The sequence below is a fragment of the Corvus kubaryi genome, unplaced genomic scaffold (genome assembly GCF_017639235.1).
Source record: "Corvus kubaryi isolate FWS band 111438036 unplaced genomic scaffold, C.kubaryi_AGA036_p1.0 37216, whole genome shotgun sequence".
Classification (NCBI taxonomy): Eukaryota; Metazoa; Chordata; class Aves; order Passeriformes; family Corvidae; genus Corvus; species Corvus kubaryi.
The window spans coordinates 272,170-343,893 of NW_024581061.1; the positions used below are offsets into that span (position 1 = coordinate 272,170).

The following is a 71,724-nucleotide window of genomic DNA, read 5'->3' on the forward strand; positions in this document are numbered from 1 at the left end:
TTCCTGGCTTCAGTATATTGCTGATCTTTTGTGCACTATTTTTTCTTCAGAAAAGTTTCCAGTTCCAAGTGAATGGATTGTGGATTTAAGTTCTTCTGTTTTCTTCCCTGCTGAAAACAATATGTCTTTGGTCTGCAAAGAGCAAGTCTAGCTTTCATCATATGTGTTACTTGGTATTTTCTGGAACCAGTTATCGGTGTGGTAATATTGTCACAGCCTCATTCAGTATAATCAAAAATACTCATAGTATCAATGAGTGGCTTTTGTCTTTCTGAATTAGGTGAAGCATACATTGTCATGTCAGGGAACAGCTATCTGATATCTCATAAGGAGACTAGACATTTGTACAGTTTGAGAATATCCCACTTCACACAGCTTATGTGGTAAATTCATTCTTTGTTTAAAAATACAGAAGTAGAACTGGATTAATATATTCCATGGAAAATCTTCAGAACCTTGGGAACTACACCTTGAAACTGCAAGTAGTATTGGATGAAAGTAGTGCAGACACTTATGCAGGAAGGTTTACCATCTAAAATATCTTAAATTTGTAGGTAAAAACTCCAATCATGGCAATTTTCTTCTACTTTTAGTGTTTGTATTTGATTCATTGTATCTCAAAATTATTCATGTTTTAGTTGAGAGATAATTTTCAGCACTGAAATATAGCATTTGCATGTCAAATATGAAGCCTTTTCATGAAATAATATTTTGTTTTGTCTAATAGGCTTTGATCTCACCTGTAATGTGTTGGCTCTGATATGCAGTCAGTTTTGCAAAAAAAATAAAGTGTTGATGGAATCAAAAGCTTTTCCCTGATATGAACTTCTCAAAATGTACTTAGCAAAAATAAACTTTTACTTACTTAGAATTATCCTATTCCCTCATGCCATTGACATAAATATTTTTTCATAAAACTAGTATTTATTAGGCCAACTTTCATGCATAAACCACAGAAACTCATTCCAAAACAGGTTATGCATTTAAAAGGCGAATGTTGAGGTTGAAGTATTGTTTTCTTAATTTAAAGAAGAATCCCATGCAAAAGCAAATTCTCATTGATTTATAACACACATTATAATAATGTGTATTTTTGTATTAACCATCTTAAAATTCTTACAGGAATACTAGAATAGAAATAATACTGTTAAACATGTCTGATGTTATTCTACCTTGCCATGCACTCTGGTGTGCATACATATGTGGCCTAAAATAGCACATGAATGATCATACCTTCCCAAGGAAATAAAATTAATAGGTTCTGGTTTTAATGACACTGTTGAAGATCACTGCCGGATCCCATTCATTGTTTGAATATGTGGTGGAAAAAGCAACCTGTCCATTTTTATGGACACAAAGACATGCTCCTCTATCAGCAAGGGGATACTTAAAGGTTGAGTAGCAGTCCTGTTGCAAATGACCTGGGTGTTACATAGGACAAACAGGAGTCAAATTTGGACCAAGACTGTGTTCTGGTGCACAATAAAGCCAATTGCATAGTGATCTACACTGGGAGGAGCATTGCCAGCAAATTGTGGGAAGTTATTTTGCTCATCTAATAATAAGGTGCAATAACCACAAGACTGTGGCCTGGGATGTTCCGGATGGACACTAGAGAAAACTTCTTTATTACACTGATAGTGCAGCACTAGAGAGTGAGTCCAGGGAGATGGAGAAATCTTTTTCCAGTTTTCAAACAGACAAAGCCCTGGTTGACCCTGTAGTGCTGTGTGGAAAGTTGGGTTAGAAACCCCCAGAGACTCCTTCCAGTTGATGTGCCTATGATTCTGTGATAAGTCTTGTGAAAAAGAAAATTCTGCCTGCCTGTAATGAAAGCTGGCAAAGTTCAGCTGTGCTTAGTACAGCCCATGAGTATTTTTCATGTGATTTAGGAATTATTCCAAACACAATGACATCATTCACATGGCTCTGGATTGTACAGTGGTTACACAGAATCTCTGCTATCATTCTTTGGCTGTCGATATATGTCTATATGGCACAAATTTATAACAGAAGTATCTATGATACCCCCACAGTCCTCATCCCAGGTTATTTGTGGATGTGTGCTCCATAAGAATAGAAAGCACCTTTGTACTGTGAGTTTTTTAAGAAGTTCTGCAGCAAGTGGCCCATGAGTCACAAGAAGGAAGTGATCAGACACCGCAGGCTTCCCTGTCTCCCTTGGGACTGTAAGAAGATTCATCATATCCTTGGTTTTCATCTTCATCCATCAGTGTCTGTCATCTGTATTAGTTAAGAAAACAGCATCAGAGCCTGACCACTGTCCCATGTTTATCTATACTGTGGCATTATTAGTGGGTTTTGTCCTTATCAGTCAGCCCTCCCCTAAGCAGTCCATGGTCTTGGTTTTGAGGACAGTACAGGCCAGGGATCATTCACTGAGGCCAACCCATTTTTAAGAGGAGAATTCAGGTTTGTAGACTTCAGTGACTAGACATCCTACTTATTATTTGTTGCAACACAAACATGTTGAAGATTTTATCTGTCTGTAAGGAGTCGAATAAGAGACTGAGATTTCTCAGGTGTCTCACTAGACATAAAGAAGATTCAGTCAGTGGCAAACATTGAAGTGTTGCTAGTAGATTCAAGTACCATAAAAACTGCTCTTCTAGTGTCTAAAATTATTTAAGAGCTTGCAGCTGTTCTTCTGATGAAAAGAAACTGTAATGATTTACACATTTGTATCTACAGTGGATTTCATTGCTAGTACCATTTGATGTTTCCCAGATGTTTTAGTACAGATTCTCTATTCACTGTTTTCATGCCACCCTTGATTTCTTGACCTCTTATATTCTCAGCTGTCTACTCACCAGGTTTATTAGCCCTAATCTATTTTACCTCTTTCTTATAGGAAGACCACTTTGTGGTTCAAAATTACCCTTGCTAGGCTTCTCTCTACCTTTTCATTTCTGCTACGCCCTTTCAGTCATGGTCTTGGTATTCATAATACATAATTGATTTTACCCAGTGGCATAATGACATTTTTTGTCTTTTTCAGTATTTATTTCCTAATAATTCATAGCATTTTCCTGAGTTTTTATTAGAAACTCTTTATTCGACAATGGTATCTGATGTTTGTGTTGATATTTTTTATATAACCACATATTACATCTATCAAATATCACACTCTAGTACTAATAGTGAAGTTGGGCTCATAATTAGATTTGTTTGCAAAGTTAGGATTGTGTTTTCATGTGTCATTTTACATTTGTTTACATAAAAGTGATTTCCTCTGGTATTTTTTTACTTAGTCACTCAATCCCCTGAGGCTTTTCTGTGGTTCATTTTCAGGCCTCATGATGCTGAATAACTGCATCAGGAGCACACCATGTCTCCTGAGTCACACCTTTTTGTGGTCATTTCGGATATGATGAACACTTTGAATCAGAACACCATGTAGTTTGTGGCAGTTGACATTTATTCCTTTTTTTTTTTGAACAACTGTTATAGTACAAGGGGTTTTCCTGCTACCCCTTGTCAGTGTAATTTTTTAGATCTTGTCAAATATCTTTTTGAATCTGTATACACTATGTTAATTTTTTCCCTTGTCTGCAGGTTTCTTGATTACTTCAGAGATAGATCTGTGAGGCAATTGTAGTAGCTTTCCTAAAGTATATTAAATTCTACCTTTATTCTGTATTTCTGGTCTCAATCGTTTGCAGAAAACAGTTAATTGCCTCCACTAAGTAAAGATAGAGATACATTGAATAATATGAATGGAAATGGACACCTGAAACCATGCAGAAAAAAAAGATATTTCTGGAATATATAATTAATTTGGTTTGTTTGCACTGCTTTAATGATCTTCTGACAGAATTGCAACAATGTATACATTGCACATCTACCATTCACAATTTCCTCAGTCAAGAAATATTGCTGATGGAAGTTATATTTTACCATCAAAAATTTCCCAAATACTTATGCAGAGGCAACTACCCATTAGAAAAGAGATGATATTACTTTTTCCTACTCCATTGCAATGAAGATGTGCAAGCAGTACTACAGAAAATCTGTTTTGACCAAGCACTAGTTTGTTCTGTGCTGTGAATAAGAAAGTAAAGGACTGGCATGGCTGGAAAAGAATTAGAAAAACAAAATACTGACAGACTCATTGTATTTAAATACTAAACCTTCAGTCTTCATTATGATCAGTTAACTTAAGAAAATTAAATGTCAGGCATTACAGAGCTCAGGCATGGACAACATCTCAGTCCCCAGTGAGTTCCCACAAGCAAGTACTTATTCTACAGAAGAAATAGGGTCACTTGATCTCAGGTCTGGACACTGACCTTCAGAGCCATTGACCTTGAGTGGCTGAATGTCACTAACATGAAGAGAAAGGACTACTTAGAGAGAACTAGAATGTTCACACCCTCCCACATCCTTTCCATATTCAGGGCACTTGAGATGGTCAGCCATGGAAATGAGTTGTTTCCTCTGAAAGGGAAGGATGCTGAAGAATGTATTAAGTTGCTCTGAGTCCTTTCTGCAGGCTTGCACGGATGAATAATTGCTAGATATTATCGGGCTGCTCACATGTGGTGTTCAAGAAAGATGCCTCTTGGATCTTTTTTATTATCAAGTGAAACTCATCAGGTAGCATAAACTCAAGTACTAGAAAAAGGTAAATGAGACACTTCTCTGTTACTTACTCCGTACAACCATGCTGCTGTTTCTGCCCTGTCGGCTCTGTACTTGGACAAAGTTAGCCCAAGGATGAAAAACATCTGCGTGAAACTGAACCCATGCAAGAATCATGATGTGAGGAAAGCCGTTCTGAAGAGTGCAGTCTACTTTGGAGTTAGTTGTTGCACATCTGTAATTGATCAGTTGAATGTATAATTTAGAAGTCCTTTTCCATTCCTTGATTGTGCTAAGTTTGGACATAGCATTACTCATGAGTAATGCTTTCTATAAGCTTTGATTGGCTAGAAGACCCAATCCCATGCTGGCAGACAATGACATGTTACCCGGTTATTCATGCTTCACTTGCTTCCTGGCTGGACTACAAGAGTCTGATGTGTTTGGTCACCAGGCTTTCAGCACTTAGAACAATTCACCTACAATAACAAGCCCTCAGCCATGCTGTTTACTTTGAGTGCATTATCAGACCTGTCCTCAGCTGTCTACAATCTCTCCCCGCAAGAAGATGGCTCTTCTCATCGCAGTGGGTTTTTTCCACAATGGCAAAAAACTGTATAGAGCTTAGTGTTGACAACTGCACTCATCTGTCCATGAAGACCATTCCATTTTGTCCCTATCTCCACCTCAGTAGGGTGTCATAAATGCTGTCAAAAAAGTTGTCTGTCTAGGAAACAGAATGTTTTTGGAGACCACTCTAAGATAGTGAAATGAATATCCTGGGATACAAGGACAGTCACAAACCTGACCTTCTGTTCAAAGTTCAAGGCACATTTATTTGTCTTCTAGCAAAAACACTGAGGCAACATAATTGTTTATAATCAAACCAACTCTACCAAACAGACGAGACTTCACTGCCCAAGCATCTTCCCTTGGGAAGAAGAGGAGAGAACAAACAGCATGCAGCAAGCTGGAAGTCATGCTGCTTAATGTATTTTGGAATGGCTTTCCAGTGCCATGCTAGTTCCATATAAAGAGTTCCATATAAAGAACTCTTGCAGAACTGAACAGAAAGTTGCTCACAGCCTAGTTCCCATGCTGTAAGCTTTTTTTGGTGCAACCTTGATTCCTGCTTCTTTGGGGAACATGTAAATGGCACTGAAGAAGTAAACACACCTTTTTCTTCTAATGCATTTGTTTTCGCTACTTGAACATTTGCAATACTGTCATAGGATGTAACGTGCAAAGTTGGCATTTTTCTCTTATCGAAGTTTTTGTGACTGAGGCCCAAACCCTGCAAAAACACCCCAGTTCTCTGTGCTCAGCTGCAGACTTGTAACCCCCTGAACTCCAGCTTTTATTTCCTCTACCAGCTGCCAAATTTTTTGTTAAGCTTACATCTTTCCTATCCATGACGAGAGCTCTTAGGCAGACTTAACAAACACATAAACCCACAAACTAAAAAAGTGATTATCATACTGATAGGAAAGTGCAAAACCAAATACTAGTAGAGCAATAAAACTAAATGAAGGTAGTCCCCATGTGTTTGTGTTCTGCCTTTATGAGGACTCATCTTCCTTCATCTTCTACCTCTTGAAAATTCAGCAGAAACCTTAAAATACTTAACACTTCAATTGCAAGACATTTTAGTGACAAATAGAGTTATGTGCACTCAAAAGAAATACTTGCAGTGGAACCAACATCTTGGAAACCCTGTGAAAGAGATTCCTGTCAAAGTTTCAGGGAAGACATAAGAGTAAATTAATTTCCATGTCTCATTTTCCATAATATATAATTAAGTATGAACTTTTTTTAGAGGCCATATATAATTTTCGCCACTGCAGACAGTGCCATGAAAACACCAATTATAATTGACAACACATTTTCTCTAAAAACATATATATTTAAGTCTAGCCACTGTTAATTAAATCTTATTTTGATTGTGATTCCTTGTTAATTCCAGAGTCACCACTGAATCTTTCTTCACACTTTTTTATACTTTGTATGTTCTTGTCCTTTCCCAGCAGGTCTCATTATGAAGGCTGCAGTTGCCTGATGTGCTTGGAGCTACTATTCCATACTGACCCAATCCACAGTGTTTGCATGCCATCTTGGCTTCCCAGCCTCTTCAGGTGTGGCACTAATTTTGGGATGGAGAAGCTGTGTGTTAGCAAAAGGCAGGTACATCTGAAAAGATGCTTGCTGCCTTTCACAGAGGTGAGATTTTGCTTTTGCAAGGACCGTTTTCTCCAAACATCCACTGCTACAGTTTTCAGAAATCAATAAAATACCGAGAAACTGAAAATGTATTTCAGAAGTTATCTGGGATACTGGTTCTTTATTCTGGGGTGAACTGTGCATTGCATTGGGATTGTGTTCAGTTACTTTTATGCATCGAGAATACCCTGTGAGAGGAATTATCATTCTCTGTATTGAAATGTGAATTCAGTGTGTGTGTTATTTGACCATGTGCATAAATTTGTACATATCTGTACACAATGGTACAGAATTTCCAGCTGAATGCCATAATGCAAGGAATTATTTTTGTGATTTACTTGTACCACACTGTCATTTAAGAAAGTACAAGTAATTAGAAAAAAAGAGACATATTTAGAATACTCATTCAAAATAAAAAGCATATGACTAAAGCCAGGAAACTTGAAGGCAATTAATTTTTTTTTGAGGATGTGTTTTGGTTTTTTTTTAAATTTGTTTCACACGTAAATCCATTGAGAAAAGTAGTTTCTGGAGAGGAAAGAAATTAGACCTGCTCCATAGCAGCATATCACTTTAAAAAAAAAAAAAAATTCCTCATTTAATTATAATCTTGTTTAGATTCAAATATTTTCATGGCCTATTGTTTGAAGGCAGTTATCTAACACTCTCACAGCCCCATATATCATCAAATAGAAGGTTAGAAATTACAAACAACAAATTCCCGACTATTTACTGACAAATAAAGCATAGTGTACAGAGTTTACTGCAGATATTGATGAAAAATAATCTTGTGTGAAAGTACTTCCTTTACTGTTTTACGTGCAATGTGCAAATATATACTAAAATAACTTTTCTTTTACCATTTTATAAGAAAGAGATGATTGCCCAGCCAGATTTATTGTGAAAATCAATGTGTTATGTGCTTTTTAAAAAATAATGAACAGAACTGTATGTGTGAAAGAATAAAGAGCAATTTTCACAGCTTCCTTTTGTTTAAACAGATATTGAGAATAGCATCCTGAAAAATCTTCAGTGTCATACAGAAAATATGACCTAAAGAAAGATTAAACATAAGTAATTTATTAATTCTGCAAGTGAGTAAAGAAGAAGTTTTAGTCACTATTAGCCATGTTTTAAAGCTGTCTAGTTTCAGTCTTTCCTTTTCTGAACAATGATGTTATTTAGGCAGTTGAAAATCCCGAAGTAATTCAAAAGAAATATTGTTTTCCTTGGTGGCAAATACAGACTTCCTCTTAGCCCAAGAAACTGTTGAAGTCACCTACTTCTTCCTCATCCCTAGTAAACCAATCTAAAATGAATGTGGTTAAGTCATGGTCCACGGTATTTCTTTATGTCTCTGGGGTTTTTTTATTAATTTTATATTTGCAAAGTTGCTCGAGAGGCAACAAAAGTAGAAGAATCCATATGGCCAAGAACATGGAGTAAATGCAATAGTAGAAATTGCTAAATTGCTAGCATTTAATATCTTCAGAGCCATTTTCTTTCATCATTTCTCTTTCATCACGTGAACCTTCAACAAACTGAGTAATTTCATTCAATGAAAGATTGTGAGGTAAATGAATGATGTGAGCATCAGTTTTGGAAGTGCCAAACTGAGGAGACATTTCTAGTTGTGCCTGAAAATATTGTATGTTGCCCCCCACTAGTGATATCTGAAAACCCCTCATAATATCTACACCCCTGCCCCCCATTAAATTCACAACATCTATGTTTATATATAGTTATTGCAACATGTTGTTTAGCTATTACTGTGATCCCATCTTGCACTTATATCTCTGACACTGTTCTTCATGATCTGGCTGACCTTCTCAGGCTGCAGATGAAGAAGGACCCTTACTTCAATTGTCCTTTGTAGTTGAGAGAACAGTTGGTAAGAGAGGCTTCAGAAACTGGGAATTGTTGATCCCTCCTGCAGAGGGCATTTTGCCAGAGCATTCTGCTTTAGACTAATGGAAATTCTTGGACTAAATATATGCATGCATAGGACTGGAAAAATATATCCGAAGCATGTGTCTCTGTAGGAATCCAATTCGTCTAAAGCATAAAATCTGAAAACACTTTTTCTTTGTGACTCAGGTTGAAAATAACCATGAACATGACAGTCTATTTTATTGCACAGTTTTACCAAGTTTGTATTTGCTAATCGATATTTGGCAAAGAGAAGAAAGAGACCATAAAGAGGAAAGACACATCCTTAAGTGCTTAAGGAAGGATGTGCATGAGTTTTTCCACTTGAACTTTAAGCCTGATCTTTCTGATGGCATACTCTACATCTAAAGTAGAAAATGAAAATGTGCACCTGATAAAATAAGAAATAGGGATTTTAAAAAAGTGTAAAGTTTCACTTTCGGCTTTCCTTATTTTAAAGCAAATTATTTCAGTATCGATTCTCCAGTCTCACAGTTACCTCTCAATAAAATCTGTAAGAACAGCTGCAGACATTGTGAGATTTTAACAATGAATAAATAACACTTCTTCCAGAGCCTGGTGAAATTTATAGGACTTTTTCCCACAGTAACTGACTTGTTCAAATGTACTAACTCATGCTATGTATAAATATTCAGGGTTCTGTGCCTGTAAATGCGTACCTAATCGGGGCCAGCTGAAGGCAACTGCAGTTTCCTGCAGCAGTATGGACACTTTTCTGGGAAGGCAGACCTAATTCACACACTCACATGCACAAAGAGGGCTCAAAATCTCAGTGGTACTTCAGACTGCTTACCTGCCTTCAGTCTCTTTTTCTTGGTCTTTTCACTGGCTGCAAGGGGAATACATGCCAGCAATTCTGGTTACAGTTCTAGCAAATTCATTAAATACAATGTGTTAAAAGCTGAAGCTCATGGCTGATGAGCTGTGCTGCAGAACAAACCTTATCAACATTTCTTGGAATATCATCTGTCTAGGTAACTAAAAAGGATGCCAGCATTTCTGGGAAAGTAACTTTTTTTCTTTCTTGTGCCATGTTACGCTTCAGGAGCTATAACATACTGTGAAATACTTGTGCTTTCCAATGGAAACTGAAGTAAAAGCATGAACAATTACAATGTCATTTGATGGGGTGTTCAAACTGAATCTAAACTTGATGGGGAGAAAGCACTTATTCTTCAAAACTGAAGCATATAGGGAGCATACAAAGATTTTATCACGTATGTGTGTAGCCATGCAGTGTGTATCTGTGCCTCAGAGACTTGCAGATTATCTGTAGGGTCACTCTGGTTTGGATATGCCAGTAAAACATATCCACATGATGTGCAGGCTTTGCAGAGCCAGCAAGTGAGAGAGCCTGTGGGTTTTACACAGTTTCTTACACAGTTTGTCTGCACTAGAACAAACTTTTTTTCATGTTTGTGAAGATATTTGCTGAGTACCTGTTCTCCATGGGGAGCTTCATCTACTTCATGAAAAGGAGGAGCTAAGCCTTCCTGGGTGCCAGACCTGGATGACAGGGACATCACTCTTTTTTGACACTACTCTTCATCCTGGATGTCCTCATGTTTACAGCAAGTGAAAAACCTCCATTAAGGACATCTCAGCCATGTAATGCCAAAGAAAATCTTCATTGGAGTGTGAATGAGGGCAACTGTCTCCTGCAGTAACCTGCAAATACATGAGTTTTCGTTGTAAATTAGACCAGTGATTTATTTGCCTCTTTATCATGGCCTGGAGGACACAATTTCTACTACATGCTCATAACTGCATCTTCACTACTCTTAGCATAGCCAATGTCCAGGGAGCTGTGGCTCTCCATCCCCAATTCTTTGGAATTCTTCAGTGTTCATCCTTCTCTTTCTCCATAAACACTGGGCAACATCATTGGCTTCTGTTATTTCATGTTACCAAGGGTTTCCAAATTTCGTGCTGTCTCATGTCTAGTCTTTTGGATCCAGCAGTCTTCTGCACATCTCTTTTAAAACAGCTTGCTGTACTTCCATAAAAATTTGCTGCAAGAATTTCACTCTTGTGCCCTGTCTTTTCTGGTTGCCAGGCTTTCAATTATTAAGGTATTATAAGTGCTCTTGTCAAAAACCATAAAGTAGTGCCTCTGGCATATGAATGACTACAAGATGTTTTAGAAGGTGTATATGGATTTTCCCATACACAGAAAAATTTTCTAGAGAAAAAGAAAAAACATTACTTTCAGTTCAAAACCATGACAATTTGTCTTAACTTCGAAATGTTCATGGCAAAATATTGCTTTCAATATACAGATACTGTTATTCAGTAGAGGGCATTCCTGTGTGCACAAAGCTTATATGGCACAGTACAGTCAGGCAAGATCATCTGGATTTAGGATGTTCTGCTTTTATAACAGTGGTATGTGGGTCTGTTTCCTTCATGTTTCTTTCTCGATGTACAATTCTATTGTATCACTGACAGGTGAACTTCTCATTCTGGGAGCTTGTGAAGGCCGGGCTAGAAGAAGGGAGTGAAAAGAAGGACTGACCCCACAGAATGCTCTCGCCGTAAAAAAACCACACCCCCAGTGTGAGAGTGAAATATAAATCGCCACCATCTGGAAAAAGGTAAAAGATTAAGCCCAAGCGCTCTTCTGCCTTTCAAGTTATGCCGACAGGATTCGAGGAGTAAGTGAAGAGTCTGTGAAATTGCCCCTTTGAGATGCAGGACGGAGCAGCCGATGCTCCGCCCTCGCCGGCGGGTTCCCATCGGGTGGCGACTTCGGTCCCCCCCCGGCAGCGCAGCCTTTGTCCCGCCTGCCGCCCTCTGCTCTCCCGGGACCAGCCCTCTTCTTCCTCCAGGGAATCAGTGTTGCCGCCGGGGGCTGTGCTCTTATGGTTCGGCAAGCTTCTAAGGTTTTTCCTCTTCTTTCCAAACAGTTGATGCGTATTAAGAATGATATGTTAGAGGAAAAAAAAAAAAAAAAGATGAAGTGCTTATGTGGTGTTTCATCAGTAGGTGAAGTTCCTGGTGCAGATAATGCCAGTTTAACAGAATTAAATAGCCATGAGTATACCACGAAGGCGTGGGTCCATAGTACAAAGTGACCCCCGGTGCTGAAGGCCGGGAGGGCTGGCGCGGCAGCCCGGGCACGGAGGCGCACAGGGCAGGTCACCCCCAGCCCAGGCGGCGAGGGGGAGATGCCGGGGCTGCCGGGAGCCCCGCAGTGCCCGGTGCCGCCTGCGGGCCGCTGCAAGCCCGCCGGGCACGGGCCACGGGCGGGCACCCGCTCTGGGACGTCTCGGCCCCGCTAGGAACGGGAGGACGGGGCAGGTTTAGGACAGGTTTAATTTTGTGTAGAACTGTCGTCTCTCCTGCCCTCCGTAATTTCGGGAGCAGCTGATGAGCTGAAGGAAAATACAGCGAGAACTGTACTGTATGGGAGAGAAACCAGGGACAAGAGGAAACGGCTGCAAGTTGTGCCAGTGGAGGTTTAGACCGTAGATTAGGAAAAAATTCTTCTCTGAAGCAGTCAAACTTCCCAGAGAAGTGGTGGAATCACCATCTCCCTGGAGGTATTTAAAAGACATGTACATGTGGCACTTGGGGACATTGTTTAGTGGTGGACTTGGCAGTGCTGGGTTAACAGTTGGACTCAATGATCTTATAGGTCTTTTCCAACATGAAGTAATCTATGTGTGTGTGATGGGAGTTACTGCCAATGCCATTGTGCCAGGATGTGCTCTGAAGATTCATGTACCTGTTGGTACCTAAAACTGAGTTATGTCTGTGTCCCAGTGCCAGGCTCACAGGGACCATGACACCTTTCCCCCTTGCCTATGTACCTCTCTTTCAGAGTTGTAATGGGTCATTTGGTTTCTCTTTTCTCCTATAATCTGGCCATAGTGCAGTTCACCATCCCCACAGAGTCACGCCTTCTGTGAATTAACCTGAAAATGTTGACCAGTTTTCATTTGGGGAAAAAAACGAAACTGAGGTTTGCCTTAGTTTAGTTGGAGCTAACTAGTACATCTGCACTGGGGATGCCTGGGACACAAAGGTACCAAATGAAGAAAAGAGCAAAATGAATGATTAAAATGTCCTTAATATGCTTAATATCATCAGATGACATCTTGTGTTACTTTGTCCTCTATTCCAGATCAGTAACAAATGCATGAAATGAGCACAGCCCACAGCACAGGTTTCTCTGGGGTTTCCCAAACAGCCCACCTCCACTCTGGAAATCAACTCTTCACTCTTCCTAGTTGTCCCTCCCTTTTAAGCCTACCTTGTTTACCTATACAAGAGCCTTAATTTTCTGTTATATAGCATCTTAGTTTTCAGATGTGAAACCCAGCATTTCTAATTAACATAAAATCTTATGAGATGCCCTGGAAATTTGTGTGATAATTAAGAGATTAAAAAAATCAGAATTTGAACTCAAACTTTATGTCTACATCAGTGCGTTTCACAACAAAGTTTCCTTTCTGAAGCTGTGAATAAGAAAGGCAAACCTTTTAGCCAAGACCACATTCACTAAAGCTGCTTTAGAAATGGGAAGTACTCATTCCTAACCTCAGTAGCATTTTGGAAGATAATATCCTCTAGAGCATAAAAACCTTTCACTCCACATTGATCTCCATGGGGAATGAGTGATGTGAAGTAGATTTTACCAGAAGAAGGTTTTTACCTAAAACACTTATTTTAACACCTATTGCTAATTCAATAGTTGTAGGGAAGATATCTGTTGTTTCAATTGCCTGCTGCACTTGGCTCAAAATCCATTGTTAACAGCTTGCCCAATCAGTACAAATTTAGTAGTTAAAAATAATTGCTTATCTATGCAGTGAAGAAAGAAAGAATAATTCAACATATCAACAGCAATGTGATGTTTTGGCATTATGTATAGTTGTAGTATATACATAATTTTTAATATCAGTTTAAACTTGGATATAAATTTGCTATATCCTTCCCATTGGTTTTATGATGCATATTATATGTCCAAATATCTGAGCTGACATCACTAAGAACACATTTACCCCATTTTTAAACAATTAAATGGACATCTCAGGATAGGAAATCCATCCAAACTTCCTCATCTACTGGTGGAAATAAATTGCTGCTCTCAGAAAGCAATCAGGCAATGAAATGAGTAGTTTGGATCTGCCACCTCACCTCCAGACAAGTAAAATTAAATGCGATGGATCACTTACTTACTGCTGCATGATCATTCAGGTGAGCGAATACATTTTAGCTTAAATGAGGAAGTGCTGCACAGTTCAATCATCAGTTTAAAGTGTGCTGCAATTCTATGTGATGTACTTTGAATTTAAACAAGCACCATCAGGTGTATTCCTTCTGCTGTTTAGGCTCTGGAGGGCCCTTACATGATAGTTGGTGATGAAAAGGAAGATGTTCATATATGCAAGCAAAGCAAACAACATCATGTTATTAAGAAGTGAAAATTAGGAAAGATTAAAATATATTTAATTAGCATTGTTTATTCCATGGGGATTTTTGTGAGGAGAAATAGGACATCTAGAAAAATGCTGTAAATGCACTTAAAATTTATTAATTAGATCTGTTTCACAATGATTGGTAAAAAAAGAAAAAAAAGAAGACCAACTCCCTCTGTATTTTGCCCACTTTTGGTTCAGTCAGAGAATTTTAATGACAAGGAAGATAGCTTTGCTGCCTTTCTCGGTATTGTGAAGCACTATTTTTCCAAGGAATTGTCCTTGCTTCCAAGCACTAGCCTGTCCTGTTTGTGCTAAGAATGGTGGCAGCCAACTTTGAACGCACTTTTTCTTCGTCTGAGTCACCTACTCTTTCTTTGGTTCCTTTTTATTCAGGATGGGAAAAGTAAATGGTGGACCAGCAATAAGCTAGGCATTTATCAGACTTGTAGGAAGAGTTTTGGCTTAAATGGATTTGTGTATTACTAGTGAAATAGCCATTTTTCAACAGAATAGTTCTGCCAAGCATTGCATTGTTTGGAGATACATTGTTATCCAATACCTTTCTGATATATGTTTATCAAAACGACTGCAAACTTCTGTGGTTTTTTCCCTCACATTTGTGTGGAATCAGGAGGTTGATGGTATCACAGATGTAATTTATTCTGCCAATATCTACTCAGGATAAATCCCCTTTCTCCCAAATTGTTGGCTCTTTCTACCAAAGCTGTGACTCATGTCAGTAATTCCTTGCTGTACTTTGCTTAGAAGCATATTCCAGGGAAGCAAACAAAAATGCTCTCCCACACCTGAGAGTTTGCACTGATTTGGCAAAGGTGCTAAAAATATTTTTCCACTCAGCTTTCTATTTTGTTGCTTTTCATTGCTCTTGTTGTGAGTTACAGTTTTAGGCCAAGCGGTTAGTTCTCTCTGACTGTGACAGGCTGAAATAAATATATCTGGAGACAAGTATTCCTTATAAGAAAGAGTCTTTGAAGTCTTTGTCTCTCGTAAATGGGCATCATTTACAAGCCATGAGAGTTTGAAAATGGATTTTTTCATTTTTGCTGTCAGTGGAATATTGTTTGGCTGTTAGATTTTAGCAACATTTAGGTGCCAGACAGCAAAGCTGATGAGAAGTGTGGTAGAAGAGCCAAGTGAAGGCAGAGTGTGCTGGGTCTTTATGCTGTAGCTCTGGTGAACACCACAAGCAGAGCTTTACCCTTGCTGTGCCACCCAGGCAGAAGGCAGCAGCAAGGCTGAGAGTCTGTGAGAATCCAACACTGTCCTGGTTCCTAGACCAGGAAACCACAATAACCCTGAAACCACAATATACCAAGCACTGCTGCTGCTCATACACATTTGATTAAACATAAAGGACAAAACCAGAAGTTTCCTGCTCCTTTTTCTTTCTTGGTACGCTTTGGAAGCTCCAAGTCTCAGCCAGACAAAGGGAAAAGCTTCAATTTTTACAGCTAGTTCAGATCTTTGACCAAAGCAGCTAATATGTTTTATGGGCAAGCTTAAAGTGAAGTAGGTTCCAAGCTATTTATTACAGACACAGCTTAAGTGTTTTTTACAACTTCCTGGTTGAATTAGAAAAAGATTACAGACCTGTTTGTTTAATCCCCTTTCCCAAATGTCACAATTTAATAAACATGATTTTGGAAGATTTAGTCCTTTAATGAATAACAACACATAAGCAAGAAATCCTGTCCTTGCTTTGTGGCCTTCCTCCTTACCCCTGCAGCCCTGTTGGTAGGCAAGCATTCCTTACACATAATTTTCTCCAGATAACCTAAGTTCCTCTTTTTGCTTTCTCTGTCAGTGACCTAGAGCACTAGGGTAGTTCCAGCTGTGTCTCAGTTTAAGGCAAACTGCCTTTCAATCAATCTGAAGTTCTGATTATATTTTTTGGGGGAAATAAGGATGATAAAAAAGCTTCAAGGAAGATTCCCAGTGACCAAACTGTCTCTGAGACAATTTTAAAGTTGCCTATGAAAATACTAAGGATATTTTTCTAATAAGAAAGCAAAGAAACCAGAAGCAAAAAGCAGGAAACATAAAAATACTAGGAGAAAAAAAAGGCTCATGCACTTAAGAATTAAACATGTACAACATCTCTCTTGCATGCAGTACCAGCTAATGTTAAATGCTTCTTTTTTTGTATTTCCCCAGAAAGGGGACATTTCCTATTAATAGTACAAGAGCAGCACAATACTGCAAGTGTAGTATCATCAAAATCTTCTAATAGCAGCCTGCTGCACTTCCCTTTTAGATATTTTATCAGGTTATGTTAAGAAGTATCTGAATGCATCTGTGTTGCAATAGTATTGAAGGAGCTATTTTAAAGGTATTTTGCATGTGGAATACAAATCACTAAAACTAGTTGTTATCATTAACGTCACTAGATATGATGCCATCTCCAAGATGGAAACACCTCTCATTTCCAGAGCATACGTGATGAGAATTTATCCCAACAATGCATCCGTTGCCATTATGTGTGGTTGAAGTAATTTAGGTTTTCCATTGTGGCATGTGTAGCATAATTCTCAAATTATGGGGGTTGTTCCTTATGTAGGAATTCTGTCTGCTCCCTCTTGTTCCTTTCATAAAGATGTGGTATTTATTTTCCTGATTCTTACTCTAGTTATTGCAGTGGCTTCTAACTTCCGTGTAAAAGTATGTTCCTTCTTTGGAAAGAAGATTGTAAAAATGCAAATGGGAGGAAATAATTGATTAGAAAGTCATTGTAAAATCTTTGCAAAACAGGGAATCAGCTGCCATGAAATTATATATTAAAGAATTATGTATATTAAATAAACACCACCAGTTTACCAGGTGGTAAACAGATGCGTGTAAGGCAAGCAGAGTCTTATGTAACATGGCTTAAATATTGAAGAGGAAGAATTTCCTTCTAATTTCCATTCCTGCATGGTCCCACAGCGTGGTCTCTCATCTCCTACTTTTGCAGGCATGGTTAGAATCATGAGTCTTCTCTTACGTGGGGACTCTCAGATTTGCCAGTTTAGTAGTCAAGGCACTGAAATTCCTTCAGCTTCCAGGGAAATACAAGCTATAGATAATGAGGGCTTTAGATAATGAGGTAGACATCAGGTCTAGCCTGATTTCCTATGTTTAATTTATGTGCTGTCAGACTCTAAGTAGCTTTCAAAGATCTTTGCAGGATTATCACACTCTCTGGCTTCTTTTCCTGTTCTGTAGGAAATAATTCCTTATTTCCTGTTACCTCCTAGCATATCATCCCAGGCAGACAGACAACACGATTGACTCTTGAGCCAGCTCTACCCAGCCGATTCTGTTGCAGAAAAGAAAGTATCTTTAGGTGTGTAAATGCAGTCAAAATGCATATTTGAACTATTGATGTTCCATGTGTTAACTACATTTCTGAGAAAGAAGCAATGGAGGAAGCAACCGAGCAGCTGCTAGAGTGCCCCTTCCACCAACACAGTGCACTTGATCGATGAACACCTGGGACGCGTGGAGTTTATGAAAGCATTGAGCAATGCCTCGTGACGCTTTAAATCACTGCTACCTCAGGCACTGCTGCCAGCTCAGATTAGTTAATGAAGTGGAAGGCCACCCGACCATTTATTTGGCTTCAGCAACAGTTCTGAGCGATGGTAGAAGGCAATTAGAGCTATATTAGTTATTTTTTAAATTAAACAGTTGGGTTTTTTTTAGCAGTCTGTAACATCCTAAGGAATCTAAAGTATTGAACAGAGACATTGTATTGACTGCAGAAAGAAACTAGAAAAATCCATAATAGTAATCAATGTAGAATTTTGATCCGTTAATAACTGGGCTCTTTGCATTGATTCAGGCCTTTCTTGCTCATTAAATTATATGAAATATTAAAAATCATCAGGGAATATAGAAAATAATAACATTTCTCTAGGTGTAAAAGTAAAGAGGTGAAAATTATTTTTCTAGTTACCATGAAAAATTGTAAAAGCATGAAGTCTCCTTTTCCCAGGACCAGTAATTACGAAAAACACGGACAGTATGTTTAGAGACAGTTTATGCAGCTTTCACTATTTTTTGTGTTTCTCTCAGGGTACAAGTAAGGTCAAAGTCAAAGGTAGTGACAGAGAAACAGGGAATTGCCTGATTTGGCACTTCCAGTGCCAAATCTATCCCTCCACAATTGTCCCATTACCTGTGGGAACTGTGAACTAAACATCTTTCCAGACAGAGGCTGAGAAAATACAAGTTACTCATGAAAAAGCCTTCAACAATTGCAGGATTTGGAAATACATTTTTCATTTTAGTATATAAACCTAGCCTCAAATTAGCTTTGAGTATTCTTAGAGTGTGTTCTATAAAAGCCATCCTTCAATAGAGGGATCAGGCTTCTAGAAAGAGTGAGGTTTTTCTGGGAATGTTTTAAAATTTAGTGGGGCAATGCCAATTCAGGTGATAGAGCAGAACAGGCTATCAGAATTTCTGGGAAATCCAGTTGTTTCTATGATTTGCTGAAAGTTGCATCTCAGTGTCTCGAGGCTTTTGTTACATTCTTAAGTATATAAATGAAGAACTTGAGCATATATGAGAAACTGTACTAATGACTTATAGGGAACACATAATGAATTTGGGTGGAAATATTGACCTCTGAAGTAAAAGGAATGAAGTATTGTCAGAGAATGAAATTCATGAGAAATCAAAGTTCCATATCCTTGCCTCTAAGGTTTAGTCAAAGATTTAGATTACAAAGTGACCAAGAGTCATTCAAATGTTTCTTTCTCAAAATGCCTATAATTTGAATATGATTAATGTTCTTCATAAGATACCCAGCACTACAACTTCCTTTATAAGAAAAATGTGTTCTGAAGATGTATGCTGTACCAATGGACATAAAACAAGAGCAAGGAACTGACATCACAGATTATCTCACTATTGGTGCAGCAACACAGGTCTTTCTTCATCAGTTTTGCAGAGAACAAGGAGTGAGAAAAAAAGAGAAAAAATTAAGATAAACTGTATTCCAGTCTCATTTGCAGATTCTGTAGTAACAGAATTTCTCCTGTAAAAACGTTTTTGTCATGGAGGAGTTACAAATAAGATGAAAGCCTCAAAGAAAGAAAGGATACATTTCTCAGGAGTTGTTGATAACTCTGTGATATTTCTTAGGTGGCACACTACATTTCAAAATATAAAGATAATTTTCTATTAAAAAATAGGAACACCATCCAACTGCATCTTCTGAGCTTTAATAGGAAGGTTTTGGCTTACAGTTTTAGAATTGTATTACTGGATCTATCACACCTCTTTTCTGTACAAAAAAGAGAAACTACTCCCCCCCAAACACCACCACCACTAACCAACCCCAAAACCTGAAACTATTTTCCTGGTATTTTCATGGAAAAGAATGAGTTACTGGCTTCTAGGACTGATAAGAAGATCTAACAGATCACTGTGAGACTTAGAAAGTATAAGCTTTACAAATTCCTTCTTGAGACAAGCAGATTAGCCTGAAAAGAATAAATATGGAGCCAAAAGTGCCCTTGGCTGAGGTTGCAGCAATACAGAATAAGGTTTTGCAGGGTGGCTGTGAAGAATAGGTGAAGTATAGCTTAGAAAATAGGGTCTTATTTCCTTTACATTATACTTAATCTATTCATGTCCTACCTATATAATTGGTGAACTTATAACTGCAGATGTAGGTGGTAAGGTCGATATACTATAGTTAAAGAAACTGAAAATAAGAAAAGGATCCTGAAAAGAGAGCCCTTACAGTGAGCTCCTTGCCTGAAAATGTTTCATCCTGAAACCTTTGGCATTTAAATGATGGATAGTCCACCATGTATTAATGTCATTAGCAGGTGACACTACTTCAAGTGGGAGTCTCATTTCACAAATCATTTTTAAATACATTTTTCTCACCTCAGAGCTCTGTTCTTAAGCTCTGCAGAACCAGCAATGAAATTATGCACTAAGATATTCAGGCCCACAATACATTCACAAAATATAATGTCACGTCAATTTGCATTGACTCCTGTAATCATACTTAAAAATGATCATAGATCTTGAGCCAAATTGTAACATTCATATTGAATAGGGAATCCCAATATTCAACATATTTGCCTGCAATTGAGAAAATGATTGGTATTTGCAGGAAGCAATTTCGACTTTACTGTCTAATAGGAAGAAAATAATATTTAATTACTCATCAGCTAGAGAGTTTTAAAAAATATAAATCAATAAACTTTGCTTTCTGAAGAGCCAAATTTCAGAGAGCTTTCTCCTTCTGCCAGCTAAAATTTTCCCTGTATTATCTACAGGTACATGAAAGATTTTATTGAATGCATGCATACCTTGGAAATGCTGTGCACTCTTATAGGTATTTGTATCTGGGTGCTCTGGTGTTTAGTTAAGTGCAATTGAATTATGATGGCAAACGTGGTCAATAGATGACTGTTAAATGTTCTCTGTAATTCCTTAGAGTTTAATAAACTAGGCTTTGTAGATTCACTATTCTGCTATGCAGTTTATTTATTTGTTTTTAAATTAAGGGAATTATTAACATTTTAAGTCAGTATTTTCTGAAAATTTACATGAGGATTGATTTCTATCAATTAAGTACCAGCACATATTTTGTGTAACAAATCTCTGAACTTCTGCTAGAGGGGAGTATTTTTGTTCTTTAGGACCTTAAGATTGTAATTTCATTTAAAAACAGTTGAAGAACATGGGTGTTACTCCTCTCCAAATATAAGGAGATATTTCACCCATGATTTTCCAAGAATACATGAGGTATTCCTCCTGTCTATATTCTTTCTCCCGTGATTTACTACAGAATTGTGTTCCACAGTAACAGACAGGATACCTCATTTAAGGTTCATTCTGGAAGCAAAACAGTCTGTGTAAATTTGACAGTATGACATGAAGTCAAACATCTGTGCCTGGATTTACTGACTTTTATTGAGACCTCGACAAAAGCAGCAAGACATCATGAAATAAGAGGCTGGGTCGTGACTAAAAATCAGTGTTTTTAGGATACCTCATTGAAGTTTCAGTCTGAAAACAGTACAGTCCATGCAAAGTTGTTGCTTGGTCACCCCACATAATACCTATGTAATTTTAAATGTTAGTGATTTTTCAAAAGTTACTCAGAAAATTGCAAAACATAAAAGACAGTTGTGAAGAATTAAATGGCATGCTGACCAATGTAAAATAGCATAAAAGAAATAAATTTTTTGTCAAGAAGTAAACATGATTTAACATGTTTTTTTTTTTTTTTTTTACTGAAAATGTTCAATTAGATGGCACTTGAGGTCTTCAGAATACTTCTGGTTTCAATCCTTTTTCTTCTCACCGAAGGCTTCTTCCATGCTCTCAGGGAACTTAATGTGAGACTCGAGGAATAGCACCACTTTTCTAGGAAGGAAACTGATGAGACAAACTTCAAGTTAGCCTAATTTTCCTTTTTTTTTTAAGAAAAAAGTACTCTGTAAGTAAAGAAATCACAAATACATTTTATGTGCTCAATACTTCTAATGTCTGGCAATAACATTTTTGGCACTTCAATGTTATAAATGGGGAAAACTAATGACAGACCAAGACGTTTTGTGAAAGCCCAGCCTGCAGTGGTGGCAGGGACCGGAAGCAGACCAGGCATTGCTCCCAGTGTACTGTCTTAGGAAAAGTTTCGAAATTTCTATACTGAACTGCAGTTTAAGACACTTATTAGGCACAGAAGGGGCCAGAGGAATGTTATTCACCTAAATTATTAAAAAATCAAACCCACTGTTTCTTTAAAATTGGGTAAATATAACTGACTTGACTGCAGGAATATTAACTAAAGGACTGTTTTGACTAAACTGATTTTACAGGCATATGGCGAAGGAAAGAAGGTAATGCTAGAAGTCAAGTCACATGCTCACATTTTCAGACCAAGAAAGTATACAGCTGGAGGCATGATTAAATAAAATTTTTCCTTTTTAATTGCATCCACGATCCTGCTGGCTGCATACTCTGGATCATAAACAGGAAACAAACAGGGTTTTCTGTAAAACAAGAAAAAAGGGTTATGGAATGATGAAACTTTACTTTTGAGGTAAACACACACACATACATAATTAAAAAATTTATGCATTTTCCCCCTTCCCCTCAAGTATTCTTGGAAAGGAATCTCCAAACCTTTTTCCTTCTGCTATTATCAAAATAAATTGAAAGCACTTTGGTGATGTTGTGAATTTAATGACTTTTTTGTAAGATGACCACAATGAAGTTGATGCCCACAGTGATTCCAGCTTTGGAAACTTCCAAGCTTAGCCATACCATATGCTATTCTATGCATCATTGCTCTCCAGCAATCCTTTTCTGCTGTAAATGCTGAGGTGACAGCTAAACAGGACCAGGCTTGTCACCAGCCAGGAGAAGGGCTCTGTTCTGCTCACATACGCTGCTGCACGACGATGGATGGTGCAAGCAGGAGCAGAGCCCTGAAAAACCAAGATCACTGGTCCTGCACTCCTGCAACTGCTCATTCAGAGCTTGCAGCCTCTCCCATCACTGCAGCCACAGAGCCATGCAGCAGACACCATCACCACAGCCATTCTCACTCAGAAGTACAATACCTGCCAGTACAGACAGTGGGGCACAATTAATAAGGACAGGTCATGGGTATCCCGACAGCCATAACTGTAATTACACTGTAAGATTACTTACTTGGGGCAGAGAATATCCTCAGTGCCCACTCTCCTGACAAATAAGGTTCCATTAATCCTTAAATACTGCTGTGCATCCCTAACTGTTTCTTGACTGTGAGGTTATTACACAGTCCCTGTTATTAACTGTATGCAACACTGGCATTTCTTTACATCAAAAGACGTAGTTGTTTGTGCCAATAGGGCAAAAATACTGAATTGAAAATCAAATCAACCAACCAAAAACTGTATATGATATACCTGGTGAGTGGTGATTTTTTTTACATATGAAATAGTACAAATCTAAGTTTTACTTACTTGCTTTTGAAGCCTTTACTTAACCTAGTACTAATAAAATAAGGACAAATGATTTTGATTTTAATGCCACGCTTTCCTCCGTGATACAATTCTGAATTTATGGCTTCCATCATTCCAATGACTGCACTCTTACTTGCACAATAATCTAAAAAGTGAAGAAAGAAGAAATATCCAAAATGTCAAAAGCACCACAGTAAAAGCGATATACAGAATCAAATTCTTGGTAATACAATTTAAGCCACAATATTATTTAATTCTGTCATTAGCAGTCTTGTAACTAGTGTTTTAAGCGTATTGGTGATGCTAACTGGAGATTATTGGCTCTTCCCATGAATGATACACAATTGCCTAAGGATAAAATTAATCCTTTCAGAGGAGTTTTTTTTTTAGTGCACTATGGAGAATTATAGGAAGATGAGCTTATTCAGCATTTGCTGTACATTTCCAGATACTCTTATACAAACCAGGCATTCTTTCAGTTCAGAATGTCTTCAACTTTTAATATCACAGGTTGCATTTCAGAAAGAACTATTTATAGTGGTAGAATATAAATACCCTACTTATAAATGCTGCTTCAGCCTATTACTTCTGATTTGCCCTGCAACTGCAATACATTTTGTTTGTCCAGGAAGACTGAATCTTGTCTGATTTTTATTGTTTGATGAATGTATGGGACTCCATACTTGGACATGATCAAAACTTGCCCTCACACAGCCCTGTGCAACCTGATCTAAGCCGAGCCTGTTTTTTGGGGGCAAATATGGACCAAGCGACCTTCGAAGATTGCTTCTAAAACAAATTATTCTACAATTTTCCAATTGTTAGAAACTGTTTTAATATACTGCCTTACACAGCATTTCCTAAAACTTTTTCAAATGTGCGTGAAAATAGTTGTTACGTACAATGAAATCCAATTTTGCTAAAAGACTAACTTCAAAGACGGGCGTAAGAGGTAGTTTGCTATTCTTCAGGAATTCTCCCACAGTGAATGATGGAACCACACAGCCTAAAAATACATCTCTAAGGTGTGAAAGATTATAATGCATGGATGGGCAGGCCCACTCCCATAAGCCTTAATTATATGGTGAAAGCTGAACATGACTTGTATTATCAATACCAAGTATGAGCCCTCGATAGCAGGGTCCAAGAAAAGTGATTAGTGTGTAGATCTAATTTGTAATGGCAGTTGACGATACTTACCTGACGCCCTGTAGAGTCCCAGTAATCCAGCTCCATTGGCTGTGCTAACCAGTTGCCCACGGTTACAGGCCACCATGGCTGGAAGAAAGGCCTTGCAAGTCTAAAAGAACATAAATATATTTATTTAAAAATCCCCTTTATAAATAGGCATAACAAAAATGTTTCATTCCAAAATTAGGCTATACAACCTGACTTGCTTTCTGGGCCTTCAACATACAAGAAGCCCAACTGACCTTTAATCTCTGTAATGGTTTTTAAATGAGAGACAGCACTTCCTAGAATGACTACCGTCTGTCTGAACATCTAACAGTATTAAAACATCTTATTAAAAGCAGCAAAGTTTGTGTTTTCTCTGCTTCCTGGTTCCTCGCGATTTGTCTGTTTGAGACTATTGCCAAAGGTTCGGTACACAAGAGGGAGCTAGAAGTCAACACATTAAGGAGAGTTCAGCTGTCTGTGGGCCCTTTTTGTATCAAGCTGAACTGCCTGACAATTGCAGCGCTCCAGGACACCACTGTGGGTGATACTAACTGGAAAGAGTGATGGTGTTTGATGAAGGGGAAGATAAGAAAAACAGACAAGAGCAGTAACAATTTTTTTTCAATAGTTGAGGAATCCTATTAGACTCCATATGTGAATGCCTAATACATCACTATCCTCCTGCCCTGTGTTTCTTCAGACCTGTCAGGGGGAACACTTCTCCCAGTCCGTTTTCTTCAAGTATTTGGAAGAATGATGCAGTGTGGATGGGGAATACTTAGAAGACTTCTATCTGCAATGATTTTCCATTGAGAGCTGCCTTTTGACAAAGGAGTTGCAACGCTATATTGTTCCCTGAGGCAGGCTGTTCGCTCAGGCTTGTAAACAAAAAGTGCAAGAGTAGCAACACAAGTAGCAATAGTAACACTCTCTCACAAAAAAACCCCTCCTCCTAAAGTGTGCTGAGACCACAAGTAACTGCAAATTCATTCAGGGGTAAGAAAACAGAACAAATTCTTACTGGCTAGATATGTTCTTTAGTCAGATGGTGACTAGGAATGAAAGTACAACCTGAAGACTGACACCAACATGTGCAGCATAAAATCATGGAATCATATAGGCTGGAAAAGACCTTTAAGATCATGGAGTCGAACTCTAAACATAACACTGCCAGTAAACCATGGTCATGTCTCCCTGAATGCTGCAAGTCTCTTAGGCAAAGCCTTCTGATGCCAGGAAACATGAGGAGCAGGGAAGTCACATGCCATCATGTCAGCACTACCTTCAGCCGCAGCTGTCACAGGCAGGGCATGTTTCACCATACAGTTGCACAGACTTTGATTTACCAGAGTGCCCAGGCAGGTTTGTGTTATAACATTACTGAGACATCCTGGGGAGACTGTCGGTGTGGTGTGTCTTCAATTACAGGATGATTATGACAACATATATTCCCCCAACCAAGGTCCTTCACATCTCTTTTCCAAGCTGAGTTTTTAAGGTAGATGCCATCATCATGATTTTCACACCAAAATACTTGTCTGTACCTTTTGGTCGTTCAGTAGTAAAAAAGCCACAAAAACTTTACCCAAACTTGAGAAAAAAAGTTGATTCTCAAGGTCTTTTCAAAATCTTCATCTGTAAGCTCACAGAACTTTTTCCCAAGAGCTCTGCCAGCATTATTGATTAGAATAGTAACATCCCCAACTTCTTTTCTAACCTGAATAAAAAGAAAAAGGACAAAGAGAAAGCTTTAGAAGGTATCACTGCCTCTTGTGCTTCATTTATGGAAACATTTAGTAGTATTTGCAATAACTGGTGTGCATGAAAACATAAGTATGTAAGAACTGTTGAATTGGATCAGATCAAAGATCCATCTAAGCCCCCTAGCCCTTGTCTCATGGTGGATGCAACGAAAAAAGGACCCGGGCTCTAAGGTGTCCAGTGTACTCAATTTTCCCATGCTACAACTTAGGATCTTTTGAGAGGTATAAGGTATCTGTATCATATATAGATGTGTTTAATATATCCCAGTGATTCTCCACCCTGCCTCACTCCTCAAATTTGTCTAATTTCTCCCTGAACTTCAGAATACTTTTGACTTCCACAAAAACCTAAGTTCAAAATTGACAAAGCTTTAGTGTGCACTGTGAGCACACTTTAACTGCAATCAGAAAATTCCTAGTCCCCTGTTTTTGGTATTGTGAGAACCTGCATTCCTCTGCCAAGCCTGCTCAACCCCCTTTCCATATAATTTTTACTGAACTGGAAAGAATTCAGCTCAGAGAACTGGGGGTTACCAATGCTCTGAGTACAAAAGCATCTACCATGAAATAGATTGATAAAATTTTCATTAGCTCCATTTGCATTTGTTTTCATAAGATTTTGTGCCATGATTCGGATTTTTATCAAAGCAGATGGCCAAGATTTACTTACAGTATGAAGAATCAACTAGAGGTGGATGGTTATCTGGGGTCTCAAAATTTTTAGGTGTCTGTTAATTCTTGTGTTAATGTAATTTCTATCAGTTTTCTGTAAGTCAGGTTCATAGTCTGGTTTTGTGCTCTCAAATGCCCTTTAAGACTGGCATATTTTCTATGCTTTGTTCCTTGATCATCTGTTATGGTAAAACACACATCCTGCATTTATAGGCCATCAGATCCATGTCTGATTTCCTTCAGAATTCCCAGGTGGACACTGCTTGTTCCTGACAATTAGTTGCTGTTCACTTGACCAGTTTGTTCTAAAACCTCTTGTTTAGGGACTTCAGTGGTCTCTTTTGTTTACTAGAAAGTAAACCAAATAAAAACAATTAATTTAATTTTCTTGCTATTGCTTTCTCTTCTGTGTCCAAGCTCAAGACTTTTCTTATTACCAATAAAAAATTGGCAGATTAATTTCCAAGAGTAGAGGAGGCCCATAGTTGAAAAACTCTCCATCTCAGAAAATTTCTGTCTCCTCCATGACTGAACAATACATGCAAATATCTGTGAATATATTGGTGTTGTTAACAATAATTTGACACAGTAACAGCAATTTTTAAATTTTAAACTGTTCTTTAAGTTTCTGTTGGCAGGTCAGTCTGTGCACTTCAGAACAGTGTTTGCTGATGTGGGCACAGCAAATTCCGCAGGCTGGAGTCCTGTGGCTGATTTGGTTAATGTGTTTAGAAAGTGAAAATTACCTGAGGGCACAAAACAAACCTGTTGAGACTCTGCTAAAATGTGAGCAAACAAATAATTTCAAAATGTTCAGTATGGACAATGAAGTCCAACAAAGAAATTAACTACATAAGCTTGAATTAGTCATTTTGGTGCATGTCTTTGCAAGGAACAGATAGTATTTATGGGAATAGGGGTTTAATGCCAATTTAAAATGGTATTTTTTTAAAAGATATTTGATCTTGGTAAATTCTAAGATAAGTGGGGATTTTTGTACTTGCAAAAGGAAATGTCAAGAAAAATTGCTGTTTGATTTATACTATCATTCCAAATAAAGATCAAATGTCACATTTAAAGTACTGCCCCCAAGTTGCTCAGACAGAAATTTCATCTCACTGTAAAGTGATAATAGATATTAAGATTGCTGAAATTACTATGATTGCTGGTCCAGAATTTTTTCATCATTATCAATGGCTCACACAGGTGATGGGGTTGCATCATCTGTACTGACCAAGCCCCTGGCAAAGATCATCCTCCTCGAACAACTTGTATTGTGTCAGCACAGCACAGAACACTCAACACCTTGCTCATGTCTGCAGACATACTATTATGGTACAATAAATATATCCTCATTACTGCCCAAGTAATACCGAGATACCACCTGTGGTTCTTAACATCTAGCACTGATGACCCCAAGCGGAATTTTTTTCTCTACAGTTAGCGAGCTGTGCCCCACATGCTACTTATGAGTGTGGGTAAAAGAATGCCTTGCTGGTTACAAGCATGAGAATTGCAGTTCCAGATACTTACAGATCCTGAATCCAACTTACCTTTTAGATGGACTTTTCCTCAAGAACATTTCTTGAGGTAAAAAAGTGTTCCAAACCTTCATAACCTTGCTCAGAAAGACTTAATCTGGTTTGGTTAAAACTAAAAGCAACAACTACAAAACAAAGAGCCGAGCCCCACCACGTCCCCACCTTTCCACTCACAACTCATGGAAAATTAATGTGACATTCCAAGTCTCTTCTGAAACAATCTATCAACACTTGCATCATGAAATAATTTAGCTCATTTCTCTGATGTATGTCTTCAGACACAGAATGTCAAAGATGTGACTTGTGAGTCATGTATATAAGTGTGTACATTGAGAATTTAACAAAAGCTTACACTTGGATGAAGTGGCAGAGTGGCTAACTGATTATAAGTGAAGTTACACCGAGAAGCGTTTTCAGGCAGCTTAAGGAAAAGTGAAAATTAATAATATTAATTCAATGTCCAATTTCTGAGCTATGACAATAAAGTAATAGTTCACAAAGCATAGGTCAGCACAGCAGAAGAGTTTCATTGAAAATGGAGCTCTTCTCTATCTTATTTTCCAGCTGTATTGATCAAAAAATGAACTGAAGAGGAATCATCAATTTGGCTGGAGATCAGCCACATCCTAATGCCATTTCTGAAAACATTACATCCCATATCACCCTTAAAGAAATATGATTTCCTTAACAAATAGGCAAAGGAAAGAATCCCCCTTGTACAATATCCACTGACTGTTCTGTTATTTTAAAATTATGTATTGATATTTTAAAGGACCTTTAAAGCCTACATAAGATAATATATGGAGATAATCTCTGCTGCATGCTTTACCATACTCTTAATCTAAATTTTGCCATCTCACAATGAAGACTAGAAATGGATAAATCTCAATAGAACTGATTAAACCCAGTTACTTTGTTGCAACCATAGTTTAAGTTCCATCTAGAAACTACTTTTGAAAAGGTGAAAGACATTGTCCTGCAGGATTGCTTCCTTCTAGGGAATAGTATGTTTTCTAAAAAAGCAATAAATTCAGTAGGATATTCTACTAAAAAGAAGCAAAATGCAGATCTTACCTTGTCTGCCTGTTCATAGACATCCTCCCTACTGCTGCAGTCACAATGGTAGACAAACACCCGGTTGGCTCCATTTTTTTGGGCTAATCTGCTTGTTTCTTTGTTACCTTCATCATCAATGTCCCAAAGAACCAAGGTTACTCCCAAAGGAGCAAATTTTAAGGCAACCTGCCTTCCAATCCCATTTGCAGACCCAGTAATAAGTACTATTTCACCAGCAAAACTTTTTTTGCGTAGAGGAAATATACAGAAGGTGTTCTCGATGAGTAAAAAAATTAAAAATTTCAGGTACTGTAGTAACTTCTGGATGCTTCTGAAATTGAACATGATTTCTCAGGTACAAGCACCACTCTTCTGTTGTGCAAACCCAGAAACACAATACGTTACAACAGTGGGATATTGACTGAAAGAAAGAAAATTTCAAACAGCAAGTTCTTTCCCAGCATTCTTTTCTGTGGGTGCAAAATACATTATTAAAGACTTGTTTTGTGAAAGCTGCCTTACAAGTCAGATTAAAGCCACTGTCTTCCTCTAGATGCTATGGACTGTTTCATCCTGGGTTCCTCCGCTTCCAGCTCTGTTTTTAAAAAGGATCAGTAACATACCTTCTAGGCAGGTATGTTGCGGCAATGGCTGTAGAGCACTTTGTTGTCACAGCACGGTGACGTTAGCTGAACAAAAAAGTACTGAGCACACTGGTGCGATATCAACCTCAGGAAGGAAGGTGTCCTCCTTAGCGGGAAACATGACCTGTTTCGGAAGGCAGGCAATCGGAACGTTCCCACACCGTGAGTATTTTCCAGTGCCGTGCCGCCGAAATCACACCACGTATTCCCACTTGCCGGCAATTGACCGGCCACAGGGGAAACCCCGGCCCTGGCACTTATGAGCCTTGGTCTTCAACCTACATTAGGCAGCACCGCTCCCTTTACAGTGCTTGAGACGGGACAGCAGAAGAAGCGCCCACACGGACCCGGGGGGGCGGACTCGTCCCGTGCCGTCCCATGCCATGCCATGCCATGCCATGCCATGCCATGCCATGCCATGCCATGCCATGCCGAGCCGTGCCGAGCCCCCGCAGCCCCTTGGCCCCTCCCGGCCCTGCCCAGCAGTCACATCCTCGCCCCCTCCCTGCGACCGCTCCCCCGCACTCACCGCGGGCTCCCGACTGTCCCGCACCTGCCCACCCGCCGGGACCAGGAGTGGCCTGGCCCTGCCCTGCCCTGCCCGCCCCCAGGGCTTGGCCCCGTGCGGGGGCGGCCCGGGGAGGTGCGAGGTGCGGGGCCGGGCAGGCGGCGCTTCCCGGCCGGGCGGGTGCGGGCTGCCGGCGGCACGGAGCACCAAGCCTGGGCGGCTTCCCGAGGGCACCTGTTGGGTGGCAGCGCCCTCTCCCACGTCGGGACATCCCGCTGCTGCTGCTGCTGCCGCCACGTCGGTGGCCTCCCGCACCCGGCCGGCCCGCAGGCTCCATCCCAGCCGGCCGAGGGCTAGGAGAGCTAATGCTCTCTCCTCGCTCTGCTGCTGCCTCGCTGGAGGTACGCAGTTAAACACTCTTAATTTATATCATAAATGACTGCTCTCCAGCTTGCCGGGGTGGGACCAAAAAGGCAGATAAAGATACTAAATGTGCCCCCTAAAACAGCGAATACCCCTATTAATATATCACACCTTTAAAGCAGCATTTGTGGGTCCTCAGTTTCCCATACATGCGTCATCCAACTCTAAAACTACAGTCCTGCACCACAGTATCATCCATATTTTTTTCCCAAGTTTGAATAGAAAGCCACACACATACTTAGGTCTGTAAGAATATGCTTCTCCTGTGACATCAGCTTGTCTCAATCACCATGAGATTGTCCACGAGCAGTTTATGTAAAAAGGCAGTGAAGAGAACACTACTTATTTGCTGTGCTTTGCATTTCAAATAAGTAACACTAGAGGTCTTGTTTATTGGCAAGTCATAGAAGGAAAAAAATTGAATATATTCACAGTGCGCTCTGCTGCACATATCCATGTTGTATACACTACTCAGACTACAGTCTATGGGGGTCCATGAGATATTTTTCTGTTAAGCTGAGACAAAATGATAGTTGACAAAATTTGATGTAATTTACACCAGGAAATATGGTGGAAAACGGTATGCTGTCAGTGTGAACAGTTGTATTGAAGGGATATGTTTCCATGCACAGTTAACTGTTGAATATTCTATTTAGGTGCCAGCAAAAGGGGAAGCTGAAATAGCCCCACTGAGGATGAAGGTGGATCTCAAAGCCTCAATGAGCTGTGGTTCCAAACAAGGTGCCAAGAAATGCAAAATAGGTGGGTATCCTAACTGCTGGTGTCCCATGTTGTAATAGGTAATTACATGGCAAAAGCAGCAGATTACGGTGAGGGGAAGCTGAAATGATTCAGCAATGAATTTTTGCTTATGAAACAAACCAGAGAAGATGTTTGTTTATTATGCTGACATTTCAAGGTGAACAACATCGGTGAGGAATGGTGTTGCAACCAGAGCTTTGTAAGCTGTGAGTTAACAGGAGGAGCCTGTTTCCAAAGCTTGTGCTTATGCAAGTATGAAAGCACATGACTTCCCTGCTCTTATGCTGAACTGACCTAAGGAGCAGCCAGCTACCATTCTATAAGTGATGAAAATGACAATGATGATTAATAATTTATATACCTAAATTAGACGCTTCAGTGTGGTGGTGGAATGTTACAGCTCATTGCTATCTTTAGGTAAAGAGTGGATGTGATAAGTGACAAGGGTCTTGGGAAACACAGAGTGTTTTAGGATAGCTTGCATTCCACTCACTGCCAGCTAGATTTGATGATTCCTTTAGAGAATTATTTAGCATTTTGAAATTAAGTATTTGTGTGGCTTTTTGTCTCAGTTTTCAGTGTTTCAAAACATTGAATTTTGTTGTCAAACAGAAAACTTATTCTCCTGATTAATGTATGCACTGTAACTAGTCTCTAGCCGCACACTTACCTTTCTCTGCAATTAACTTTGAATTGGTACCAGAAGCTCCATTTTCTAAGTAATAGTAAAAACAGAGGAATGAAATTGTCCATAACATTTGACTGCACTGAAAAAAATCCAAAAAACCTGCAACAGCTAGAGAAGCCACGGAGTCACAGTTCTGTGAATGGTATTTTTATTATTGACCTTCCAGTAACAAATCTTCACATGTCTGGCATTTGTTTTAATCATAACAAAGCTATTAAACATAGGAAACAGGGCAAAAGCACAGATAGATCAGTCTAAAATTTAAAAATACATCACTAACAATATCAAGAGCAGGGGTAACCACACAACCAAGAATGCTCAATAATGACAGTTCACCAGCATCTTCGTTTGCCTCTGCACACTTTATATATGCCCCATGTTACGAGAAGTTAAAAGACGTCACAAGAGGCTGTCGTAGTTTAACCCCAGACATCAACCAAGCCCCATGCAGCCGCTCGCTCACTCCCCACCAGTGGGATCAGGGAGAGAACTGGGAGTGCAAAACCTACAAAACTCATGAGATAAAGACAGTTCAATACAGAAAGCAAAAGCTATGCACACCAGCAAAGCAAAACAAGGGATTAATTCACTGCTTCCCATGGGCACACAGGTGTTTACATCCCCAGGACAGCAAGGCCTCAGCACAGTTACTTGGAAAGACAAACACCATCACTCCAAATGGTCCCTCCCTCCTTCTTCTCCCCACATTATATAGTGGACATGATGCCATATGGTGTGGAATTTCACCTTGGTCAGTTGGGTGTGCCTCCTCCCACCCTCCCATATCCCATGCCAACATGCCAGTAGGAAAAGCAGAGGCGGCCTTGGCTCTGTGCAAGCCCTGCTCAACAACAACAAAAGCGTCTCTACATTATCAGCCTGTGTTCAGCACAAATCCAATACACAGCTCCACACCAGCTGCTGTGAAGAAAATTACTCCAGCACAGAGGCATGTCAAATTAAGCCTATCAAGTCTATCAAGCAAGTCTATTAAAATAATTCACTATCCTTTTTTCATGTGCATAAGCATCAGTCAAACACATATCCTAAACTCCACCCATGTAGTGGGGGATTTGGCTGAGATTTTCTCATGGTGTAAATCCTTTGGCATACTTGCAGTTGTCAAGGTGATAAAGTTGACAGTATTTCAGTGAGTATGCTTGTTGTGATGCATGAAATTGTCAAAACTGCAATGGTCATGCAGTAAATGAAAGTATAATTCATTTTATTGGCTTTTTCATTGGTACTAAAGATTAGGGTTAGAGAATTACTCTTGTCCTCAAGCCCACTGGACCTTTTGAAGATTTCTGGTGGATTACACATTGAACAATACTTTTTGTTACTAAAAATGTGAAGATGCTTACTTGCAAGGTGCTGAGATTAATGGTATTGAAAAGTATCTTCACTGCTGAGCTGCAATAGGTGCTTTAAATACATGTTATTAATTACTAGTAATTATTATATCTCACTGCTTTTAATAAATGGTCAAGTATTTATCAATATACTAATAAGACATATGTGTATTGTCAGCATGTAAAACTTAAAACTCTACTGCCAAAAAGAAAAATATGAGTTTAGTAGAATACGATTACTTTATACAAGTGCTCAATGAATAATTATCTTACTGGGCAGCTGAATGACTTGTGTTTATCTTTCTAAAAAATACAATCCACTCACATACTCCAAACAGATGTGAAAAAAAAAAAGCTTTGATAAATACAGAAAAATTAAGTGATATTTTAACACTTTCTGACAAAACTCATTTCTGCAGTCTCCAATAATTTTTGCTGAATTTGTGGAAGAATTTTATTTGACATTTAAAATGGTTTGATATTGTATCAGTGCTAACTATTAATGTACCTCTTCAGATCATGTGGCAATTTGCGTTCATGTAATTGGAGGAACAAAAACACTCCCAAATATACATTATTCCTCAAAAGATGAACTGTTCAGCACTGGTAAAGATTGGTGAGGAAGAGAAGCTCTCTGTAGGTCACTAGTATTTGTTGAAGTTAGTGAAATGATATCATTAAAACAGAATGTCCAGGTTTGTAAGGACCCAGAAAGAAGTACATAGTGTCTGTCTGTGATAGTGAATTCACACGGAATCATTAAAACAGAATGTCCAGGTTTGTAAGGACCCAGAAAGAAGTACATAGTGTCTGTCTGTGATAGTGAATTCACACGGAATCACAGAATCACAGAATCACCAGGTTAGAACAGACCTCTAAGATCATTGAGTCCAACCCATGTCCTAACACCTCAACTAAACCATGGCACTGTGATGCCTTTTCCTGCTCATAAAATCAAGAGTCATACACGGTTAGAAGGGGAAAAGGGATTTTACCTTGGTATTTATTTTAAGGATCCTTAGGTGTACACGTCCAGGTCATATGCATCGAGATGCACCCCACCGAGTCTATCTCTGTGTCTCTGTCTCTCAACATTGGGTATAACATTATAGGTTTTACTAATTAGCATATCTATCAAAGATTCCCCAATGAGAGGCTCAAGTGAGCCCCCCATCCCCAAGGAACCTTCCCCTGGATGGTTCTATCTTGGTTTACAGAATGGGTTCTGGAGAGGACCTTGGGGTCTGGGGAACACTGATCCCCAGCTACGAAGCTTCTAAAATGCTTAGTCTCTTAGCTTGACAAACAAGTCCAAGAATGTAGGGAAAAAGCACCAGGAATACAGAAGTTGTAAAAAGGTATAACAGGGGTAAAAAAAGAAAAGGCAAAAATCTTCATGGCATCCTGCCACATCCAATCTTTTTTAAAACACATCCAGGGATGGTGATTCCACCACCTCCCTGTGCAGACAATTCCAGTACTTCACCGCTCTTTCCGTGAAAAACCTTTTCCTAATATCCAACCTAAATTTCCCTTGGTGCAGCTTAAGACTGTGTCCTCTCGTTCTGTCAGTTGCTGCCTGGAGAAAGAGACCAACCCCCACGTGACTACAATCACCTTTCAGGAAGCTGTAGAGAGTGATAAGGTCACCTCTGAGTCTGCTTTTCTCCAGGCTAAAGAGCCCCAGCTCCCTCAGCTGTTCCTCATAGGGCTTGTGTTCCAAGCCCCTCACCAGCCTTGTTGCCCTCCTCTGGATGCGTTAAAGCATCTCAACATCCTTCCTGAATTAAGTCATATAATTTACTTTAAAGAGTAATCCAATATTGAATACCAGATGACAGGTGGAAATCCATTACTACACAGTGTATGTGACAACCTTAACTCTCCATTTTAAATAATTTTCACTTTCAGAAGGGCAGGAAAAGCTCCAATTGTTTCCTAACAGTGTCAAAACATGCTTCTGATCCATAGAGGTCAAAGGCATCAGCCTGAAGTCTCACCAGATAGCTGTGTCTTATGTTAAATGAAATCAAACTAGTAGTTTTATTAATTCATCAGAACGAAATAAAATCCTCAGCACAAATTTAATGTATCCCTTGGATCTGTGCATATTCTTTCTAACAGCTTTGGCCAAAACTCAGGACTACAATGGAGCATCCAGAAGGCAATGCACTCTGCAGCGAATCTCAGTGAACCTGTCATGCTACCTCAAGATGAAGTTGATCAGAGATATGTAGGAAGTGGCTGTACAAGCTATAAACGAAGAAGAAAAGGAATTCCAGCTCACAAAACTTGGAGCTTGTATCCTGAATCAAAGCATGAGTTGCTTGTTTTCCAAGGAATAAGTAGGGAGCACAGAAGCTCCTTTCCTATGTTTTTTTTTGCTTCTAATTGGTTCAATATACTTCATCACACAGTCAGCCAAATGAATTTAATCTCCATTGAACTAAAAATTAGTAGTTGCTGTATCAGACAGGTGTTGTAATACTGCTAGGGCATAATCCAGGGGATAACTATAGGCTACTGCAGCAATGGGAGGGTTTGTACTTAAAGGTATGTAAGAAAAACTTTCAATACTGTAAAGAAAATACTTAGCTAAAGAATTTAAGCCATCCTACAATAAGCCTACAGAGACATTGCAACTCTAGAGCTGTGCAGATGTGCAGAGATCCCTCTGCAGGCCCGTGCATGCCACATTCATCTTCGAAGATGTTGCTTATCTGCATCCACATCTAACCCCACAGGTGCTTAATGTTGTGCCAATTGGTAATTACAGTGTCAGTCAAAGGACAGATCCACCCTGTGATTGAGAAGGTGCTTGGAGTATGTGCCTTGCCAGCTCCAGGTTTGTGACCTGGCGGTATCCAGGTGTGGTATCTGTGAGAGCACAGTCATATCTAGTGTAAGGGCACCAGGGCTTGTCTTCTGCTTCATTCCAATGGAAACACACAGCTCATGGTGCATTCCCTAGGAGGAGGGCACAGAGCACAGAGCCTGTCATTACTGTGTCTAAAGACACTTAAGAATTTAATCTGCAGAGCCTCACATCCCTGGAAATGTGACGCATTTGGGAAAAGCTGCTGTTGACTGTGCTCTTCACAAGGGTATCTTGGGGACAATTTTAGGCAAATGAGCAGATGACAAAACGATAAAGTTTTCTATCATATGCAGAAAACTGGCTTTGCCTCCCAGGCTGAAATATCATATTCCCCAAAAGAAGCCAGGGAGGAGAATGTTGTCTTCTGTTAGTCAGACATACAAAGTTGTTTTGTATGTAGTCTGACCTGTTCTTCCGGTCAAATGGTATTCCCTTCCTCCTAATTAATTGAAAGGGTGAAATAACCCTCTTGAACTCTTTTCAACTTGAATGACAAGTATTTAGACTATTTTACTAGGATGGGTTGTTTATTTACATGTTGGTATAATGGCACTTGAATGTACTCAAATAATTTACATTTTTTTCTTACATACTGAAGAAAATGAGTTCTTATTTCAGTGATGGTAGTTCTGAGGACTACAGAAATGGGTTACCTGATCTCTTTTAGCCTGACTATACAGTGTTCAGTGTCACTGTGCAGCTGTAGAGCCTAATAGTGATGGGGCAACAATAGTAGTGCTGGGGAGCCTAATAGTAAGGGGAAGGAAAGATGGTATTCCTGCTCAGGAAATATCCCTTTCCTGAGACCGCTTTCTGAGATCAGGGACTGGGCTGGATTAAGGACTTTGTACTCCAAGAGTACAGAGCAGAAGGCAAAGGGAATGTGCTGATGGATGTCTGGGCCCTTAGGCTGACAACATACTGTTTTAAAATAGCTGAAGTTTCCTCAAGGTGTGACTCAATGCACCTGCTGAACTTGAATAATCAAATAGTCTGAAAATCACAAACCAGAGAATAATTGTGCCAGGAAGAAGTGCAACCAGGGGACCAGAACAGCTGGAGTACTCTAGCAGTGCCAGCAAACCACAAAAGATCTCAAAGCAGTGCAAGAACTGGAGCGGAATATGTCTTCAGTAGTGAGGGATATCATTTGGAAAAGGATTTCCTCTAAGAATTTTTCTTTACCTACTGCTATGCCTATTCATTTTGCCTCAGGTTAAGGTCATTTAGTAATTTAATTGCTCTTCTCATTAAGACACTGAGAAACGGCATGATGATGGTATTCCCATTTACACAAAGTAGGCAGAGCAGATTCACTGTCACCATTCTGGTCATGCTCCACCAGTGAGCTTAGCATTTCGAGGGCCTGAAAGGTTTAGTGCTGAGGCAGTGAGGTTGGTTTTTGCAGGCATCACATGTTCAGAATGGTCATGATGCTGTGAACAGATTCGTTTTATGCAGTGATAGTGAAACTCCTGGAGTCTAAAGGGTCACTGAAGAGTGCAGAGGGAGAAGATATTGCTTCTGAACCTTGTCTAGCCTGAGAACCTCGTTTCAGACTTTTTGTCTCAGTTACTACAGAGGAATTCAGTTTGATGGATACTTGGGAGTGAAACACATCTCCTGTCTTCAGTCTGCTGATCAACAGCTTGGTTAGCAAAGTTTAAGCATGCACTGACTCCCATAGAAGTTCTCTGCTTTGAATAATTTCCACTGTGTCTCTTCAGAGGGAAGCTGACAGCTTTTTTTTCTCGCTGATGGGCAAAGAATCAATTAATCATGTTCTGAGAATGACTTTGTCACATTAACTATGTCATTTGCTGTCATAGAATGACAGCTATGCTGTATTAACAAAAATTAAAAAAGGTATTCTTCCACATAATATTTTTCTGGATAGAGAAATGTGGTGCAGTTGAAATTTCAGCCCTTGTCAGCTAGTTATTTGCAGAGACAAAAATGTAGAGAAATGTGAAAGTCCCAGTGTAAAACCCATTTATACTGCAGGTCATGATTGGAAAATGATGGTTTATATGTACTAAGAGAGGCTTATGTGGTATAGCTGCTTCAACTGCTTTTATGAGAGAAAATTGCCAATCATTTGTGTTGTTGCTGCCATTGTCTCCTGCTCAAAAAAAAAGGTGTGGTGTTGCCTGAATAAGTGCTTTAGAATATTTTCCAGGGCATTAAGTCTAAAAGTTAAAATGTAGATTCTCATAGGACTGTGGGAGTGGTTTTCCTAACTTGGTATCCTGTTATTTTATATGTATAGGAATTGTGATGAGCTCAGATCAGACGTATGCACACAGATCTCACGGCAATTGGAGTGCAAGTCAGTGCGTACATTTAAATGGTGCAAACATTTAAAAAGTAGGAAAATACAGGGTCCCTTGAAAGCAGTCATGTGGGCTGGGGAAGACTGTGTTGAGAAACAGAGTAATGCCAGAGAGGCAAGAGGCAAAGGTTGTGTATGTCCTGACAGACATGGACAGCTCTAAAAAGGTTTAGCACTCATGATCTGTGTATAAGGAAATGCCATCCTTCTCCTTGAGGAAGCAGTACAGCACTGAGCTTTTAACTAAACTTTTAGTGGAGTGATGTGCTTTTGTGACAACAATTTAACCTTGAGAGATTTCATTCCATGGTTTCAGCAAGGATTGCAGTAAATGATCAATTTAGGTAAAGTCACAATCTAATTAAACAAATTCAGTCTAAATCCCTGCTGGGCCAGTAAAGATTTGTCTGTCAAATACCTCTAAGTGTTTTCATTTTCTATAGCAACAGTTAATTGGATATGCAACTGTCAGTTTAAATGCTTTAAATGAGGCTGATGGGATTAGTAATTGAATGCTTGGATTAATGATTTACAGCTGGTTTTGCTGCCCTGTTCCTTGCTTACAGCTATGTTCATGATAGCTCCCTATCCTTCTCACATGGACAGAATAGTGGTCTATAACTGCAATGTAGTTATGTAGTATGAAATAGAGGTATGAAACAGGTTTGATGTAGCCAGTGTATTCCTGTTGACACATAGAACTATTTTTAATACTGCGGGGAAGCAAAGAATTATGATCAAAATGTTAAAAGCAAAAACTCTAAGAACAGCCACCTAACCTCCACAGCTAGGAGCTGGAACTGAAGGTCTCAGTCACTCTCCAATTAAAGTTGTCTTTTATGGTTTGAGTCAGAAAGCAAACCCCAGTGGGGTGGGTGGTGAAATTAAATCCAAGGCTGTGAGTGGAGGCTGACAAAGGGATTTCTGCAAGAGGTAGTAGGATTTCATAGGGAGTGGAAGAGATGAAGTCTGTGCACTGCCAAAGCATCTGCTGCTGGAGAAAGAGAGCAGACTGCAAAGTTTAGCCATGTAGCGGAGTCTCATAGGTGATGCTTGAATCTCTCATCTTGTTGGGAACTGAAGAGAAGGATGGAAGCTTTATGACTCTGATAGGGAAGTGGTTACACTGTTTTCTGTGTGACATTTTAGGTCCCTCTCTGCGCTTTAAAAGACCAGAAATACAGTATGCTCCTTGGAGTGTTACGAGTTTCAGGGCCAGCTAACCTGTACCAGGAATTTCTTCATTCTCACAGCGACTCAGAGAACTTAACCATTCATTTGCCTTTTAAGTTGAAAATTCTAGCATGGTACTGTTGGTATAAAAAGGAATTTTGTTTTTTTGTGTCCAGCTGATCTCTGCAGTGGTTGAGGAAGAAAGCTATAGGGAAAACTTTCTGAGGCACTGAGATGTATACATAAATTACAGAGCTGTGCTATGAATTTGTCATTTTGCCTTACATGTAGGCCTCCAAAATCCCCCTTAAAGACAAAGAGACCCTTATACACCATAAACTGAAAATTTATGTTCTTCTTAATTAAGTTCCCTTCAGAATTAAAATGAGCCAGTGCATATTTAGAGTCTCTGTTGAACACAGTATAATAATACTTATTTCAGTATATTAAATTAGAACATGTTTCTGTTATAAAGATTCTATCTTGGGAGACATTATCTGAAACAGCTAACAACATTAGATGTTATAATTACTTGTATTTATGATATAGTTATAAACAATTATGAAATAAATTATGCAACTATTTAGAAATAACTACAAAATAATGATTATAATAATAACCTTGTAGTTATTTATATTTATTATATATCATATTCCATTTTAATTTACCAGAAAAAAACAAACAGGAAATTCAAAATTATGCTCTGCGCATTTCAGCTAACAGAATATGCCAAGTTCAGCTGAAATGTGGGAATAGATTTATGGCCTTTGCTCATTATCCCAAGACTTCGGATTAGGTTTTCAGGCAGAGCTTCAGCTGCAAGCACTTTGGTATTCAGAAATCATTGTATTCATCAGCTTCTGGCTCTCTACTGTATGTGAACCCCATTTAGTTCAGGAAATACTTTTTTGTTGTTGTTCCTTCCTGTAATTAGTTCCTATTAAAAAGCCCAACTCATCCTTGTCTAGCCTCAATTAGACTATCTTTTTTTTCCTTTTGTTCCTAATGTAGAGGCATTAATCTCTTTGACTGGTCTGGACCCTTCCAGCATACATTGTTCATATTAATTTATTTTTCATACTTACTCAGTATTCAGACCAATGGTGCTATTCTGGAACAATGATAAAAGCCAGGAAAGGGAAATGTAGAGTTCTGTTTTTGGTCTCAGAATGACATTTCTTTCTTCAGAATACTCTTGCAATTAATTTTCTTTCTAGACATCAGGCTTTCCTCCTTTCTGCTTTAATTTATTTAAAGCAATACAGCAATTTCAATAATCTTCTGATGAAGTGATAGTTTAGGAATGTATTGCAAGGGGAAAATTAGTGGAGCCTTTCAGAACTTGGACTGAGACAGAGATGCCTTTTTTCATCTCCCAGCCCAGTAGATCCTATCTTTAACCTTATTTTTGATTTGTGATTCAGGAAACTTTGATTGATTCACTGGCACATTTTGAGCTGATTTAATCAGAAATGTTAATTACTGGAAATGTTAGAACACTTTAGCATTAAAGAGTGCCTGAATGATGGCATAACTGAAAGTCATAAAATAAGAAATGCCGCGTGAACAGAAGAAATTAGAATCTTACTCTAATTTCACATCTTTTAAATTGTAATTATTAAAGCAAAACAGTGTTTGGAGATATTTTCAATTATAATGGAAGGAATGGGGACTATTGGGCTTTACTATTTCATCTTGAGAATCAAAGACACATCGCCCTTCCATGTACATTGCCTGTTCAGCCTTGGAAGAGACTTATTCCACTTTGGATGGCCTTAGTCCAGTTTTGGGTTGCTTGCATATATCCCAATTAGATGTTTGTACCAAGTACTTTTGTTTTTCTATATGAATTCACAGAATTACAGAATCAATTAGATTGGAAAAGACCTCTGAGATCATTGAGTCCAACCTATGACCCAACACCACCATGTTCAACGAGACCATGGCACTGAGTGCCACGTCCAGTGTTTCCTTACACGCCTCCAGGGATGGTGACTCCCCACCTCCCTGGGCAGCCCATTCTAATCTCTAATTACCTTTTCTCTGAAGAAATTCTTCCTAACATCCAACCTAAACCTCCCCTGGTGCAGCTTAAGACTATATTCTCGCGTCCTATTGCTGGTTGCCTGGGAGAAGAGGCTGAACCCCACCTGGCTACAACCTCCTGAATTGTAGAAAGCAATAAAGTTTTCCCTGAGACTCCATTTTTTTCAGGCTAAACAACCCCAGCTCCCTCAGATGTACATCAGACTTGTACTCTGGACCCTTCATCAGCTTCATTTCAGTCCTTTGGACACAATCCAGCACCTCAATGTCCTGCTTGAATTGAAAGGCTCAGAACTGGACACAGTACTCAAGGTGTGGCCTCACCAGTGCCAAGCACAGGGGAAGAATGACTTCCCTGGTCCTGCTGGCCACACTATTCCTGATACAGGCCAGGATGCCTTTGACTGCCTTGGCCACCTGGGCACACACTGGCTCATGTTCAGCAGCTGTCAACCAGAGCCTCCAGGTCCTTTTCCGCCAGGCTGCTGTCCAGTGACTCTGTTCCCAGACCGTAGCACTGCAGGGTGTTGTTGTAGCCGAAGTGCAGGACCTGCCACTTGGTCTTGTTAAACCTCTATCATTGGATTCTGCCATCTATCCAGCCTGTCCAGATCCCTCTGCAGAGCCTTCCTACCCTCCAACAGATCAATACTCACACCCAACTTGGTGTTGTCTATGAATTTGCTAATGGTGGACTCAATCCCCTCATCCAGCCCATCAGTGAAGATACTAAACAGGACTGGCCCCAGCACTGATCCCTGGCGGACACCACTAGTGACTGGCTGCCAACTGGATGCAGCACTGCTCACCACCACTCTCTGGGCCTGGCCATCCAGCCAGTTCTTAACCCAGCAAAGGGTGCACATGTCCAAGATGTGGGCTGCCAGCTTTTCCAGGAGTATGCCATGGAAGATGATGCCAAAATGATTTTTGCTTTTATATATTCTTCATATATATTCATAGCTCTGTAGACTGTTATTATATAGTTATACAGTTTCCTAACTTCAGTTCTTTTCCCATTAGACAAACATTCCTGAAGGCTTGTTCAACTCTCACTTCTTATGGGAATCAAGGTCAAGACACCTTCCCAAGACACTTTGCTGTAAACAACTAGCAAGGAAGTGGGGCTTCAGAAGGGGTCGAACCAAGAGGGGGAATTACTTCATCACCTGTGTTTCTAATTGGGGATTCTTGTCAATTATGCTAATTTATATGCAACTTATAAAACTGTATGTGCCCTATATCATGTGTGCATCTTCAGTGCATTTTCGGCATGTTGTGCACCTGGAGGGACCTTCATTAAAATGGTAACTGCATTTTGTCACCTAACCTTGCTTGGCTCTTGATTTTAGGGCTCAAAAGGTAACAAAGATGGTGTCAAAGGTGTCATATTGATATACATTTAAAGGTTTAGTTGATCAAAACACTTTATTCTTCAATATACATACTAGATCTCTCAAGATGTGGGGGTTTTATTCCTTGTTAAATTACCAAGTTTTTGTTAACTGTGAAGGATGGGTAAAAACAACTGGTAAACTGTTTGCATCATCAAGTACACACAATGCTTGTTTTAGCCTGGAGGCTGGCAAGTGTCCCTCTTTGGCTAAATTACAGGTAAGAATATTTTTTGGGAAAAGAAGTGAATAACTGTTGAAGTGCAAGATTAAAGATGTCATTTTAGTTCTTCCTGGACTGTACGTTTAAAGCAAACCTGTTGCTGATGCCTGCATGCCATGCATGGGTTTGTGCTCCAGAACAGGCTCAGTGTGCACAACCCAAGGTTCTTGTGGATGAAACCACTCAGGTGGTGTGTGGTTCTCCAGCCACTACAGGCAGGTGCAACGAAGGAAAGAATGGGAAGACTTTTCCTGTGGCTGGTGGCATCTTTAAGAACTCTGTAGAAAGGTGATAGGGAACACAACTGAATCCTGAAGAGGCCATGGAGCTTCTATAGGCACCTGTATTTTCTGGATTTTAAAATTTCGTATTATCAATTCTGTACAGCAGGAAAAGGAAAATAGATGCCCTGTTTTTTATTGAAGGAAAAGGAATGCCTTACACTTTAGCAAGCCTTCAGCAGGATTTTGACCACTTCAGACCACCTATATGATCCTCTAAGGGCCAAGCCTAAAATCATCATAACTAATTTTATGTGATGAGACTTTCAAGTGCATTTTGATATAGATCTTAATTTTTACAAGTCACAAGTACCTAGACAATCCCATTGCCTTGAAATTAAAGAAGTCAGATCATTAATTTGCCCTTTTGTGAATAGGTAGTACTGTGCAAAACTGAAATACAGCTACTGAATGCAGTCAGGGACAGTTTTAGGCAGTGCCGTGGTCAAGGCAATTTTCATCATGTTAATTTAGGTGGGAAGTGACCAGTAACTACTAGTAGTAGGTGGGGGAAAAGTGCTCACAGACTAGGAATACAGAGGTACAGTCAGAATTATGGAAGGAATTCTACACTGGGATGGGATCTGGCCGTTGATGTAAGTGCCACCTATGTAAATGCCAAAGGATCTACAGTGCTAGTGTTGGCTTCTCTGTTTGTTCTCAGATTTACTTATACTGCCTTTGTTTGAAACAGAGAAGTCCAACCAGCAGTTTCCTGTATTTTAGTTGTGCCAAAGTGATTTATAGCAGCTGAGGAATCAAACACAAAGCAATTCCATGAAAAACCATTTGTCAGGTGCCCTGCAAAATCTGGTATTTTTATGCAGTTTTGGGTCACGTTTATTTTTATGCAGTTTTGGGTCATGTTTATTTTGTACAAACTGTCTTAACACTTTTTTAATTAGTGTTTGTTATTTTAAGGCCAAGTGTACAATCCTATATTGGATGTATATAAAAGATGTAACTAATCAAACATACCACTGTGTTGTGCACTGGAGAAATTATTTTAGTGCTTAAAGTCAAACACACTTGTGATTTTTCCTTTTTTATGTTGATTGTTGAACACTATGAATTATAAATTTAGGTTTTAAATATTTATTATGTTAACTGATTAAAATTATTTATTATTCTGGTGTTCTAAGAAACTGAGAAAACTAAAGACAAAAATATATTTCAGCTATTGTGCATACATTGCAAATTCTGTAATTACAGAAAAAAGTTTGGCATTGCTCTAGTGGCTTAAAGAAAAATTGAGATGATATTCGATTAAACGACAGAGAAAAAATAGCACTTCAGGATTTTTGCTGTTAGGATGAAGAATTTATTGTATGTACAGTTAAGCAACTCTACTGTAGATGTAGTACCTCTTTAAAGAAAACGAATACAGTAATCAAAATAGTTCTAGCATGGAAACTACAATACAGACTGAAACTTGAGTAAACCAGAAATTAGTTATTTGACTCGAAAGAACACAGAACCTGAAACAACAAATCGCAGTTTGCATCATTAACCAAGGACAGTAAAAAACTGTACAGTACAAGCAACACATTACAATAAGTTATGACAAATAAGGCAGTCTTTCTCATTTAGGACAAAAGGGATAAAGGGAAAGGTATTAAAATCTCATAAAACCACCATATCTCTTTTCCATCTCTGGGACTTCTTTGGAATAAGTTTCCCCATCTTCTTCTGAAGGGAGAATGGAGTCGGCAAAGCGCTTAAGAAACCCACCATATCGTTTCTGGTAATCCAGCCACCACTCTGGTCTGCCCACTCTTCTCATGAAGCCACCGTATCTCTTTTGCAGCTCTTTGGCCTCATCTTCCAATTCAGGGCTGCGCTTTATGCTTCTCATGAAGCCTCCATATCTTTTGCTGACATCGCCGTCATTTTCATTTATCTCTCGATAGTGCGCCGCTTCAGGGTTATCCCCTGTTCCTAGAAGCTCCTTCAGCAGATCAGAGGAGTTGGCAAGGGCATCATCATCCGAGTCTTTCTTCATAAACCCTCCGTACCTCTTAGCCAGGATTTCTCCTCCATTAGCTTCATCCTCTGGTTCTGCCCGATAGAGCTCATCCATTTTCTTCATGAACCCCCCATATCTTTTCATGAAGCCTCCATACTTCTTCGCAAGCAAATGGTTCTCATCCAGCTCTTTCTTGTCTCCTGGAGAAATGTTGCCATCCTCAGAAAGATCCAGCTTTGTCAGTTGCAAGAGCTCCTTGCAGGTCTCCCAGGCTTTGGCAGAAGGCAGTTTTCCTTCACATTCTAGTGTACATGCCTGAAAAATGGATGTGGTTTACTGAGAATGATTTGATAGTAACAATCACTTCACTACCACCTCATCTTAGGTTTACTTGTTCATAAAAGAGCAAGAGTGAGCCTCTCTTTGTGAGTGGCTTGGAAGAACTGCTCTTTGTGAACAGCTGATTTGGTACCTGCCTGTTTTGAAGTTCTTCATATCCCTCTCTGAAGGACAAGCTAGTCTTCACTCTAGGAAAGAGACTACCAGATAATATGAATTGTGGGTCCTCTATGTCAAGGCTGCCCCTATGATTCTGTTTCAAATGAAGCCACAAGTACAGTTCCTGTATCCCCCATACACTTATGTGAGTTATGATTTTTTTTTATTTTATTTACTACTGGAAAGCTAAAAACCAATTGTGGCTTGCTTCAGAATGCAGGTGTAGAAGTGTATTCAATCTTCATAATTAGAAGTATCATTCAAAAATTTTAGAAAAGAAGTTGCACAGCATGGTCACTGCAAAGAAGCCAGCTGTACTGTACTGTTCAGTGTTTCAATGCACTGCATAGCTTCAAAGGCTGCGTGTTGCCATTAGTTTCTCTTCATGGAACAGATCACTCCAACCTGTACCAATAGAATGTAGAAGAACAGGCTCTCTTAGGGCAGGATCAAAGTTCCATTTTTGCTAGCTGGAAAGCAGCGACCATCAAAGGGAAGGAAAAATCCTAAGCTGTGTTGTTTCTGAATGTACTGAAAAAATTTCAGGCAAAGACATAAAAAAAGCTTTCAGTACCTTATGCATACTGATAACCTGTATTGTGATGATAATAACATAGATATTAGCTACTATTATCTCTCTTGTGTCAGGAGAATTTACTTCTTGTGGAGCCATTCCCTTCAGTTGTAAAAAAAAAGGTAATCCAGTATTTTTTCTTCTTGTCCATGGTTTTCATACCACAATAAGTAAAAATCATCAATATTTTCAATAAGAGAAACACTCATTCTGACTATAGCTGATGTGTTCTAGCTCGTTGTCCACTTCATTACCTGTCTCTTGAGCCTCACTTTAGTCTGAAAAATTTAAATATTATTTTTTTTCATGATCACAAGAAAATTAGAGGCAGAGATGTATTTTGTAACACAATAATTTAACATGCTTATTACTATATATTATAGTCATGCTGTAAAGAGAATAAGATTTCAGCTTCAGTCTGACTCTGGAATTGCTGTAAATCAAAGCAAGAATAGGTCTCTACCTTTCTCAGTTAGTTTTAATAACCTCCTGTTGTCAGATGAACATACTCCATAGGTGTGAACGACCAGGTACAAAGTGAAAAGTCTCGTATCTTACAAATACAAGGCGATAAATTCAGTTATCATGTTACTAGACACTAATATGTAGAAACAATAGTTTCCAAGAATTGTTCATACATGTTTAACAAATACAAGGTATGCTACATTGGTTCTTCACCTATTTAGCTAATAAACATTGTTACAGAACAGGACTTTGATTCTTTCTTTAATGATTACTGAAGGTGTGCAAGAGAGACGATCAATACAGACATGCAGAACATATACTCCAAAAAGCACATATCCCTCTCTCCATAATGGCAAACTACCACTTTTTTTATCCTAGTTGATATTCAAGCTAAAGTTTGATTGAAAGCTAATGCAAGGAAAAAAAAAAAAGTAGAGAGAACTATTCTGCCAGCTGTCCAAAGAATATTGCTCTTCTGTGCCTGCTATGGTTAAGAGTTCTTGAGCTTCTGGAATAAGTAGGAGTACTCAATGGTTTCTAATTCTGTGTAAGGATAGAGAGCCAAGTCCTTCCTTTTGCATGCTCCCAAGTAACCAGTGAGTGACATGATAGGGACAAAACTTTTCAGATCATTTAGATGTGCCAAGACACATCATGCCTCAATGTGCCTGTTTTTGAGGTCAGGAACAACTGATGCCACTGGCAAAGTACTTGGCAGCCAGAGTTCCCACCTTCTTCAGGGAGGGCTGAGGGGCCCCAGACTTTCACTGACCCCGATCTTTAAATTTCAAGTTGAGTTGCTTCTGTGATTATTCTTTTAAATAATTTCAACATAATAAAAATTACAGATAACCCCCACCCCCCAGTCCCCCTCATTCTGGACTTAGCATGATTTGTCTTAGAAGCCAACGTCTTTCACAGGCATATTCCTAACGCCGTGCAGCACGTGCAGAGAGGAGAAGCAGTGAAGGTAATGCTACTCAGGCTTCAAACTCACTTTTTTTTTAGTGAGATTTCAGGTAGATCTTTTCAGCTTGAGAGCTATCCTGCTCGGAGAGAGCTCGTCTTACCATGGAGCCAGCGGCCGAGGGTCGGAACCCTCCCTCCTGTTCTGCTCGGCTTCCCCCCGTCCTGCCAGTGCTGGAAGGGCCGGCAGCGACCCCTCCTTCCCCTGCAGAGATGCCCTCTCCAGTCGGACTTCCCTTCTTTTTTACGTTTTCGTTCGGCCTTTTCCTTGCCCCCCGCGGGGCTGCTCGGCGCGCGGTGTCGCTTGTCCCCGTCCCCGAAAGCCGCCGCTCTCCGTCGGGCAGCGGGACGGACGGACAGACGGGCTGAGGGGGCTCCTCGGGGCGCTCTGGGTTTGTATGGGCGCCCCCCGCTCCCGCCTCGCCTTCTCCTCAGCTCCCCGAAGCCCGCTGCTACCTCTCTCCCCCCTTCAGAAAAAGGTCTTCCAAGCGATCCCGGTCACTTCCCCCACTATCTGTTTTTCTTATTTCTCTGCTTTTCCCCGCTCCCCTTTCCTCCCGTCACAGTTAGCGGGGGCGGCCCGGCCGCGGGGATTCCGGGGCGCTGAGGCGGCCCTGGCCGCGGTGCCGCTTACCAGGGGGTGGATGCCGGCGCGGGGTCCCAGGCGGTAGGCGCAGGCGGCGCAGTCGCGGCCGCAGTCGGCCCGCGCCCTCGGGAGCAGGCAGGTGCTGAGGGCCAGCAGCGAGCAGCCGAGTCTCAGGAGCAACGCCATGGGGCTGCAAGAAGGAGAGGTCAGCCGGCAGCCGCCTCCTCCCGCTCCCACCCCCGGCACTGCCTCCCCCAGGCTCGGAGCAGAAAAAGGCGGCGTGAAAGGGCTCAAACCAACTCCGCTAAACTCACGTTTTTTGGAGCCGGGGTGATTGCCCTTGCCAGGTAACCGGGAGCTTAAACTAAGCAGGCACTAGGCAGCTGCAAGACAACACACCTGCGTTCGGAACAGGAGCGGACCCGGAGGATGAAGCGCCCGGAAGATCCCGTCTGGTCAAAGTGTTCGTCCCCAAACACTTTATCCCTCCCTGCCCGCAAAAGCCGGCACCACAGGGGGAGAAGAGACGCACCGCGGAGCGGGACGGACGGGATCCTGGTCACTCCCGGGAAGGGTTTCCCACCGGGCCGCCCCGAGAAACCGCCCCGACGCCGGCACCAGCCCCTGCAGAGCCGCTCCGGCCCTCCCTCGGTCCCGACCGCGGGCAGAGCAGCTCACTCACACACACGCTGCCCTCGGGGCTCCCGGGAGTTGCCAAGGAAGATGCTGCTCCTTGCTGAAGCCTCGGCGTCAGAGCCCCTATTATTTATAGCGAGACCGAGCAGCCTCTGCAGAAGCGCCGGGGCAGGCAGGCACAGCCGGGGGCTGCTGGCAGCTCCAGCGAGGGCGGCTCAGGGGGCGCCGAGCCGAGCCCGCTGCCGGGGCCGGGCGCACCGCTGCGGAGCGTGTGCGGGCGGCGGAGGCAGCACTTTATAATTCGTGACCGCGGGGACACGGCGGCCTCCCCCAATCGCCGCCGGGCTCCCGCTGACGCGGCGACTACGACATCCCCCCCGGCACCACCGCCCCGCCGCCAGTGACTCCAGCGGGGCTTGGGATGAGGGGGTGTGTGTGCCCCTGCCATCGGGGAGGGGGGAGCGGGGAGCGGGGAACCGGCCCCGGGAAAGTTACCGGGGGAAGTTTTCACCGGGGGTGGGCGGGGAATGAGACATCGCGTGAGTCATGCGGGGGTGGGCGTGAAGGACGGGGAGAGGCGCCCCGAGGCTGGCAGCAGCACCTCGGAGGTAGCCCCACTCCCCGGGGCCGCGGATGCATGTTCTCGGCAGAGCCTCGCGCAACGCGGGGAGTGGAACTGGGTTTGGGAATTTTTTTTTGTTTGTTTCTTTGAGTTGTTTGTTTTTAATGATTTTTCCTTCTTTTTTTCTTCCCTCTCTGCCACCCCGCCAAACCCCCAAGCTACTGGTGCTGAGGGTCCTTGCCGCACGCCTTCTGCCTCTGTCCCTGAGCTTCAGGTGTAAAACAGTTCGGGGGAAGCAGATTTTATTAGACCAAGGAAGAAGTTAAGGGTTTTCATTTGAAAGTATTGTAATTCACAAGTAAGGGTAGATTTGCATTGTTGTCTCTGTTTTGGTAACCAGGAAAACACAAATAGGAAAGAACCAGATAGAAGCAAACCTCCAAGCACCTCTACAAGGTTCTCAAGCACAGCAGCCGGGGCTGCTCACTGTTGTGCTCTGACTGATATCTTGGGGAACAGGCACAGGGCAATGACACTGATCCCTGACACCTCTTGTTTGTAGAGGGCTCTGCTCCAGCCATGCTCAGCTGCATTTCTTTGACTGTCAGATGCCAACTTCTACTTCCAGCCCCAAATTATTTATTTCTAGCTGGTCTATATTAACTCCATTTTCTTCCAACATTGTTCTTCAGTTAAGAGAACATTTTCCCTCGTCCTGGTGTGTTTCTGGGGTGAGATTATTCTCTTTAGTCCTCATTTTGCTGAAGTGACCAAGCTGTGCACTTAAGCAGTCCATCCTAAGATGCCATCTGAATGTTCTGCTGTGCATTTGCTATGGTTGGAGTTCATAATTTCTGTGCATGAGTGATAGGAACAGAACACACTATGTCAGTTGAAATTTCATTAGGACAATAATGCGTAATTATGTTCCCTGGAGGAAGAAGACACCTCACTTTATACCTCCCCAGGTCTCATTTGCCTTTCCTGATGCTGCAGTACATTGATGTCACACAATCACTGAGATACAGCCAGATCTTTATCCTTTAGAAGTAAGATGAAATCCAGTACTACTGCTGTATGGAAACCGTGCTTTTTGCCACCTTGTCTTTACATCAGCTATCAGACTCAGCTTAAGGATGCTCAAATGAGTGCCTGGATTTTCAGAAATACATCAATTCAAGCCAAAGGCATTGCTCTTGCCTGTAATCGGCCTATGTGAGAAGAGAATCAGGCTCTCTGTTTATGCAGTAGTATCAGCCAACTTTGTAAGTGAACCCTCAAGAGAAGAGCTAGACATGTTAAAAATCATCCCAGTGGGTATATTTATGTTAGCATGTGAGGGATCTGCATTTGGAACAATGAGCAAATTGCTCTGCCACTGAATCAGCAGGATTGCTATCAAGTTTGTTCCTGAGCTGGTTAGGGAAGAACTGACTAACTCCAGAAGTGACACATTTGGTGTCTCTTTTGTTGTAAAGTTGATCAGTACAAGCTTTTTTGTGATGGACATCACACATTAGTCCTCTGGGTCACTTACTGACTCTCAGCCCTGCCATCATTTATTGGCTTGCACTCAGTCAGCATGGTGTGACGGGACACACACCCCAAAGGCGTCCTGACTGTTCCGCCAGCAGCATACATCCCATCTCCCTGGGCTAAGAGGCTGCTGTTTCATCATTCTGCACAAGAGCATCTGTGCTCAGCTGGCTCACTCAGCTCCTCAGCCTGCCATACCCTTCAGTACTCTGTTTAATGTCACCCATCGTGCTTAATCTGTTCGTGATGAAAACCAGCCAGTGCTAGAATCTCCCTCTGTACAGAGGTGCAGGTAATCCCTGTGGGTAAAATACAGATTATAATAGGAAAAGATAAAGGATGAAGTAAGACTAAAGCATATAAAAGGACCAAATAAAAGGCTTGTAAATTTTGTGTAGAAGTGAACTAGTGAAGAGGGTTATTTTACTGTGCATAAGCCTTTTGGCTGATAGTGGGAAACAGGGAAGAGGAAAAGATGGAAAGAATCTAGTGTGAAATGCACAGCTGCAAGGACATTTGCAGCGAGAGAGAGAGCAGAGGTATTCGTGTACAGCCAGGACTGGACAGAAGAAATCCAGCTGTGGCTGTTGCAAGTACTACAGATATCTCTGATTCTTTGGTTCATCTGCTTCTCCCTATCTGTTGTTTGCATCTTTAGCTGGTTCCTCTCTTTCACTGATCCTCATCCTACATCCTTATGGAGGTTGTAAAGGGGTCCCCAGGGCCTGACTGGGTGGAGAGTGGGAAGAAAGTGCCAGCTGGACTCTTCTTTTACCCTTTCCCATAGTGCCTTCTACATAGAATCCTTTCCTTCCTCCTGAAACATACTAATATTCACCGAGGATGCAATACAAGAAAGGAGTAATGCAGAGGATATTTCTTGAGGAGCTCATTTTTTCCAGTGTCAGCAGATGAAAGCTCTGTAATTCCCAGTCTGATTTCAGTTTTGTAAAGGGAAAGTATTCTTTGCAGAGAGAAGATGAAACCAGGAGAGAATCTAGAAATTTTTGCCAAAATAATACAGAGAAAAAACTACATAAGGAAAATTACTCAGTGTAGGCACGGAGGGTAATATTTCCTCAGCAATGGCGAAACAAAGCAATAGGGAGGCAGAAAAAACCACTTTCCACAGCAGTAAAGACAATGGCTTGTTGTTTGCTACTAATGTTATAATAAAAATGTCCTGGTATTGATAAAAACTTTGGCATTTGTGTAATCCAGAATTACCACAGACACCAACTGCTTTTTATCTGTCATGAAAATATACCAGCCGAAAGAAAACTGTTTTTACAACAGTAGTGCTTACAGCGCCAAGGGCCCTGTTGCCCTATGGTTTGTCAAACACCCAGACTTAAGGTAGAATGAGGTGAAGCAAAGATGAAATCATCTTCATTTTACTGATTGAGAACACAATGTGAAGGAATTTCTGAAGTGTAGCAAAAAATGAGCAGCTGAGTTTGAAATGAAGTCTCTCTTAGAATTCACATCAGTATCTTTTCTGCAGGACCAGCTTTCCTTTCCAAACTATACTCATCATGCTAATCAAGCTGCTACAAAGTCATTAAATGAAGATTAATTATTATAGATACGAAATAAACATGCTTTTAGCACCTCATCCAATCCTTCTCACAACACAGAGCCTTTTTGATAGAATTGAAGAATAGGGAATGTAAAGCAGCACGTTGATTTTTTTCTTTAGCTCAGTGTAAAAGGTCACAGTATTTCTTAAGATCAGACAGTCAGGTTCATTTACCTCAGCCTAAATAGGCTTAATTTTTAATGGAAAAGTATATAACTGGTATCAGAGCCAAGAAAGATATTGCAGGTCAACTCTCCTTTACCAAATATAATCAAAGTCATTAAAAGACATAGGTTATTAATCTGTATATACAAGACATGTGTTGCTACTTTTGAAATATCTTTGTTAAATTATGTCCAATGTAAGCAGAGAGGAACTGTAATACAGAGAGATAGTCAATTACAGCTGCTATGGCATTGCCTAAAATGTACCTTTACAGGACAGAAATGTTCCAGTACTTCCCAGATATCCGTGTATTCCTTAATAAATGTCTAGGTGTATCATTTAAGATATGAAGAAGTAAGAAAGATCTCAATGACACAGACATTCCTGCTCAGAGCTGGTGAAGGCTATCTTGTGTGAAGAAGTGGAATGCTAAACTTTGTGTCTCAGATGAAGCTGGCTCTCATTAATAATATTTTTGCCTTTGAACAATTTACACCTATTTTAGAAGGCAAAACCATGAACAGATCTAGTGGCAATAGGGTGATATTTTCACTGAAAGAGCACTGACAGTCCCTGTCTAGTGGTTGATGCCATGCAGCTTTGTAATGAAGGAGGAGGCTTCATGCTACTTTATCTGAGTGAAATAAAGAGTGATGCATTCAGTATAAGCACGCAGCAAATCCATTTTTTAGTGCATTTGTTTACCTGTGATTGTATCAGACAAGGCAAGAATGAAGCAAATAATTTTATACTGTTCTATGGAAATACATGCAGATTCACTTTATAACATGCTTCTCTGTTTCTCAGAGACACACGGATATGTGCACTCCAAGATTTCTGAGATCAGGCCTGAACTGCAGTAAGTAGAATGTGCTGCAGAGTGAGTAAAACAAACTGTTAAAAAACCCCTCTAAACGTATTTGTTCTAAAAGCATTGTTTTTCTCATTTCCACAGAGGCCGTGGGAGAGATATTTCCAATAAAATAAGAGGAAAACAGGGTGCTCGGTAGCAGAATAAATTGTGATGGAATCCAGACACAGTGATTATTATTTAAGACAGTAACTACTCCACATAAGTGGAGCGATTTATCCTAATTTTTTCAATTAAGAAAACTTGTTCATGAATTACAAAGGAAGTATTAGGCTCCATCTATGAAAAGGATTGCAGTGTCTACTGCATATGTGGAAGGATTAGCTGAAAACTGTAAATGAGAGATTTTGATCAGTCATATTAAGAAAAGCAAACAAACAGAGTCTAAACAACATATCTGGAGCACAAGTTTCAATTATTTTCTCATTATTCACATTGAGGCAGCAGAATCTTGGAGCTTTTTCTCCAGTTCCAGCCTTACATTTTCATTGCTAGTATTTTATTGCCCAGTTGGGGAGTGCTATGTTCACAGTTTAGCACAATATCCAAAGCAAGTTGTTTTTGCAGACTGAAGCTCTAAGGAGAGGCTGATGCTTTACATGCAGACAAGGTAAAGGCTGGCTGGGTTTCTCCTCGTGGGCCACAGCTTGGTGCTGCAGGGCAGGCAGAGGTGACTTGAAACTCGCGTGTTTTGGGCGCTTCAGAAGTGTAGCTTAAAACAGTGCTGGTGGTTGCTGTGATTTCCAGCAGCACAACACAAAGTGTTTTTTGGCCAAGCACTGAGCTCTCCTTTCCACTCCCACAAGGGCCTGAGCACAAACTCTCTTGTGCTGTCTCCGGGCCATGAAGGGAGCAGCAAAGGGCAGTGTGTGCTCTCCCTCTTCTGCTGGAGGGATCCCACAGAGGTGATTGGGATACCAATGAGGGTCGTACTTCATTTTGTTATACCTCTGCTGGAAATTCCCTTGTCCATGGTGGGGATCTGCCACAGAGCCAGTCGTGGCTGTGCAAGCAGCTTCGAGCTTCTTGTGCTCTTACAACATAACTTGGTCTAACAGTGGGCTAAATTCCTCAGACACAAAGGCAACTTTACACTCATTTAAGATAGAGTCCACTCTAGATTAGCTACTGTCCCAGTTGTAATCCCCATGGAATTGGAAATACTCCAGCAGATGACATTCATGAAAAAATGGAGTGGGAAATGTGCATAAAACACAGGGTTCTCACAAGCACCGTATCAAACATCCATAATTTTTCTTTCAAGGTAAATGATTTTCAGTTGTTTCACTCGAATTTGGCCCCCAGATATGTTCCAGAAACTATTTTCCATAGGGAAGGAAAGGTTCAATTTATTGAGTTATCCAGCTAGGAAGGGGAAGAAGACGCTGACATAAAAAGAATCCTGAGAGCATTTAAAAATGAAATAAGAAATATTATCATCACATTCCCTCATTGTACACATATTTGACCTGTTCTGCTGGCCATTTTTTGTACCTTTTTGTGCTCTGCATTTCTATTAAAAAACCTGGAAACTGAACTCTGACCTTCCCCTCCTCAGATTATTTTCCTTTTCTTCCAAGCTGCTTGCTTTATACTTGAAAGTAATTTCGTTTCTCCTGCTGCATAATTGAACACTTCAAAAGCTAAAACTTGACCTCAGCCAGCTGAGCCCTTATTGCTTTTGCTGTAGCGAACTGGTGAAAATATTTCATGAAGGTTGAAGCAACGAATTTGACTGGGGTCTAGGTTTAATGTGAAGATTGAAGACTGAAATGAAGTTGGAAAGATGGCTTTGGAAGCAGAAGAGTTACCACATTGAGTGAAAATGTAGGTGCAGTGACAGTGCACAAGAAAGGAAAACAAACAGATGTGATAAGACATTTTGATTATTTTGAGATGACATAAATGCATTGGAGAAGATTGCCTTGTGGTTGACTCCTTTCCCAACTTGCAAAGGGACATCTTGCATTTTGATTGTTCTATGTCTTTGTTATTATGATATCTAGCTTTTCCTTTGTCAGCTTGAAAGTTTGAAAAATTAGGGTGGCAATCACTGCTAAAGTGGAGGTACAATACAAGGATATTTTTAATATAAAAATGCTCACAATAACATTGTCACACAGCTGACCAGCATTGTCTGTCTTGGCAAAAGCTTTCTGTGCCACCTCAAAGTGGTGAGTTCACCTCTTCCCTCTAACGTAAAGTAGCTGCTACCAGTTAGGGCCTGATAATAACTAACTTCGCAGCATCTTGCTAGGCAAAGCTATTGATGCAATTCATAGCCTTTGACTGAGTTAATTCAAAGTGTGAGTTATAGTATTTATACCTCTGAGACAGGACTAAAAAAAAATCAGGTATTTCACACTTTTTGCTTAGGGAGTTGAACTTCCTTTGGAGTATCCCTTGTCTACAGTGGTACCCTAGGATTTAAGCAGCTGATATGTTCAGACACATATAAGGTAAACAGAATGATGTGTGCTAAGATCTCAGAAAAAAAAGACGGAATATAAAAGAATACAACTCTCACAGTGTTAAAATACTAATGTATTTTAAGCAGTAACAAGTTGTACTTCAGCTTGCTCAAGTGCATCAGCACCTTATGTATAGATAACGACTACTGCAAGCAGAAATTCAGAGAAAATTGGAGTCTAGGTTGAGGTAGAATGGGGAAAGTCACACTCGGGAAGTTTTTATGGGATTAGGCTAGTTTATGTCATTAAACATTCCTCAGGATGATTATCATCCTCTGTCTTTTCCGCTGTTGCCTGCTATGCATTTGCCACTTCTCTGCAGGCAGCAGTGCTGATCAGTGCCTGAGGCAGACACTCCACCTGGTTCTGAGAGCATCCTGGTAACTGCCTTTCATCCTCACCCATATCTTCAGGGTGGGGTGGAGTTTATCATGGCACTCTGTGACTAGACATAAAGCATTTACTGTAATGAGGACTACTCTCCAAAAATGCAGTGGTGTACTGCTGCTCAACTGATCAAAAATACCACTGCAAACCAGTGGGAGGAGGTGGAAGGCTTTCAAAGAGGTCTGGGAGCTTCTAGGCAAGGCTAACCACTGTCACCAATCTGTCTGTGCAGCTCTTGCCTTCAGCCCTTGGGGATAGAGCTGTGTATTGTCTCACAGGTGCTTTGCTTCCCTTTGGAGATGCAATGTGTATACTAAATCCCATACATAAGAGCTAGCTGTTGTTTTGAGCCTTAGCCCATTGATTTTACCCCTGTTTAGGCAGTGCAGAAACATATAGGATTACCTGACAGTGGAAGGGTTCCTGCCAGGGAAACAGATTTTATCACTGGCAGAATATGCAGGCCAGTTGCCTTCTAAATATATCTGAGGTGTCAATTTCTTTTTCTCCATGGTGCATTTCTGCTTTTGTTAGGAGAATGATGGAACACTCGGCAACTGAGCTTCTGGTTCTTCTGTTAAGACCATATCTGAACTCAGAACAGAGTTGCAGATGGGATGCCCAATGTGACTTGCATGCATGTAAACAGAGGTTTGCTTTTAAACATGTATTGCCTCCTTGATCTTGTGAAAAGAACCTCTTCACTTTGTTTGAGTTGTGATTAATATCTATTGTGCAGTTACCTGAATTACAAATCAGAACATATGGAAGTTGTGGGGGAATAGTATCTGAAGCAGAGTGATCTAAGTATGAAATAATTGCCACTTCTATGGATCGTTGCTTCTCAAACATCATATTATAATAGACAGCAATTACAGCACAGAAAAGAAACTCATGGCATTAGTACTCCTGCTAATATTTATTCTCCAGCGTGCTCCCTTTTGTTCTGCTTTTTTTTGAGTGTGAGGAAAGGGTTACAGGTAATCTACTGGCTATCTTGAGTGGACCCCAAACATCAGCATTTAACTAATTCTTTAGTAAAATAACCCATGAAACAACAAGAAATTTTCAGTACTCCACCTTTCCCTGCCTGTTCAGAGCAACCTCCTTGCCTAATCTTACTTAATGTCTACCTAACAATTAAGATCTGTCGTCTCAGTCCCATGAGGAATCTTTCATGTCTGAGGAGTAAAAAGTGTCACCCTTTAGAAATCACTGCCAGCATCTTGGTGGGTCCAAATTCATGTAGCTACAGTTCTGCCATATTTTGTATTCTTGATGAAGTTCAAAACTCTTTTTTCTTGTCTGTGTGCCATGTACTCATGTTAATATTTTTCCAGTCTTCCAGTTTTTATGGCAGTGATCTTTTTACTTGCTATGCATTATTTGATTTAATTCCATTGCAGACAATGATTTATAACTACTTTATTATAAAGAAAAACCACAAGGAAAGAAGAAGAGAGATGCAGGATGGTGAGCACTGACATTAAACCGAGCTAACATCTGATGTACTTTTCAAGAAAACCTTTAAACATAATGATTGTCCCCCAAAATTAAACTGCATATGAGGTAAGTGGTGGCACCCCTACTGCTTGATTTGGTTTAAGACAGTTGATTTAATTATGCTGTTGGGAAAAGTATATCAGTGCATTAAGGATGTTTAGGAAAGGTCACTCCAATTCTTATTTTGATGCTTTGATGCACAGTTTATTTCAATAAGAATGTACCTATAAACACATAAATATTTATACATTGAAGATTAGCCTTGAAAAACTTGTTAATTCTGTTAATATCAGCAAACATCTTAAAAGAACAAAAAAATTGATTTCTTTCAAAATTCAGTACAATTTTGATAATTTTTTTTAAATCCGTAGGCGTCCCATCCAAGAATCTCAAAGGCTTTGATTTAGTCAATCTCATTCTTACAATGGCATTACTCTCTATGTGGTTTGGGAGTGAATGTAATTCCTACTGATGCGAGTTACCTGAATTGCTTTCTTCCTAATAAACTATCCAGAATTTTCTTCATATAACAATAATTTCTTCTGTGTATATGCTTTGAACTTTTCTGATGCTACTTTGTCAATTTTCTCTAATGTCCTTAAAAATACTGGGGAGGTGAAGCCTTCACCTGAAGAATGACTACAGGTTACTAAACCTCTCAAGGGTGACATTTGCAAAAATTTGACATTTCTTTGTTATCTCAGGTTTGTACCTTCATGAGTAGTGAGACGACCAGAATTTTGTGATTCCTTTTTCTGTGTCCTCTTGAATGACATTTCCCATTTAACATTTACATTGCTGCATCTCAGACAGCATTATAGAATAGACAACGATTTCCTTTGCTGACAAAACACAGTTTATGTGGCCACATTTCTAAGTGTGGATGTGCATAGATTTCGAGGACTTCTGTTGTCTTGTACACAAAATACATGTGCTACATTTGCAGTGGTGTATTTATTTTAAATATACATAAACAAGCAAAGCAATTTTTCATATTGAAATCGGTATCTACATTTATTTTAAAGAAATCTATAGCCCTCTGTTGCTTGAGTTTTACTCCATCACGCTCCAGCTTTACTGCTTCTCTTACAGATGACTCCTCATGCTTCGTGTTGATAGGGAAAAATCTTAGTTCAATTTCTTGAAGTTTCGAAAGCAATTCTGTAAAAAAGTCTGAAAAATGTAGGTAATGGCAGTTAATGATCAGGAAATGTTAACTGTCTGTCACTGGAATTGTCTATGAATACAAGAGAGCTATGTTCAAGAAAATGTTGGTAGCATCATGGATATGAAATTTTATTTCCATTGATTAGACAATGATGTCTTTTACTGCTCAGGGATGGGAGACAGAAAATACAAACTTTTCATAACACAATTTTTAAACTTTTCCATTTTAGCAGAAGCAGCAGAGAGGCAGCAGGAAGCAAAACAGATGAAGTAAAAAATAAATATATGTGATTACAGATTTCAGTTACAGCAATCAGACCTTTGCCTAACGTGTCTACATTTGTCAAATCCAAGACAAACTCTGTAAAGTCTGATGAATAATTTGGAGCTGCAGTTTGCAAGGCTCAGTCAGGCTAAGGTTATCTTGGCAGTAAATTATTTCTCATCCATCACTCCCTGCATCTTGGTTTATTGCAAGACAGATTTGATAAGGTAGGATTACTTTCACAAAGGATGGCTTTCCTCCATTTCAGTCTGCACATCACAGCCTGTTGTATGTGCTCCTTAAGCTGAAAAGCAATTTTTTGTAGAGTAAATAGGTCAATAAGGAAACAACCTTTGGAAAGTGACCTAGATCTAGGCAGCACATTATCTTGTTAAGTCTTGCCTAACAATAAAAATCTCAGTCACAGAAATATGTTGATTATTCTTATTTTAAAGATGACTTTCAAGGGATGAGAATCTATTTTATTCATCATGTGTGGGTCTTTAAACCAAATGCAGTCCTGGAAGTCTGCAACATAGCATTGCCTGTCTCATCCAAATATGTAGGAAAGAAAACAGCTCTTCAGTCCTGCTGGCATGGAAAAATGCTGGAATAAATGGGCCACTGACAAAGTTAAAAAAGCCACAACTTGCTCAGGCTGCTTAGTGAAACAAGCCGCTTTTGAGCCAACACCAGGGAAGCTTCTTGTAAGCTGGAGTGATGAAATGGCAGAGGATACTCTACACAACTTAGTGGAAGCTCAGAAAGAAATGGTGGCCAAACAATGTTGTTCTAGCCCCGGCAGCTTGCAGGCACAAAGAAAGTGCAGGAACACCCAGAGATTAAAGCATTTTTAATGGTCATTATTGTGCTTTTGTGGAGTTCTGTGGCTCAGGAGCATCTTTATCATTTCTAATTCATGAAGAATTTAGGTTTCATCCAACTTCTATTTAGTTTTCATAGATTTTAGTAGTTTATGTCAAATATGCCAGAAATTCCAATCCAGTTCTGTTGTGTAGTGCTGCAGATACTGCAATTACTTCCTCCCTCTGAAATGCAGTCCATGGGTGAGGTGGTGCTCTTGTGTGTGAACTGTCTGTGGCTGGTTGTTGTATACTGCTCCCTGAAGAAACAGTGCACACATCCCTGTGTTCAGCTAATGCTTTTTGCCATCATTATCTTTATTCAATATACATAAAGGTATTTACATTCTTTTTTAATGAAGGAGGTATTAAACCAAGGAGTTAGTTCTTGCATTTTTATTTGAATCCCATGTTCAGCTCAGTTCATACTAGCTGGATTTTAAAGACACAAAGCCTTTGCAGCTGCTAAATAAATGGGGCTAAAGCCATGCTCAATAAGTCCTTTTCATTATGAAATACCAAATCGAAATGTTAGATTCTCTTTTAAGTTCAACCCTCATTCTTCTGCCCTGAAAAGCAAAGTCATCCTATTTTTTGTTGTCAGATGATGAAGAGTCATATTTTTTTAAAATGAGGTATGATAGCAATAGAAGAAGAAAAAACACCCAATGTCCTCGTATCATAGATATCAGGAAGGATTAATTTTAACAATAATAAAAAGGTCACATTTATGACATTTCAAGCTATCACAAGCATAGAAATTTTTATTTTCGAATAATCATCATATAAATTAATGGTAAGGTCTAATAAGTATCTGCTTGAATCATATCCTTCCAGTAGATTCCATGAAAATAGCGCATATGTGTTGTCTTGTTAAAATGAAATTGGACACAACCTCATTAAAAACCTCAAGTGTTAAATCTGGGGTTTGTGAAATGACTTTCCATGTCATTTCCTTTTGCATCTTGTTACATATAGTCAAAACTGTCTACTTAAATTTCCTCTTTCAATTCCCTGAGTTCTAGAAAGACTCAGATTCTATTTGAAGTACTTTCCACTCCTGTGTACATCCATCAAGAACTGTCAGTCGGATGCATAAATTCATTGGAAGGACTTCAGAATGCAAGTTATTTAACTTTTTAAGTCTGTTATTCTGTTATTCTGAAGGCGAGCCCTGCAAAATATCTGGGAACTTGTTTACATTTACAACAAAAACATTTTTGTTTGCTTTTTCTGCATTGCATTACTACAGCAGATTGCCCTTCAGGCTATGACTTTGCTCCTAAGTACTGTGGTATTTCAATAGCAGCGCTTGTGTGGGTGAGTGGGGATTCCATCAAGTCTGCAGAATAATTCTTAAGGACATTTTTCAGCTTTCTAAATTTTTATTCCTGTTATTTTCTGCAGTTTTTAAGACCAAAATTGACTACTAAGGCTAATCCTACCTTCTTGTCATCATAGGCAGTCAACTTCACCCAGTTGTCCTGTTAACACGGCCAACACCTTGGCTTTAGAAGAAGCATATTGTTGTAATGGTATCCAGTGGGATAGAGTGCTCAGATTATTTTCAAAGTTTTTTTCCAGTAATTAACCTCTTTCCCCATAGTTAAGTAGCGATGCCTAATTTTTAATTTAGATTAGTTTTGCTTAGGGTTCAGCTCTTGATCCTTGTAATCTTCCTTCTGCATATTATGCAGCCTTTTCTGTCTGATGTTTTCTTTCCAAGGTAGTATTTATGCACTATAATCAGATCTTTTCTAAATGTACTTTTTCAAATGAGTTACCAAGATCTGTCTTGTCTGGTCTGTCACTGTAAAGGATTTTGTCCAACTCTCAAAGAGGTTTTTTAGTCTCTTTGTTTTCTTAATGCCTTTAGAGAGCATTGATCCCAGAAGTGGACAAATCATTCCAGCACTGATCTTTATCAATGTTGTTATGTTAAAGAAGGAAATAAGACCTTTTTGACATAATTCTTTTGTGACATTGACAAGTGTAGCTACTTTTTTATTGGTCAATGCCACTTAGTTTTCTATTGAATCTGCAATTACTTCAGCTCATACCTGAAGAAATACTCTCCCTGTCTCTAGCATGAACAGGAGCTCCAGCAAATATTTATGATAAATCAAATAACCAATGGTTTTTTTTCCCACTCCAATATTCTTGGGAATGGCAAGTGCTTAACTGTCTACAGATTCCAAGTTTCCCTTAAAAAGTGGTTAGTTTCCTCTTTCAACACTTCACCTCTCCCAAAAATATCTTAAAATCAAGTGTGTCAAAACCCCTTTCTCAGGGCAGGAAGAGGGATGGCTTTTTGTGAAAGATGATCTAAATTATGTGAAAACTTGGCAGATAATCTGCAAGTTTAGAAAGCAAGTGCAGAGATAGGAATGATATATGAACCCTCTCTGATGCCAGCACTGAAAGGAGAAAAAGGCTTCTATGTATTTCTTCATCCCAAACTAGTTTCAAAATTCACTCTCAAACTCTACAAGCCAGTTGCAGATATTCTGATTAACACTGAATAATATTTGATGAGATTTGCACTGATTTCTTCAGAACCACACATGCAGCACCACACTGCCCAACGTGACTCGAAATTAGAAAAATTTGGCCCCAAAGAAAATGACTCATGCTCATCTCCCTTTGCAGTTATTTTAATAGTGAAGCAATTAGAACAGAGCCTGACTATTTCTCTTGTTTCTTTCTCCCCAGCCCATTGAAAGCTCTCTTTTATGCCGATCCACTGGCACCATGTCCAGGTAGATGATGGCTATCTTGTTAACAAGATGATTAATGATTTTATTCCAAGTACTTAACATTCTACACAATCATTTTACACAGTTGTCAGATTGAAAGATCCTAAGAACAGTTTTTGCTACTTAAATACTAAAAAAAAAGAAGCTTATAGCATTCATTGAGAGATGAAAAAGCAGAAAGTTTATAAATGCTTCTCTATATTGAACAAAACCAACTCAGGAAATGAACTTCACTGATCTGAGAACAGTATCTGTCTTAAAGCCTGGGACATGCAGCATCCTGTGTGCTCCCTAGCCAGCCCTTTGAGAGAAAGGAAACAATCATGGAGAATGGTTTTGAGAAAGGTTCTCAAAGTGCAGTATCACAACATACTGTATGGTCCATTCACTTAAGAGTTGGACTTGATGATCCTTGTGGGTACCTTCCAACTAAGAATATTCTATGCATCTATATTCTATTCTTCGAAGGGGGGTGGCCAGAAAATACTTGTGGTTTGTAGAGATTTGTGATGAAGTAACTCCTATTTTGTGACAGTCTTGATAATTATTCTTTTTCTAGTACATTCGTAGAAAATAACTTGATTGCCTCCTACATCTGCAATACTGTAGTCAGAATTTCAAGACTGCTGAGCCCTTGAAATCAATAGGAGCTGAAGATAAGATGTGGTTGTGAAATGTTGGTTTTCTCAACTAGAAAGGTGTTTAACCTGAATACTGGTGACATTTTGATGGGAAAAAATTTTAAAAAAGAGCAGGGGTCTGGATAGACACTGATGCATTTTCTCTTTGTTAAGGCGAAGCACAAGAATTCATTATCATAAATCAAGCTAATTTTTGGATATTTTTTTTCCTGTTGAAAAAAAACCATTTTCCTTCTCTCATCCTAATAAAATGAGTCGTTCTGGCTTAGACTAACAACCCATTTAGTTCAACATCCACTATCCCACTGTGTCCATAAGTACTCAGTTACATCACTGTCTAGGAAAATGTAAGAGCAGGCCAAGCATTTGTAATAGTTCCCTCTCATATTTTCTTAGCATTTAGTTATTTCAGCATGGGTGCCTCCTAGCTAGATTGGTTCCTGCGTGTCCCATAGCAAAGGACTCCTCTCACATGAGCAGCTTCCCTGGAAACTTTATCAGTTTTTAGTGTTCACAGGGTCATCTCTCAGGAGCTCTGCAGATATGTTACTCCACATATAAGGGACTACCAGCTTCCCCGAATCCAAATCCCTTTATAAGATGATTCCTAGCAGCTTCATTTGTAGTTCTGATATGAGAAGAGGCAGTGAACAGTTGAATCCTATCTGTCTTTTCCAGATCACTAATGATTTTGCAGTTTTCTTTTGTATCTCCATTAATATTTCATTTCCCAAATGTAAACACATTGGTTTACAAAACAGTTCCTCACAGAGAAACTGATCTTGAACCTGATTCCCCTTCCTGCCCTGCTATGAAAGTTTTTCAGTTCTGTATATTTCTTAAAGATGAGAAGATCAGAACTGTGTTGTGTTAATGGTGTGGATGGACCATGGATTTATACAGAAAAGTTTTCCTCTTATAACATTTATAGGGATGTTTTCATTAGTTTTGGCTTTCCTATTTGCCTTAAGAAATCATGGGTGTGAATGTTGGGAGGATATACAAGAGCTGTTCTAGGAGTACAGGGGGAAAGTTGTGCATGTGTCTAACAGCATTTAATCATGCAACTGTTTATCTGCTTTCTGAAGTACTTGCTTATATGCTTAGAAGCTGAAGACATCTTTTCCTTCTTCTGGGCTGAGATATTTTTAAAGACTGCTGCACACATTGTATGTGTACAAGAAAGCATGGCTCAGTAGCATTCCCTCTGCTGTGTACTACTGCCACCATCACTCCTGTTGCTTGCAGCCATGTTGAGAGGCGTATGAGCGGTGCTCTTGCTCCATACATTGGCTTGGTTCTTTGGAAGACATCTATCAAACACAAATTAATTCAAATTTGGTTTTCATATGGGCTCAGATGTATGCTTTTTTTACAAAGACATGGTAGGGTAAAAGTAAAATTCATACCAAAATGTGCAGATTAGACTTTTTGCTATATTAATTAAATATAGAGAGCAGATGGACTAGTTTTCTTTGCATTCCTGTACCTGTACTTGATAGAAAATGTAGTTCCATAGCACAAATAATACTGTAGTTTCATGATTTAGTTTTACACTAGATACTAGTTCTGCACAAGCTTTGCAGTAATAAGCTGCTACCTTATTGTTGTCTGGTAGGCAAAGTGAATAATTGGAAATGTAATTCCAAGCTTCACTGGCAGTAAGAACAGTGCTTGTTTTGTAAGCAGGATAATGTAGAGACATGTCAAAGCATTACTGATTCTTCAATATCTCTGGCGCTATGATGGTCTGAACATATTTCTCAAGAGGATAATGAACAGCAGGCTGTTCACATCAGCTTGCTTGCTGATGAGGTTGTAAGCTACTCATCCCTGAACAGACAAATATTGTGGAGTAAGGTGAAGATAGTGAAGAAGATGATGAGGATTTCTTTTTGCTTAGGGTGATAAAATTTAGAGCAAAGGGTGCTCTGTACTTTTGATTGGAAGCTACCTGATGGTTTTGGGGTCTCCAAATGAAGAGGAGAGAGAACTGTGTGAAGGTTTGGGGTCAGCTCTTTCGGGAGCAGTGTATGAGAGATTTATGGAGATGCAGGTCAGCAGTTTTAAAATTGGCAGCTTCCACATGAGAGGGGCATTGCTGCTCCTTCAATGGGTTTTGGTGCACAATTGGTCCTCCCTTCTTTCTTCCCTGGTGCCCAGAAACTAGCAAGATCATTCATAAGAGCATTTAGCCCTTCCTGTGTATGCAGATAAAAGAGAACCTCACTAATCAGGCCTATGAGGCTAAGACTATCTCAGTTAATCAAATTTCCTGTTTACTCTGGGGGAAATGAAGAGCAAAATGAACTGTCTCACAAGTAAGTTTCCTCTTATTAACTAAAGAAAAAAATCAAAGTGCAACTTTTTATCTTTACATTTATGTTTTCAAGCAAAAGTTTCTGAAGTGATGGCTGCATTATTGGGATAGAAAACCACACGTTACCTCTGCCCATGCTCCAGGGCTGCAGAGAACAGAGCCAGAGCAAGTCTCAAAAGTAGGAACGCAGGGCAGGACTTACCAACTGCACTGAACTGTTCCTGTATCAGCCACTGCTGGCTTATCCATGAAAGCCCCTACATGTAATCCTGGAGACCTGTGGCAAGGTACTAAGATTTTTTGTGAGTCATTTAGTTTTTGCTTTAGATGATGACAAATTCTGTATTTTGAATCTACCTTTTTTTTTCCCCCCCCAGAAAGTGAATGTGAACAAAAGGGAGAAGAAAAATTATAGCAGTGAGCATAAAAGAAATGCTAAATTTGAAATTAAATGAAGTTCAGATAATCATCTGTCACTCAGTTTCCCAGATTTATCCCTTAATAACCTTATTGTCTCTTTGCCTATTTGCTTCTTATCTATTTAAAGCGGTTGTTTATCATTCACAGCCTGATTGGTTCATGTAGTGGTTTGGTCCAAAATACTCATTACTGTTTATCTGCTGTGAGATAAGAATTAGGAGAAATGCAAAACAGGCACCAAACTTGAAAGAATATAAAGAAGTTTATTAACAGACCTAAAAGAAGAAAAAAATTATACCACCTTCAGAACTCTCCTCCTCCCCCCACCTTCCTCCCTTCTCCCACTGACAATGTGAAAAGACAACCCTTAAGATGTTCAGTCTGTTTACCACTTCCATAATAACCTTGTTCAGTCCATTTAGAAAGAGAAGTCTCTTCTTGCTCGTGCTATGAAAACATTATCACAACGAGACAGCCGCCCACTTCCAAATATTGTTCAGTCCATTTAGGAAGAGGAGTCTCTGCCTGCGTGTGAGTCCTTTCCCCCGACTTGCAGCTTTTCCCGCAACTGCTTTCGAGGGTCCACTCTTGAAGATTTTTGGGGTACAATTTTAAGGTTGAGCCATTCAGAAACAAAAACAGAGGCCCTTCTCCTTCCCTGGGAGCAAAGGGTCTTCATCATCTTCATCGTTAGGACTATCTCTGGGAGCATCTCTAGGAACTGAGGTTTTCTCCTTTCCCATTTGGAGCAAAAGTCCTCATCTGGTTCATCTCTACGGACTGAGGTTTTCTCCTTTCCCGTTTGGAGCAAAAGTCCTCATCTGGTTCATCTCTCCCTGTCCAAACTTCTCATGAAATTACAGCTGCGTCAGCATCTGCCTATCTCAGCGCAGGTGCTTTTGCTCACGAGTTGAACACTCCACCCCCCATATCTTCATGAAATTACAACAGGATACTCTGATATATCATAGCTTCACAACAGAATTTCAGCTTTAAGCATCTCCTCTCTCTCTTCCCTCAGGTTTTCAGCTCTTCACAGCAATAAAAGGGTTACTCTCACCTCAGCCTTGCAGCTTTGCAGCTGGAATGTTGAATTTTTCTTATCGCAGTGGAGAGGGGGGAGAGCCGAGCCGCTCCGGCTGCCCACGGCAAGGCAGTGGGGGGGGTTCCACGGCTGGAACAGGTCCATGGCTCCAGGATGGCCGTGGCCCGGCCCGGCCTGGCCCAGGCAGGGCCCGGCCGGGCCCGCTGGCCCCCACACGGGGCCCGCAGCCACCTGTGCCAGCGCCGGAAACGAGAGAGAGCTTGGAGGGGGAGTTTGCCTATTCTTAAATGTGGATCACAGAGGTGATCACAACTTTAAGTGGCTTAGAGAATTGTCCATATTCAAACTGGCCAGCTGATAGGTTCTATCAGTTCCCAGAGGAAACTGTAAGCACCCCTTAGCAAGGACGTCCCTTCCGGGACTATGCTTGCTAACCTATGACAGTTCATCATCTGTTTCTAAAAGAAAGGGAAGATAATATTCCTAGGACCCAGATAGTTTTTCCTTCTTTTTGTTCCATTAGTTGATGAGAAAGCATGGAATTAGCATAAAAACTCCCAACCCTTTGCTAGCTCTAGATTAAAGATGGCCTTGAAATACAGGGCTTGGTGCCAGATCTTTCTTTCCCTAAGTTTGGATGAGATCAGATTTGGGCTTTAGGGGCTGGCAAAAAGTTAATTCCAGGCTAGCAAAGCATAAAGCCCAGGAAAAGCACAGCCTTTTGTTCTAAGTGAATAACTGAGAGACACTGAGAGCACCGGCTGTCAATTGCTCCACATATTTAGTGTGCAGAATATTCTGGCTTCCTATGAATCCAGAATTAAACTGTATAAAGTGCTTAAACTTTATGCTGAATTTGAAGTGGCCAAAGAACCTCGACTCTGGCACAGTGGACCCCAAGAGGCTACTGCTGTGGACATCTACAAATATATTCATCTTCACTCATGGAGTAATTTGAATACAGTCAGTAGGTCTGGTTTTACTAGACAGTAAGTCAGTGGATGCATGTGTGCTCCAAGAATGAGAACTTCAGGTTTGAAATAGTACTTTTGGGAGTAGTTAAGTAAGCGATATTTTTACTTTGTGTCAGAGTATTCCCACATCAGTGTGTTTTTAGACACGTTGCTGCTGTGAGGACTGACAGCAGAGCTCTGTGTAAATTCACACGTATGAACTGAAGCCCTATCCCAGCTGTTTGTGTAAGGATGCTCCCACCAGACCCAGCAGTAAACTGGTGCTGGGTTATTAGAACTCATGATGGGTGTCTGCCACACTACTCTATGGTGTGCTCTTGGAATAGATTCAGGTGGGCAGAGGGCTGCAGGTGGTTACCCATGTGTGTCAGTCTCTCTTGTGCAGAGGAGAATAAACATCATGTACCAGCTCCACAAACACCTAAATCTTGCCTTTGCCAGTGGGTCTTGCCTGTATTTCTTTGGCACGGTGCACAGGAACTCTTTAAGGTATTTTGGCACACATTGAAATGGGCAATGTCACTCTGCTAAATATGAGTAAAATCTGGTAACAGATCCGCTGCCACACCCATCTTCCTTTCAGGTACTCTTAGGTGAGATTAAATATTGATTGGTTAAGATGTTCTTGCATCCTCAGTTTCCAGCCTGATATGTAATGGCAATACTGTGTGCAGAGCCTGGAGGGTGCTGGCTGAAGGACAGGATGGGTTCAAGTACCTGTGAGACAGAATGGGATTGTATTATTGGTTTCAGGATCTCAGTCAGATTTTGGTGTGATAGCTGAAGAAGTTACCCTGGCAGATCATCTGTTGGGGATGAGGCATTCAAAGGTCTGAGCTATTTTAAAACAGAACAAAACTGGTGGCACAGTGGTTTGCATACTGGGCTGTGAGTGAATGGGCTGGAGAGCACGTTCAGCTGTGGTGTGGGTGGGATTGGGAGCCTTGGGCAGGTGGAGTTAGGGGATGAAACCACTGCTGCTGTGGCCACACTGTGGGCTGTCAGACATAGTGAGGAGCAGGTACTTGGCAATGTCACCGTGTGCGTGGGGTCAGAATGAACTGGAATGACTGAAATGCACCACTAATTCCTCATCTCCTGGAGTGTAATCTGTAGCAATTACTGAACTACATCAGTTTAACAGATAGAAGTAAACAAAAATGGTGTTTCCTACCCCAGGCTGTAAATTGTGGAAATGGGAGAGTTGTCACAAGACTGCTCAGCTGTGGTCTGAGCTGGTGCTTCAGGTGCAGGACCAGATGAACAGCTGAGGGGGAAAACAACTGATCCAGCCTATTCCAGGGAAACCAGCTCTTTCATCTCTAAAGTGGTAGATATTTCTGTTGAAGCAATCAGCAGTGAACCAGTTTATGGTGTGACCCTTGAATGTGGGCCCTGAGTTTCTGGAGGAGCACCTCACAGCCCTCACTGCAGCTTCTGGCAGGGGTTGGGGTGCACAAAGCTGCCCCTGAGAAAGGCAGATATCTCGTGCATTCACAATTGAATAACATCCCTTTTGCAGCTAAAGCAGTTGTTTACAGGGAAAAGTAATGTTACTCACGTTTTTTACTTCTGCATTTTTTTAACCCATCTTTTAATGTGATTTAACAGCTGGAGATGAGGAGAAGGAAGCACTAGAAGAGCAGCCAGCTCTCTGCAGACAGGCAGAGTGCTCCAGGGACCACCACTGGTCCATGGATGACAGATGGGAGCTTATGGTCTCTAACTTAACAGATGGATCACAGATCTTTTTTTCACTTGAATGGAGAAAATCAAATGATTATGGGGCAGCTACATAAAAGCAACTATTCAGAAAGATCTGTGATTCAGTGTAGTGATTTGGGGTGATGTAATTTGCAGGGATGAAAACTTAGTGGCAGTGACTAATGTGTAAAAGCAATGACAAGAAAAATGAGCTATTGCCCTGATTCACGTTCCTTAAAACTGTATTTCATCACATAAATATCTTTTTTGTGTGTGTGTGAGCAACTTACACTTTTATGTCTGTAACAAACACAACTTTCCTTCAGAAAGTGAATTCTAATTTATTGTGGAGAGTAAAATAGAGAGGTAATGTTACATTTTGATGTGACACCCTAGATATACAGTTATATATATGTATCTGTTACTGCACCCCAAATTATTTTTTGCATTTGCTTTACCACCTACCACTAAATTGACAAAATCAACAAGAATTTTTATGACCTCTATCGATCCCTGACCCTTTGCATCACAGGGACTTGGCACATTTGTGTATTTGTAATTGCTGGTAGTGCGCTCTCCTATTTATTTCTGCATTTCTTGAATGTGTGTCATGATAAGAGATACTTTTTGCTATTGTTATCTGAAACATACTCAATAGCATCCATGGCATACAGTAAATACTCTGATGCCTTCATTTCTTAGTAGCTTTC

The 71,724-nt window shown here is 40.1% G+C and overlaps 2 protein-coding genes and 1 long non-coding RNA gene across 6 annotated transcripts; 1 reads left to right on the plus strand and 2 right to left on the minus strand.

Annotated features, from left to right (window-relative positions):
• Positions 1-1,377: 1,377 nt before the first annotated feature.
• Positions 1,378-15,191, plus strand: LOC121661914. Its single transcript, XR_006015123.1, has 3 exons — positions 1,378-6,819; positions 11,218-11,363; positions 12,896-15,191. It is a non-coding gene; the product is annotated as an uncharacterized LOC121661914 (long non-coding RNA).
• A 5,921-nt stretch (positions 15,192-21,112) lies between these two features.
• On the minus strand, positions 21,113-30,597 carry LOC121661913 (epidermal retinol dehydrogenase 2-like). Of its 2 annotated transcripts, none has more exons than XM_042022566.1 (7): positions 30,564-30,597; positions 29,409-29,762; positions 25,944-26,075; positions 24,380-24,479; positions 23,180-23,324; positions 22,097-22,219; positions 21,113-21,602 (listed from the first exon to the last, which is right to left on the minus strand). In XM_042022566.1, exons 2-7 carry the CDS (start codon positions 29,733-29,735, stop codon positions 21,509-21,511), a joined length of 921 nt encoding a protein of 306 aa, XP_041878500.1. In that variant the 5' UTR covers positions 29,736-29,762; positions 30,564-30,597; the 3' UTR covers positions 21,113-21,508. The 2 variants fall into 2 exon arrangements, with proteins under 2 accessions (XP_041878500.1, XP_041878499.1); XM_042022565.1 differs by having other exon boundaries at positions 29,409-29,811; positions 30,564-30,587.
• A 14,795-nt stretch (positions 30,598-45,392) lies between these two features.
• Positions 45,393-50,070, minus strand: PENK (proenkephalin). 3 transcript variants are annotated; one of them, XM_042022567.1, is made up of 3 exons: positions 49,832-50,070; positions 49,198-49,339; positions 45,393-46,375 (listed from the first exon to the last, which is right to left on the minus strand). In XM_042022567.1, the coding sequence occupies exons 2-3, from the start codon at positions 49,333-49,335 to the stop codon at positions 45,710-45,712; spliced, it is 804 nt and encodes a 267-aa protein (XP_041878501.1). In that variant the 5' UTR covers positions 49,336-49,339; positions 49,832-50,070; the 3' UTR covers positions 45,393-45,709. The 3 variants fall into 3 exon arrangements, with proteins under 3 accessions (XP_041878501.1, XP_041878502.1, XP_041878503.1); XM_042022568.1 differs by lacking the exon at positions 49,832-50,070 and adding an exon at positions 49,682-49,790; XM_042022569.1 differs by lacking the exon at positions 49,832-50,070 and adding an exon at positions 49,549-49,638.
• Positions 50,071-71,724: the final 21,654 nt, after the last annotated feature.

What these genes read in the sequence shown, in the direction of transcription:
- LOC121661913 (XM_042022566.1), bottom strand. Translation starts at nt 29,735, where the DNA reads ATGTTCAATTTCAGAAGCATCCAGAAGTTACTACAGTACCTGAAATTT. An exon ending in GGGACTCTACAGGGCGTCAG is followed by an intron (nt 23,325 to 24,379) that starts GTAAGTATCGTC and finishes TTCACTTTTTAG; the next exon opens with ATTATTGTGCAAGTAAGAGT. An exon ending in TACTTTCTTGGTCTGAAAAT is followed by an intron (nt 21,603 to 22,096) that starts GTGAGCATGTGA and finishes TTGTCTCATCAG; the next exon opens with TTTCCTTCCTAGAAAAGTGG.
- PENK (XM_042022567.1), bottom strand. Translation starts at nt 49,335, where the DNA reads ATGGCGTTGCTCCTGAGACTCGGCTGCTCGCTGCTGGCCCTCAGCACC. An exon ending in GCGCCGGCATCCACCCCCTG is followed by an intron (nt 46,376 to 49,197) that starts GTAAGCGGCACC and finishes TCCATTTTTCAG; the next exon opens with GCATGTACACTAGAATGTGA.